The sequence below is a fragment of the Asparagus officinalis genome, chromosome 4 (assembly GCF_001876935.1).
Source record: "Asparagus officinalis chromosome 4, Aspof.V1, whole genome shotgun sequence".
Lineage (NCBI taxonomy): Eukaryota > Viridiplantae > Streptophyta > Magnoliopsida > Asparagales > Asparagaceae > Asparagus > Asparagus officinalis.
This window is the reverse complement of record NC_033797.1, coordinates 139,611,914-139,684,002: the sequence shown is the minus strand read 5'-3', so window position 1 is coordinate 139,684,002 and position 72,089 is coordinate 139,611,914. Positions and strand designations below refer to the sequence as shown.

Sequence of the window (72,089 nt, the reverse complement as noted above, 5' to 3'; positions counted from 1 at the left end):
AGCCGGCTGTGAGACCAACTCCACCCGTTGATGCACCTACAACCGTCACACCTCCGCTACCCCCAGTGACTCAAGGGGAAGGAGGTATAAATTAAGCAACTGACGAATATTCTCTATTTCCTTATTATGGCCTCTTGACAGATTTCTCCTTTTTATGTAGGGATTTCCTCTCAGCTTCATGTCCTCGTGAAGGAGTTGTTATCGGACAATGGCCCTGAGAAGATTGTCATCTGCGTAGAAGTCCGCTCTTTCTTCTCCTTTATGAATATCATGCTTGGCAAACTCCTCCACGACGGACTTTCCCTTCGCCAGTTTAAACCATTCCTTGATTCTAAAATAAATTTAATAAGGGATGCGGGATACCCGGATCTGGCGAGAGTTATATTCGATGACCTTGACTGCTTAGAGCGTGAGCTTCAGATGTTTCACGAGCTCCGGGATGCAGGTGCCTCTTCATTCATTGCTGCCGAGTTGGATTCTCGCTTACAGTCATCACGCGAGACTCGGGTTCTTGCTGAGCTCGAGATTCAGATGCAGCGGGGCCGAGTAGATCGAGTTAAGACGAGTCTTGCTACTAAATTATCTTCGCTTGCCGAGCTCGATCTTTCTATTACCTCCTATGCGACCGAGATAGACCAGCTCAGAAGAACACTCCGTTAAAAAGAGGAGACTTTGGATATTCTTCAGATGACGAAAGTACAGGATCAGCAAACCCACACTGCTTTATTTGATGAGTTGAGATCCCTGGAGCAGAAGCTAGCCGAGACAGTAGAGATTGCTGCGAGGACTTCAGCCACCACCGAGGAGTCCATCAGGGCTGAACTTAGGCAAGCTTATGATGAGAAGCTTTCTGAGATCAGTCAGCAGATTTTCGGTCATGGTCTTGATGTATGATTTTGTTTACTGAACACTTTGACTTTTGATTCTCTTAGTGAAACTTGCTTTCGTCTTTATTATGATTCGTCATTCCATTTGAAATGATTGACCACAATACTCATAGGATTTTTGGCAAACCCTCAGCCATCAACGGGTTTGATGAGCCTTTACCGACTACCGTTTGAGTCGGGCTAGCATGCGGATTGTTTAAATCCGTTCGCATTTTGTGCTATGATGTGGAATACATAGACTTCGCCATTGTTACGGGAATAGGCTACCCGGCGACACGTATTAGGTGTTGACTTTAGGATTTTTGGCTAATCCCCAGCCTTCAACGGGTTTGATTAGCCTTTACCGACTACCGTTTGAGTCGGGCTAGCATGCGGAATGTTTAAATCCGTTCGCATGTAACGTTATGCTCGGAGATTGAATTCTCCGAGATTTTGTGCTATGATGTGGAATACATAGACTTCGCCATTGTTACGGGAATAGGCTACCCGGCGACACGTATTAGGTGTTGACTTTAGGATTTTTGGCTAATCCCCAGCCTTCAACGGGTTTGATTAGCCTTTACCGACTACCGTTTGAGTCGGGCTAGCATGCGGATTGTCGAAATCCGTTCTACATGTAACGTTGTGCTAAGAGAGTAAACTCCCTTAGACTTCGTGCTATGATGTCGAATACATAGGCTTTACCATTTGTTATGGGAATAGGCTACCCAGCAACGTGTTTTAGACGCTGACTTATCCCTACTTAGGCTTCGGGATAAAATACCCCAGAATCGAACTCTGGTGTCTTTTTCTTCGGGGAAAGACTAAACCGGCGGCGCGTGTTAGGCGTCGGCATATCCTTTCTTAGGATTCAGGATGAAATTCCCCATGCGTGTAAGGCATGGATTTTGGTGTTATTAATAACACCCTGCCACAATGTTGAATATGCAAGGAAGGAAGAATTTTATATTCTATTCCCTGATTCTGGAAAGGAAGAATTTTATATTCTATTTCCAGCGAAGAAGAAACTAGAAGTGGGGTGTCCACTCCGAGAATCTGGAAAATTTAGATAAACTTGCCTTTTATAGGATGAGTTATCTAAACTGAAAATGGGTCCTTCGTTTATCGAAGTGGTATTTTCAACTCCGGTTATAACCATGAACAAGGTTTAACCAAAGAGAAAAAGGGAAGGAGTTCTTTCGTTTATCGAAAAGGGACTCCGAACTGAAAGTGGACCTCTTGTTCATGGAAAGAATCAAGAGGGCCAGAAAAACATTTTTGGTGGACTCACTGTCAATTGAAATTGATCAGTGAGGGATTTTGGTGGTGACAATGATTTTGGGTTATCCTCTAGAATATTAAGTGTAATATTCTTCGAGGAACTTCCCGGTAAATGAGTTATCCTGAATGTACTAGGGATAGTACTTTTTCAGGAACTTCCCATTTATTGGCATTAATTGCCTGGCGCCCTCTTGAGTAATCAGGCGATATGCGCCGTTTGAATAGACTGTGTCTATTACAAACGGTCCTTCCCATTTGGGTTCGAATTTACCTTTCTTCTTGGAGGTGAGAATTATTGGTCGGCGAGCAGCGAGGACCAGATCTCCTTCCTTGAAGCTTCTCTGTCGGACTCTTTTGTTAAAAGCCCTTGACATCCTGGCTTGGTAAAACTCGATGTGTTGTTGAGCCTCCAAACGCTTTTCATCCAGCCTCTCGAGCTCTTCGAGACGCTTCTGATGTTGTTCCTCCGTCGTCATCTCCGTTGCGAGGGCGATCCGAAGGGACGGAATCTGAATTTCCAGCGGTAGCACAGCTTCACATCCGTATACCAGCGAATACGGGGTAGCTCCCGTAGGCGTGCGTATGGTGGTGCGATAAGCCTAGAGTGCTTCACCGAGTTTATCGTCCCAGTCTCGTTTATTGGTCTTCACGAGCTTTGACAAGATCTTGATGATCGTCTTGTTAAACGCCTCCGCTAATCCATTCGCGGCGGGATAATAAGGTGTTGATGAGACGTCTTCAATTTTGAACTTGTCACAAAATCTGATGAAGGCGTTGCTTATAAATTGCGGACCGTTGTCATGAATGATCCTTCTTGGCACGCCGTGTCTGTAGATGACATGATGCTTGATGAAATTGATGATGTTGTTCGTCTTTACTTCTTTAAGCGGAATTACTTCAGCCCACTTTGAGAAGTAATCCGTGATCGCCAGAATGAATCGATCCCCTTTGACTGAGGAGGGAAAAATAGGACCAACAATGTCCATGCCCCATACTTCGAATGGCCACGACGTGGTTGATGTGTGCAACTGCTCTGGCGGTTGATGCATATAATTTGCATGTATCTGGCAAGCGTGGCATTCTCGTGCGTATTCGATTGCGTCACGAACCATCGTTGGCCAGAAATATCCCATCCTCCTGATGCGATCATACAGCTTCGCTTCCTTAAGAACTTCTTCTGCTTCTTTGTTCGAAAGGCATCGGAGTAATAAACCATCGTACCCTCTACGGTATAACGTATGGGTCTCGGCATTATAAAAGAATCTTGGTGCTCTTCGGCGAATTGATTCCCTTTCCTTTACGTCTTCTGGCAGAATACCATAATGGACGTAGTCAATGATGGGAAAACGCCAATGTCGAGACTCAGACCCAATTTGAGTTGAATTCACCTCCTTGGCGTTTACGTTTCCGTCATCTTCCTCTTCAATATCCCTACTGTATATGGGTACGCAGAGTTGATGCGTCCGTACTGTGACTAACAGCTCAGTTTCGGGAGGCTGTGCCAGTGATACCGCTAGTGCCGCCAGTGCATCCGCATAAGCGTTCTGGAGGCGAGGGATGTATTCGATAAAGAATTCTTCAAAAGATTCTGCCATTTTGATGGCTTCCTGGTGGTACGGGATCAGGTCTTGGTTCCTGACTTCATACTCTCCACGGACTTGGTTGACTACCAATTGAGAATCCCCAAAAGCTTCGAGATATTCGACCCCCAGCTCCTTGGCGAAACTAAGTCCAATGAGAAGTGCATTGTACTCGGCCACGTTATTGGAACACGGATCAGTCAATGAATAAGCTCGGGGCATTACATGCTTTCCCGGGGAGATTAAGACGACTCCAACTCCAGAGGAGACGGTGGGACATCCCGGGGTTATTACCCTATTAACTGCTCTTGAAGCACCATCAAAATATAATTGCCATACTTGCTGGTGCGATGTAGTGTTAACCTCGTGGGTTTCATCCGGCAAGTCATCATATACTTCTGCCGCATCTGCGGTCGGGTTTGCCGCCAAAAGATCACAAATCGCTTGTCCCTTGACCGACTTTTGCTGTTTGAAATGCAAATCATACTGGGACAAGAGGATGGCCCATTTTGCCAACCGCCAATTCATCGAACCCGGTTGCGTCATAAATACTCGCACGGGATTAACATTGGAGATAACATAAATTGTCTGTCCCACTAAGTAATGCCGCATCTTTTGCACTGCAAACACCAACGCGAGACATTCTTTCTCAATCATCGGATATCGAGACTCAGCGCCCAACAACGTCCGACTTAAATAATAAATTGCCTGTTCGTGACCATTATCGTCGTCTTGTGCTAACAAAGCACTTATCGAATGGTTCATCGCCTTGATGTAAATCAAGAACGGTTTACCTGATTTTGGTGCAACGAGAACAGGAGGATTTGTCAGATATGTCTTGATATCCTCGAGTGCCTTTTGGCAGGCGTCGTCCCAAATAAATGACACACCCTTCTTGTTTAGCTTAGAGAAAGGTTGGCACTTCCCAGAGAGATTTGAGATGAATCGCCTGATGTAAGCTAAACGCCCTTGCAATCCTCTGAGTTCTCTCAGATTCCTCGGGGGTTGCAATTCATGTATCGCCTTCACCTTATCGGGATCGATATGTATACCCTTAGTGGTGACGACGAACCTAAGGAATTTTCCACTGGCCATTCCAAGAAAGAATTTTGTTGGATTCATCTTTAATTGATGGCTCCGCATGAGATCGAACATCGTCTTCAAATCCCTGATGTGATCTTCTTTGTTGCGGTTTTTCACAACCAAATCATCAACGTAGCATTCGACTGTTTTCCTGAGATGTTCTTGGAAAATCTTAGTCATCGCTCGCTGGTATGTGTCGCCGGCATTCTTCAGACCGAAAGGCATCACCGTATAGCAGAAGACACCGAGGGGTGTTCTAAACGCTGTATGCTTCTCGTCATCCGGGTGCATCTTGATTTGGTTATACCCCGAAAAGCCGTCCATGAAGGACATCCTCTCGAATCCACATGTATTGTCGATAATGACATCCGTGATTGGGAGAGGGAAATCGTCTTTCGGACATGCTTCATTCAGGTTCCTGAAGTCGATGCAAATCCTGATTTTGCCATTCTTCTTCATGACGGGAACGATGTTGGCTAACCAGTCTGGATGTTGTTCCTCTCGGATAAATCCTGATTCGATCAACTTCTTAACCTCTGCCTCAATGGCTTCCATAATCTGCGGACGAAACCGTCTTTGCTGTTGCTTGACAGGTTTGGCAATAGCCGGGAGGGATTAGTCCACCAAGGGAATAATCGCTCGGATCTCGAGATCTAAGACCAAGCTTAGATCTGGAGTGTGGTCTCGTGTAGATCTCAGATCTGTTCTTTCTTCCTCTCGAAATCCTGCCTTTTCTGACGTGGATGCTCGCCGAGGATCAGATCTGCAAGTCTTTAGGTCTTCAAAGCTCCGAGTTCACTCTTCAATCCGGCAGATTTTCGGCTCTTGAAAGTTCGACCTTTGAAAATGAACATCTCTAGGCCTATTTATAGGCTCTCAGGACAGTGCCCGCAAACAGAGAAACGTCGGCCACCGTCGGCCACTGTCGGCCACCTCTGGGTGGCCGGCACTGTGCCGAGCCACCTATGGGTGGCTCGGCTCTTGGCCGAGCCACCCATGGGTGGCTCGGTCATCCGGCAGATCTTCGAATAGATCGGTCTTCTCCCCCAGCGGGTGACTAGCCATGAGATCGCAGATGGCTTGTCCCTTGACCGATTTCTGCGGCATGAAATGAATGTCGTATTGAGAGAGCAGAAGTGCCCACCTGGCCAGGCGCCAGTTTAGCGCTGCGGGTTGTGTCATGAAGACCCGAATGGGATTCATCCGGGAGATGACATGGATGGTTTGGCCAACCAAGTAGTGCCGCATCTTTTGGATAGCGAACACCAAGGCTAGGCATTCCTTCTCGACCATTGGGTACCGTTGCTCGGCGCCCTGCAAGGTTCTGCTCAGGTAGTAGATGCCCTGCTCGTGGCCTGCATCATCGTTCTGAGCCAAGAGGGCACCCAGAGAATGTTCCATAGCCCGTATGTATATGAGGAATGGCCTTCCTGAGATTGGCGCCGCAAGGACAGGCGGATTTGAGAGATAAGCTTTGATCTCCTCAAAAGCCTTTTGGCATGGCTCATCCCAGACGAAGGAGGTACCTTTCTTCATCAGCTTAGAGAAGGGTTGGCACTTGCCCGAGAGATTCGAGATGAATCTTCGGATATAAGCCAGTCGTCCTTGAAGGCCTCTCAGCTCTTTAAGATTTCGGGGTGGTTGGAGCTCTTGAATAGCTCGCACCTTGTCTGGATCAATTCGGATCCCTTTCGTCGTGACGACGAAACCGAGGAATTTACCGCTAGACATTCCCAAGAATGACTTGGTAGGATTCATCTTGAGCTGATGAGTCCTCATGAGTTCGAACATAGCCTTCAAGTCTTGGAGGTGATCCTCCTTATGGCGACTCTTCACGACCAAGTCGTCCACATAGCATTCGACCGTCTTTCGCAAATGATCTCGAAAGATCATGCTCATGGCTCGTTGGTAGGTTGCGCCAGCGTTCTTGAGTCCGAACGGCATGACGGTATAGCAGTACACCCCCATGGGGGTCCTGAATGCAGTGTGCTTCTCGTCTTCGGGGTGCATTTTGATTTGGTTGTACCCCGAGAAGCCGTCCATGAAGGACATCCTCTCGAATCCGCACGTATTGTCAATGATGACATCCGTGATGGGCAGAGGGAATTCGTCTTTAGGGCACGCGGCGTTGAGGTTCCTAAAGTCGATGCAGATGCGGATCTTGCCGTTCTTCTTCAAGACTGGAACAATATTCGCCACCCAGTCGGGGTGTTGCTCCTCTCTGATGAAGCCGGATTCGATCAGCTTCTTTACTTCAGATTCGATCGCCTCCATGATTTGGGGGCGAAACCGCCTCTGCTGTTGTTTGACTGGCTTGGCGTCAGGGTTGATGTTGAGGCGATGCGTGGCGACCCGCGGATCCAGGCCAGGCATATCCTCGTAATTCCAGGCGAAGACGTCAATGTATTCCCGTACGAGGGCGATGAGATCCTCTTTTTCTTGAGGAGGCAGACTGCCGCTGATGAATATGGGTTTGGGATTCGCCTCGGTACCCATGTTCACCTGGAGGACTTCGTCTTCAGTTGGTGGTTCGCGCTGTTCGAAGCGACTGTTCCACTGGGCGCTAACATGGCGATCCCATGTCTCGTCGTAAAGTGGAAGTCGTTCGTCCTCTGCCATTCCGGCGGGGTCTACTGTAGCCATGTTGACTGTAAGGCCATCGAACAGATCCCTTACGCTAACGTCGGAGTCCCAGGCCGAGGTTGTTGACGACTGATCTCCTGAACATGCGTAATCGGAATCCTCGTCGACGTAAAAACAACACTCCGATGAGGAGGAGGAGTAGCCTAAGCCTCTCCTAGTCCTGTTGAAGTAATTTGAGGGCTTCCCTTTGGGGACGTAGGATGGTTTGATGACCGTCTTGCGTCCTCGGCCGTAATTCAGGCCCTCCAAGCGAGTGAGGTCGTACCCCATGTTGCTCATTATGCGTTTCGCCACTCGACTGTATTGCGAGAACTGGGGCGCTGGGTCTTCGTCCTCAGATTCGTCCCATAGCGTGCGTAGGGGGCGATCGATTCGACCGAAGATGATGTCTTTTCGATACCTCTTCCGTGCTGGCACGACGAATACAGCTCGCGATGGCTCGATCGGCCGCGTCTTGAAGATGTATGACGAACATACCGGCAAGTGTAGAGAAGACTCACTGTAGAGTGTCGACCATGAGTTATTAGGTGCGTCGTCTTCGGACGAGGAGCAAGACGACAAATAAGCAAGGTCGGATTTCTCATTCATGATAAGCTTCTCTGCCTGAACGGCGTTAGTTACATGGTGACTCTCATAACCAATTACAATCGACTCAAAGTCGTTCAGAATTAAGCTGTCACCGTATTCAGGTTCGCTATCCGCCTCATTGCCACTTTCTAGTTCTTCCACCGGTGGCTGGTCGGGGTCCTGGTATAGCAGAGAATCCGCGAAGTAGTTCTCGACGCCCTTAAAGGGGTGTTTGTCGGCCACTACCGTTCTTACCCGCTCGTAGTCGTCCACGTACTTCAAACACTGGTGTAGCGTGGATGGAACGATCCGGTTGCCATGAATCCACGGACGCCCCAGGAGTATGTTGTAGGAGGGTTCAGCATCGATAACGTAGCACGTCACCTCCGTCTTCATGTCGCCTATCCGACATTTCAGGCGGATTTTGCCGAGTGGCCGAGTCCCTGTGGCGTTGAAGCCGAAGATGGTAGTCGAGGTCGAGGCTAGGCGCTTCGACGGTATCCCCAAATGTTTGATTAGCTTCAGGGGCACGATGCTCAGTGCGGACCCCGGGTCAACCTGGATCCGATCCACTTTCGCCGAGCCGACGTATCCTGTGAAGTACAGCGGCCGGTCATGGGACGTGTTCTTGATGAGCATGTCCTCGGGGGTGAAAGTGATGCAGGGGATCTGTCTCTCTGAGACTTGGCAGCAAGTTGTACAGCCCTGTTCGATCTCCGTTTCTTTTGAGAAATGGGTCGAGAACGCCTCTGCGTCAGCCAACGCCTCTTGTAGGGCTTCCCGGGTAGGCCTAGACAACCGGAGGAGGTCGTACACGGTGATTCGCGCGGGTATGCTTTTCAATTGCGCGAGCACGTTGAACCGGTAAGGCTGGCGGCTTGAACTTGGCTCATCTGGATTGGGAGGGACTGCTGCGGCCGGCCTCGCGGGAGGTCCTGCTGGGTTTTCCGTCCTCGCGGGATATTGTTTTGCAAACTCCTTTCCGGCTCTCGTGGCGAAGACGTTGGTGTCTTCTTCAGAGTCGGTTAAGGCAGTCATCGCCGCGTCGTCTGTATCCAGGATGGCGGTGACAACGTTGCAATATTTCCTCTTAGCCTCCTTGGAAGGCTGTGCGGTCCACTGCTCGTCGTCGAGGAGGTCCGGATGGACCCACATCACTTGCCCTGATGGCAGAGTTTGTGGAACCAAACCCTTCTCCCGCTGGTTGTGAGGATCGTCGTTAGTGATCTTCAAAACCGCCTTGGGGATAGGAATTATCCCCGCCGGAGCTTGAACCTCCGGGAGACCCGTCCCAAAGCTCAAAGTGACCATGTTCGCCGTCACCTGCTTTTGGACCTTCTCTTTCTTCAAGACCCCCGCGTCGTAGAGGGCCTGGAGTTTGTCCTTGAGGACGTAGCACTTGGTTGTGTGATGCCCAAGGAATCTGTGATATGCACAGTAACTTGGGTCACCGGTTTTGTCCGCCTCCTCCGGTTTGGCGGCTTCTGGCAACTTAATTCGCCCACTCTTGAGTAGAGTGTCGAGAGTCGCCACTACCTGGTCTTCTTTGAAATCATATTGCCGCTGGGGGCGTGGTTCAAATTGCCTGGGTTTCGGCTTTTGAACGAACTTTGGCGCCGCGGCAGAGTCTACGGCCATAGCCTCTTTTCCCTTCGATCGAGGAGGGTTCTTTGGCGCCGCTGGTTCTGCTGCTCCCTTTTTGGACTGTGGCTCTTCGGCCTCCAGCCTCTTGATCATATTTTCAACTTGCTCGCCCTGGCGGACAAGTTCCTTCCAAGTTCGGGTTTCAACTGCCCCTATTTTGGACAGGATGTGGATTGACAGATTGTTGCGGCACATCTCAATCAGTGTCGCCTCGGAAACTTGGTCCCGACAGTGGACTGATCGATTTCGAAATCTCTTTACGAAGTCGTTAACTGACTCCGACTTACGCTGCTTCTCAGCGAGGAGAGTGGCCATTGACACTTCCGTGTCGTCGTCGAAGAAGCGGGCGAGGAAGAGCTTTTCGACGTCGGCCCATGCCTTGATGGAGCCAGGCTCCAGTTTGCGGAACCACTCAAAGGCCACCCCCTTGAGGGTACCTATGAATAGTCGGGTGAGAATGGCGTCGTTCCCGGTGAGGAATCCGGTCTGCGCCATGAAGTAATAGATATGTTGCGAGGGTGACCCCTTGCCATCGAACTGCACCAAACTGATTGGCTTGAACTTCACTGGGTATGGGACCGTGTCCCATTCGATAGGGTAGGGACGTACCACCCCCAGCTTGTTCATGTTTTGCTGAAGCTTCAGCGCGTTCAGTTGGTCCTGGAACTCGTCGAATCTTTTGTCACGGGTGCTATCCGCGGTGTGCGACGTTCCTATCGATGTTTTGGAGGAGTAATCGGATTGTCGATCATCCTCCGTCTCAGCCGCTGGACGGTGAGGTGGTACCCATTCTTTATCCCTAGTCTGCCGGGGCAAGGGACGTTGGGTTCCCTTCTTTTTCTTCTTGCTCAGCAGTTGCTCCATCATCTCTCTTAGAGAGTCGATGGTCGCCTGCTGTGCCTCCAACTTTTGAGCCATTGTCTGCTCGTGGTTGGTATCGGTCATGTGCGCCCTCGCCTGCGCGTCTTGACTTGAGCGCGAGGTCTGGGATGTGGCCGCCGCCGAATGAACCTCATCTTCGCCGCAGGAGGGAGGTATTAGGGTGGAATAGTCAAACCCAATACTTACCCCCCGGCGACTACGGGTTCGCTGGAATATGCCTTCCTGCCGGCGTCGGGCAGACCGGGTGTTAGGTCTTAAGACGGAGTCCGAGTCTGGCGAGTCGGAGAGTACCGCCTTCCCTTTATCCGTCATGTTGACTGTGGCGGATGAGAGTTCCAGGTCGTCAGCAGCGCGTCTTTTCTGGTGACGGCGCCTTCGACGGGAGGGCCTCGGTCGAGAGGCCTGTTGAGAAAGCCTCTCAAATACCGAAGGTTTCGCCGTTCCAACGCATTGGCAGTCGGCGAGGACCGTGTGGATGAGTCTCTCGCAATGACACTGAGGATTCGCCTCGTGAATAGTGCGTTTGCGAGTCAAGAATTCTCTGAGGTCTTCTACGGGTGGTTGGTGACAACCCCGGGCCTCAGAAGAGTCGCTCTGGTGAGCTGACGAGAGATTTTTGGGCGCTCTCTCTGGCGCGTGTTGGGTGGAACGCCTTGGTGTTGGAGTCAGGCGATCTCGCCTTGACTGGCGAGTCTTCGCGTTTGAGCGAATTCCAGTATGTGGGCGAGTTTCGACCCCGTGTTTAGAAGAGCGGGTTCGGGAGGAACCGCCTATTTCCTTTCCTTTACGTTTATCCGCCAAATGATTATGGCGAGGCTCGCCAGCCTTCGAGGATTCGCCTACTTGGGTAAGCTCGTATGCTCGGTGTGGTTTGTTCGCATCAGGGATATGACCTGAGAAGCGAAGTCCTCCTGAGCGGATGGCTCTGCTGTCCTCGGTTGACGCTCCTGATTTGGAGGGCCTTCTGAGGTCGGGCAGCTTGCCTTCCCGTCTAGTGTTTCTCGGGCCTGTGTGATGGTTCAGGCCATTATGAGAAATGGAGGTTTGGACCCCCTGTCTGACGGGTGTTTGCCGTCGCTGTTGGTTAGTTCTCCCAGCGGGGAGAACGTCACCGTGGGTTGTGGCATTGCGGTTTGTGCCGGAGTGAACCGGCGCTTCCTCCGAGGTAGGTGTCTGTGTGGACCGCTTGGCGATCCATCTGGCAGACCCTTGCCTCTTGCGCTCGATCTCTGGCTTGGCCTTGATCGATCGCGAGGGAGTGGGCTCCTCCGATGAGACTCGGTTGGAACCCTCGGGTGCGGAGGCTTTGACCGTCTGAGGTCGGCCTCGGCGCACAGCTCTGTGGCGTTTGCGGGACGCATTGCCACCCGAGGAGGAGGAGGACAAGTATTCTTCGTACTTGGCCTGGTCGAACTCGATTTCGAGGGACTCTACTGTCGTCCCGATAGTAACCTCATCAAACTGAGCCACCACCATTTCACTCGATGAAACAGCTGCTCCCACTGTGGTCGCCATCTTCTGTAGGGTGAAAATTTGATTCTTCCGAAGAAAGGAGTTTCGTTTGTATTTATAAGAAAGCTTATTACAAACTAACAAATCAAATGTTTACAACAGAAGCAGAGGGAAGGCCCTCTTTGTTTTGTGTGGGGACTTTAGGTGGCTATAGGACGCTTCGCTCGATGCTCGGGTCGAGTCTGCTTCCCTTGGACCGTTTGAATGAGGTTGCTGGAGAGCTTCAGTTCGCAGTAGAAGCTCGGGGCAATGGAGTTCGGGTCTGCTTGGTTCGTCGGCGATCGGAGCTCGGAACTAGGCAGCAGTGCTGTAATGCAAGGATTTGCTAACAGCTTGGTCTCAACTCTTTTTTCTCCAAGTTTTGCGACCTCTCTTCCATCGTGCTGGAAGGGGTTTTTAAATGAAAGAAGGACAGCTTGACTTCTCCTTGAATTGTGGGATGTGACCACATCCTCTTCAGAGACGTCTCGCCGTTCCTCGATACCATGAATGGTCATTCCAGGGATTGTGCTTTATGTCCTGTCACCTACGATGGGAAGGCCCATTCTTGTATGTGAGGCAACAAACGACTGCTATCCGAGTGGATTTGACCAGCATTAATGAACCGCATTTATGAGTTCGCAGATCGATGAAGTGTCTGTCCGATCACTTGTACTGTGCGTGACCGCCCGGCGTGCTTTGAGCACGACGCTTTCTCCTTTCCGGTCAGGAGAGGCGGTGAAGTAGGTGTACAGTACTCGAGTGGGTCTAGCCAGCTTGCCGAGTGCCGGCGGATCCAGCTCTTGGCTCAGACAGCCGAGGTGAGTCGCATTTATGAATGCTCAGGTTGACTCGACGCCTGTCCAGTCCTTCGCGCTGTGTGCACTGTGGGCGGCCGTTTGACGGTCCTGGGGTACTGTGCTCTCTCTCCCTTCGGGTCGAGAGAGATGGGAAGGTCCATCTCAGCACGTGGGGTAGTGGATACCCAGCTGTACTGACGGTTTTGGGGCTTGCTGGCGGATTCGACTCCGAACTCGGGCAGGCGAGTTGAGCGAAGAGCGAATTTCCGCCATCGTGATCGACCCTAACTCGTGCTGGCGAGTCGACCGTTAGGCGAACCTGGACTTGAGTACAGTCGACGTCTACGCGGTTTAGGTCCGTGCCAGAGAACTGGGCGTGCGAGCTCTTCTCGTAGGCAAATTTCCTGTAGACCCATAGAGGTATTTTTTACCGTCTACAAGTATTTACACCCATCGGCGACATCGTGGCCATTCGAAACATGGGGAATGGACATTGTGGGTCCTATCTTTCCGCCTTCGGTTAAAGGGGACTGTTTTATTCTGGCAATCACCGATTACTTCTCGAAATGGGCAGAAGCAGTTCCACTTAAAGAGGTAAAGACGAGTGATGTCATCAAGTTTATTAAAAACCATATCATATATCGATATGGTGTTTCACGGCGAATAGTACACGATAATGGTCCTCAATTCGTTAGCAACGCATTTATCAAATTTTGTGGCAAATTTGGGATCAAAGACGTTTCATCAACCGCTTATAATCCCACAGCTAACGGATTGGCCGAAGCTTTTAATTTGGGATCAAAGACGTTTCATCAACCGCTTATAATCCCACAGCTAACGGATTGGCCGAAGCTTTTAACAAGACCATTATCAAAATTTGCATCAACCGCTTATAATCCCACAGCTAACGGATTGGCCGAAGCTTTTAACAAGACCATTATCAAAATTTGGCAAAACTGGTGAAAACCAATAAACGAGATTGGGACGACAAACTCGGCGAAGCCCTCTGGTCTTATCGTATGACTGTCCGCACGCCTACAGGAACAACTACATACTCTTTAACTTATGGATGTGAAGCCGTCCTTCCTTTGGAAATACAAATTCCTTCCCTCTGTATCGCTCTCGCAACAGGAATGACGGCGGAAGAACATCACCAAAGACGTCTTGAGGAACTAGAGATGTTAGATGAGAAACGCTTAGAAGCTCAACAACAAATCGAGTTTTATCAAGCTAGAATCTCCCGGGCTTTCGATAAAAAGGTCCGACGACGAAGTTTTAAAGAAGGAGATCTGGTTCTCGCTGTTCGAAGACCTATGATTCTTAATTCTAAAAAGAAAGGAAAATTCCAACCCAAATGGGAAGGACTGTTTGTGATAGAAACAGTCTATTCAAATGGTGCGTATCGCCTGATTACCCAGGATGACAACAAATTGATGATGTCAATAAATGGGAAGTTCCTGAAAAAATATTATTCATAATACGTTCAGGATAACCTATGCAAAACGGGAAGTTCCTAGAGAATCCTGTATAGGATATTTCGGGATAACCCGAGATCAGTTAATTGTTCTAAATATAAAACTGATCATTCAAATAATCTGTTTTTGATTATCATAAAGTTCTTTTACAGCTTTTGTTGAGATGAGATTCAAATCTGTAAACAGTTAATCTTTCCTCACAAAACCCCTCACCGATCAAATCGATCGACGAAGGGTACACCAAAATCTGTCATGGATTAAAATCATTCAAACTCTCACTGCTCACTTGGTCAAACCTTTAAACAGTTAGGACCAAAACCAAAATCCCCTCTCGATTCGTTCAATGAACGAGAGGCCCACAAATCGAGCGATCAAACCTTCCTACAGTTAGGATCGTCTCAAAAACTCTTACTTGGTCAAACCTTATTACAGTTAGGACCACAACCAAAATCTCCTTTTGATTTATTTCGTGAGCGAAAGGTCCACTTTTGAATTGAATAATCAAACCTTATGACAGTTAGGATTATTCAAACCAATCTAGATTCTCTAAGTGAAAATCCCACTTCGAGTTTCCTTTGCACCAGGAGATAGAATATAAAATTCTTCCCTAGATTCTCTAAGTGAAAATCCCACTTCGAGTTTCCTTTGCACCAGGAGATAGAATATAAAATTCTTCTTCTCTGATTTTGGGTTCATCTCTACCAACAAACAAGGGATCGGGAGATAGAATATAAAATTCTTCCTCTCCGATTTTGGGTTCATCTCTACCAACAAACAAGAGATTAAAAGATAGAATACCCAATTCTTTCTTTATAATACCAGGTTCGTTGTCCTATATAGGAAACACAACCTACTTACATTTTAAAATCCATGTCGTTCATGCATGGGGGAGTTATCTCAATCCTTTATTAGAGATAAGCCTACATCTAACACATGTAGCCTACATATTCAATATTGTAGTTCAAAACCTAAAAGAGTTTAATTCTTTTACATATTCAATATTGTAGTTCAAAACCTAAAAGAGTTTAATTCTTTTAGCCCAACGTTATATGTGAAACGGACCTAGATAATTCACATACTAGCCCGACTCAAATGGTAGTCGGTAAAGGCATATCAAATCCGTTTATGGCTGAGGGTTTGCCAAAAATCTTATAAGTATTATGGTTATTTATTCCAAACGAGAATGGATAATCATAATAAAATATCAATGAGCAAAAGAGTTTACTATATTGACCAAAAGCGTTCAAACAAAACCACATAAAAAAATATACAGGTTCTCAAAATTATAATAGTTTGTAATGAAGGATTTGATCCTCAAGTTTAGAGAGCTCTGTTGTATAAGCCTGTTCAAGCTCAGCTGTCAATTTAATTTTGAAAGCTTCTTCACTAACATTCTAAAGTTCGATGACCTCTTGTTCCTTTTCAGCAAGTATCTTATCCTGAAGATTCAGTTGCTAAAACAAGTTTTCTTCAGATTGAGTTATCTCTGCCAAATCAGACTCCAAAATTTCATGAGCATCCTTGGCCTTCGCAAGTTTCTCTTCCAAGCGGGCTATCTCGGCTTGATTCGACTCTAAGTCTCGATACCGGTCGACCTTGGCCTGTGTCCTTTTGGCGACACTCACCCTAAGCTGATGACTGCGGAAGTCTCGATACCGGTCGACCTTGGCCTGTGTCCTTTTGGCGACACTCACCCTAAGCTGATGACTGCGGTCTCTTAGCTTTTGGAGTTCGAATTCAGCCGATTTCTGAGAATCACGCCACGCCTATAACCTGGAGTCCATTTGAGAAGAAATATAGGAGGGTGCGCCTTTGATGCGGAGATCCTTTAGAAATTCAGCATGTTGTTTGAAGTCGGCCAAATAAGCGTCGATGGAATCAGCTAATTCACCATATCCTTCTTCCCTAATTTCCGACATGTAGCGATTAAGAGGTCTCTTAAAATTCTCAAAATATGATCCTTTGGAGAGAATGCGATCAACCATAGTGTTTAAAAAGGAGATGAAGCCTTGGAGATCAGAGCAAATGACAGCCTTATCCGGGTCCTTGTCTGGCAATAAAACTTGGATATGATCTGACAATGATGAAGAAGGAGCTGCGATGAGAACAAATAAGTCAGTACAAAACAGATATGTGCATGCATAACAACAAACGGAAGTATACCAAGCTTAATAAAAAATTCCATGACTTGGTTACCTTGACTTGTCGATGCTGGAGTGGGCTCTACAACCATTGAAGTTGGTTCAGGAATGATACTTGTTGATGTGCCCGCTACATCAGATGATTTTTCAACTAAAACCTCAGAAAACTTCGGGTCCAAGTTAAGAGGCTCCTTGGGAGGAGGTTCTACAAACAAAAGAATCACAATGAGTATAATGGAATGTTGATCCGAAATTTGAAACAAATGATGAGTAAAACTCACCAACTCTAGGCACAATATCGGCCGACGTACAAACTTCTTCAGTTGGTCTCTCTTTTGTTGCGATCGGACTAAGTTGGGGAGTGACAGTAATTTCTATCATCATGGGGTCCGCAGGAGTAGTAGGTTGAGATTCGAGAATTGATGATTGCAAATCAACCTCAGTTCCCGCCCATGACAAGAGGTCACGACCCTCAGGTTGATCAAAAGTTTCAGTGATTATAGTTGTATCAGTTCCGGCAAATGGTCCTATAATTCAGACACTTACATGACCCCGATAACAAGACGGAGATATACTAATGGTCACCATCTGAGAGATCGAGATCGAGGTTATGCTCGTTGAAATCCTCGACCTCTGTTGCATGTGTGGTCTCTCCTCCAACAGATTCTACCATTACGGCATCTACAGAATGTGTTGAGTCATAAATAACATATAAATTTAGACGAATATGATCAAAACGAAGATTAATCTTACCTTTGTTGACCGGAACAGATTCGAAAGCTCCACCACCTGCACCCGCCTCTTTTAGTTTGACTAAAAGGAGACAAAGCGCACAAGTCATTAGAGGAGGCACATGGTCCGACACATTCATTTCTCGGAATTGTTTTCCGAATGGAGAAAGATCAGTACCTGTGTTTGAAGCCGATGGATCAATGTCAGAAGTTGGTGGAACACCAGCTGTTTCGTCTTTTAGAGCATCCTGCATTTATTGGACGAAGCTGGACTCCTCAGCCTCCATACCACCAGGAGAAGCAACGTCAATTTGAAATTCTCCCTCTTCTCGACTCCCTACAAAAGTCGAGTATGGAATGAGTTCGAGCGTTAAGAAGTATGAGAACAATAAAGACGAATTGTTACATTGTTCATCTGAAGAAGCGCTACGTGCAGATGTCTCCTCTAAAACGGGAAGACGAACACGTGGCTTAGAAGCGGCCTTCTTTCATCTTTTCGATGGGCGTGATTCATCCTGAATCCCAGATCCATCGTGACGATGTTTGGTACGCAATTCAACTCCGGGAAGGGCTTGGGTTTGAGCTTGAGTGGAAGATCGTGACCTTTGTCGACGAGCAAGAGGCACCTCATCCTCTTCATCCTCTTCATCTCCACTGAGAACCTCTACCGTCATCCGATTGGGATAAGTCATAACGACTCTCTCCCTCCTTCTTTTCGGAACGTCTTGCGTTTGGGCAGGAGCGACGGAAGGGTTTATGAGTCCTCTCTCAAAGAAAGAATAGGGGAGACCAGCTGCTTCCTCAGAGCTTGAACCAGTTTCACCCGCCCCCTCAGAAGTTTCGGTTTCCTCACTATCAAACTCTTCTTCACTATCAGTTGGGCGAGCCGGTTCCTTTCCCTTTCTGGATGATTCGGCAACCTCTGTCCTTCGGGGTGATAACATAGTGTCACGGGTCACCTCTGTCGTACGCTACGGGGCAGCTTCTTCTTCCGAGTCCGATATCCTCCTTTGTCGGGTGACGATATTGGCAGCTATCAGCCATTTACAATAGAGAAAAGTCATTCGTAGGGGCGGCACCTCCAAAGAAAGATCAAACTCAGCGTTTGTGCAACCGGCAATGCTCCAAAACCAAGCTCTTGCCCCATCGATAAGTCCACCTCGAAAGCTAAGGTGATGATTCGGATTGCCGACGTACATTTGGTCATAGCCGAATTGACGGGCAAATCGACATGGAAGATAAGGTTAAATATGACAAACATCTCTTACCCTGAACAATAGATAACCAGGTTGAATGTTCATCAGCCATCTGAAGCACCCGACATCCAAGATAGTGCGATTCTGCCTTGGGTCTTCAGCATCCAATAAGGTCGTATTGTACGTACTGGAGAATCGAGGGAAGCAGGGAAAGAACTCCCAACATTTGTGAACTTTAAAATGTCTCGTTATATCCGCCCACCGATGTTTGACCCATTTACAACCCTCAAGATTCTGCAACAGAGGGAGACTGGGATCCACTGTCTCAGGAGCCTCCATCAAATCTGGCCGGTGAAGTACCAACCAAGTTATCAAATATGTATAAGGTAGTTCCAGCTTCGGAGCTGATACGTCGGTAGCGGATTTCTTTCCCTCTTGAGTAAGCACGGAAATTAGTTGGCGTAATCCACTATGAATGCCGGCCACCATAGCAGGAAGCAAGGATACCTTGCGACCTGTAACTAATTGGACAGCTAGATACAACACCTCAATCGACATCGAATCAGAGGGTTGGTGAGGAACGACGCACCTTTTCAACCATAAGGCCAGAAAGCCTGCTAGTAGGGTAGTAGGATTGATCAGAACCCCAGCTTGCCACAGATAAGAACGAAATTTAGTACCATGGGGAAACCCGTCTTCTGAGCGAGAGGTATAAGATTGTGCGTTCGTTTTCTCTAACAGCCGGTTAATCTCGTTTGGAGTCAAAGGAGATAATCCACGCACCTCTTCTGAACGATTATCAAGGTTCTTGAACAAATAATCGGCAAATCGTTTTAAGCTAACCTCCACGCACCTCTTCTGAACGATTATCAAGGTTCTTGAACAAATAATCGGCAAATCGTTTTAAGCTAACCCGAGGAGATTTCTTCTTAGCTCTAGTCTCCATCTCAGCTATAGCTATATGATAATGACAAGTCAGTTCCCATAAAGTATCGTGGATCACAGTTGACCGATCTTTCATCTTATTCAACTAACTGGTAGTTGGGAAGAATTCTTGATACGGGACATCACCTATGGGTAAACCGGAAACCTTCATCATTTCATGTAATGGTAACCCGAGCTCTCTATTCTTGGTGAAGAATGTATTGGTGTCAAGGTTGTAAATCTCGAATAAACAGAGAAAATGACCTATACTGATCTGCAGATCATACATGGTAGCACGGATCGGGACCAATAACCCTAATTCTACCAATTCTCGTCCCCAACGATTCAACACATATCGGGTCATTCTGGTCCACCACTTGTCTCCAAAGTAATGGACCCATCCATAACATCTAAAGTTCTGGTTGGATAGCTTCTTTCCCGCTACGGCTAACCGATTCTTCACGGTGTTTGCATGTACTACCTTTTCATTCTGGGGTATATTGTCTTGACCTAAGATACCCGGGTGAAGTCCTCGCACAGAAACCCTGTCACTGGAACCCGGGGTGGCTTCCTTCCCAATAAAACCACAGTGAATACGCTCGTGGTTTTCGGTCAATCTCCAGAACATCTCACGTTCAACTGACAAGTTTCTGAACTTTAAAAGTGAATGCTCCCGAGGCATCCAGGGCAAGTACAGGAATAATGACCCACTCTCATGCAACCACTACGCAGGTCTACAAGAAACAATTTCTGGGTCTCTTACAGAGTCACCAAACAAGAAGTCTGGCTTCCTTATGCACTGGTTCGAGTCTTGCTCTGAAATTAAAGTTGTATCCGTGATTAACCGTCGCAGAATACGACAACTACCCCACCAGATCAACTCTCTGGCCCCTTCGCTGTAGTCTGACTTGAATTGGGGGGCTGATTCAATCAACGGGATCCCCTCATAGTAGGAATGGGTAGCACTACTTTGGCCCGTAACCTCATCAACAGTGAAGATTACAGAAGGAAAATGGACTAATAAAGGAGACATACACATAAATTGTGTAAGAATAGTCCTAAAATTTTAGAGAAGGCAATATATCTTACTCCATAAGATATAATCGCCATCTCATAACAGGTGCGGCGATTTCCTATCTACCATATGTGTAAAAGAGATACGTGTTACTATGCACGAGCATTATAACGGCATATCAAAACCTTTCAACACACATGGGATGATACGAAATCGCCCCTGTATATTCTGGTGTGTGTTTTGTCTAAGCAAAACAAACACTTTCTAGCATCGATCCCCTCAAAGGAGGATACCAGATCTTCACGAATGTATCTCAAAGGATACAAACGAGGATTTGCATACAAATACAGATATGTACATATGAAATTGATAAAATACAGTATTTAAATTAGTGAAAGGGTGAAAGAGATATACCCCCATGCAAAGCAGTAACGGGATCAGCCCCTTCGGTGGACTGGACAGTCGAATGGCCACGAGGAGCTCGAGATCTACACGGCGACATGACGACTATATGATCTACATTGAAATCCAACGAGAAAGTTAGGATTTTGAGCATGGAATTGATAAAAATATCACAAAATACAGTGGAAATACGCATGCATAGGGAAGAATCAAAGAAAATCAAAATTTTAAAGAAGAGAGGGAAAACAAACCTATGGAACTCGAGTGAAATGTCCCCCAAATAGAGCTCTACCCAAGTCGGAAACAAAGAGGAGAAGAAGAAGCAGAAAACTTGCAGAAAATCGCCCAAAATCACCCAAAGAAAATCACTGAAAATCGACGTGAAAAGCTACCAAAAAACCCTAAGTCGGGGTTTTATAACCTCGACTTCGCCGAGCGAGACAGACTTTACTGTCTCGCCATGCGAGATAGACTTTACTGTCTCGCACCGCGAGACAGCATTTACTATCTCTCACCACGAGACAACATTTACTGTCTCGCACCACGAGACATCATTTACTATCTCGTACAGTGAGACAGTATAAGCTGTCTCGTATCACGAGACGACAATGATTGTTTTGAGTATAATAGGCGATATCACGGTGTTTCGATACACATGAATACTCCAATAGGTACACATGATTGTTTTGAGTATAATAGGCGATATCACGGTGTTTCGATACACATGAATACTCCAATAGGTACACAAGTCTAAACTGTTTTCCTACATTCGACAGGCAGTTTCTGGAGAATATTACTCTGAATATTCTTAAGGATAACCTGACGAACTCTTGAAGGACATACAAGTATCAAGTTGGTGACAGAAGTCTAAAAAAATACCAGCTTCGATTCAAGATATCGATAACGGTCGAGCGATAAATGCAGTACCGAAAGAATAATAGCTATTCTACAAAGAACTGAATAGACTAAAGGATGAAGAGATCAAGAGCCGAAACCATTTTATGGATTCTTCTACACGATCTACTCAACCAAGCATTGAAGGGATCGTAAGTAAAATCTATCTTATCCAAAGTATCCCAGACTCCTCTATAAAAGAATGAGTCTAGAATACATTGGAGGGGGTATCTGTAGGCGTCAAAAAATGCTGATAGATATCCAAATATAGAAAAGATCACAAAAAATCATAAGAATTGACTTCATGCTGTCTTAGAAGAATCAAGACAGTGTTTGCTGTCTCGCTGTGCGAGACAGTGTTTGCTGTCTCGCAGCGAGATAGTGTTTGCTATCTCGCCAGTGAGACAGTGTTTGCTATCTCGCAGCGAGACAGTGTTTGCTATCTCACCAGCGAGACAGTGTTTGCTGTCTCGCCAGCGAGACAGTGTTTATGTCTCACCAGTGAGACAATGTTTACTGTCTTGACCAGCGATACAGTGTTTACTGTCTCGGCCAGCGAGAAAACTTTGAAATGGTCAGAAACCACCTAAATAACTGCAACACACGTGTCCATTAACTGCCAAGGGACGTGAAAAACGTCGTGGGCGAAAATCATGTGAATTACTACCAAAACAACGGAGTTTGAAACATGGGAAGGTAGGTACAGCAAAAACTGTCTGGCAGTTAGATCTTCTGAGACAGTAATTACTGTCTCGGAACCCGAGACAGCAAACGCCGAGACAGCAAACACTGTCTCGGCCGCCGAGACAGTAAACACTGTCTCGCCAGCCTAATTTTGTCGTTTGTTGAGTTTTTTCAGTTATGTCCCAGAGGCTATAAATACCCCCTAGGGTCACTACTGACGAGGATCGAGCATTTATTGCGCAATTCAGAGCAGAGAGAGCAGACAGAACAGTGAGATTTGAGTTCTTGGTGTGATTCCTTGATATTCGAGCTTTGACTTGATCTTAAGAAGAACGATCGTCTTACTTTGATAAGATCTTCGTTTCAAATTCTCACTTCGATAAACAAAGGAAGAATCTCTAAACCCCATCACGATCTGTGATTTGGTGGTCCACGAGCCAAAGCACTCCCGGCATAGGCAAAGTCCCACAAAACAAGAATCGATAAACGATTTTTGTGTTATTTTCTCAAGAGTTGTAATTTTTATTTTTGTTGTGTAAAAGAAGACTTATAAAAAGACTATCTCTTCCAAATTTGTTATAATCAATCGAAGATATAATGAATTCCATAACAAAATCAACTTTTGACGAAAACAGTATGAAGAGAGATGTGGCTCGTAGTGTGGCGAAGTGCCTTGTATGTCAGCAGGTGAAGGCAGAACATCAGCGCACCGCAGGTCTTTTGCAGCCATTGCCTATTCCAGAATGGAAGTGGCAACATATCACCATGGACTTCGTTACTAGCTTACCTCGAAGCACTAGACAGAATGATGCTATTTGGGTGATCGTAGATCGATTAACCAAATCGGTTCACTTAATTTATTCCATTCCGAGTAGGACAGTCAACGGAGCATCTTGCTTAGAGATATATGGAGGAGATCGTACGATTGCACGGAGTTCCAATATGCATCATTTCAGATCGTGATACTCGATTTACCTCAGAGTTCTGGAAGAGTTTGTAGGCAAGCCTTGGGACTAATCTCAGTTTCAGCACAGCTTATCAATGGGCAATCGGAAAGGACCATTCAGATTTTAGAGGATATGCTTAGAGCATGTATGCTTGACTTTCATGGGTCGTGAGAAGATCACTTACATTTGGTGGAGTTTTCATACCATAATAGCGTCCAGGCTAGCATTGGAATGGCTCCTTTAGCATCATTATATGGGAGGAAGTGTCGCTCTCCTTTAAGTTGGGACGATATTGGTGAACGAGAGATTTTTGGGCCGGAGTTGATTGACAAGACAGTTGATGCTGTCAAAATCATTCGGGAACGACTTCGCATAGCGCAAGACCGATTCAAGCATTGGGCGGATGCGAAGCGTCGATACTTGGAGTTTTAGACAGGAGACCATGTGTTCCTAAAGATTTCCCCCAACCGAGGTAACATTCTCTTTGGAAGATGTGGGAAGTTGAGTCCACGATATGTGGGACCTTTCGACGTATTAGAGAGAGTTGGAGAAGTGGCGTATTGACTTGTATTACCACCCACATTGGCTGGAGTGTATGACGTATTCCACATTTCTCAGTTGCGGAGATATGTCGGAGATCCGAGTCATATCGTAGATTTCTCGGAGATTGAGGTGAGACCTGATTTAATATACGAGAAACAACCTATGGTAATTCTGGACCGAAGAGAGAAGACTCTCCGGAACAAAACCGTCATGTTTGTTCGTGTGATGTGTCACTCAGATTCTCCTGGCGAGTTGACTTGGGAGACTGAGTCTGAACAAGACAACAATACCCTTATTTGTTTTCTGAATCTTAGTTGTCACATCTTGTACCTACCCTGTATTGTTCTTGTCTTACTTTCTCCCTGCTTATGAATATGCAGTTATTTGAATCATTCTCTATATGTGTTGAGTTGAGTATCTCTTTCAATATCTCTGTCTTTGGGTTCTTTATACATCACCATTATTTTAATTCCGAGGACGGAATTTGTTTTAAGGGAGGTAGAATGTTTATGACCGTAAAATTTTAATACTAGTTAAAATAATTTTTTGGTATTTTAAAATATTATTTTTAAAAGAGTATTGTATTTTTCTTGATTTTCTAGATTTTTTTATGATTTAAAAATCTGATTATATATTATTTAAATGATTTTGATATTTATAAATTAACTTAGTACAGTAAAAATTTCTAGAATTAATTTGTTGTGTTGTAGATACTATTACATATCATTTTGAATAATATGTTGTATTATTTTTACTATTACATATTTTTTTGTATAATACGTTATATTATTAATTACGTATTATTTTGTACAATTTGTTGTATTATTACTACTATTGAGTATTATCCGTTGTATTAGTATAACTATTACGTTTTATTTTGTAAATAATTTTCCCATAATTATTTAATTTAAAAAAATAATTATATTTTTATTAATTATTTTCGTTTAAATACCTGAACCCATTTGAAAATAATCCAAAATTTTGCTTCACGTCAAACCCCCAACAACCATTCCCCCTAATCATGTTCTCTCTCTCCTCACTTTTCCAAGAAAACGGCTGTCCACGCGCACCGTAAACTTAGACTAAGCAGCTCATCATCAATCATATCTTAAATTTTTTATTATTAAATTTTTTTATTTAAACCCTCACCTCTCCCTCTCGGTGCTCACAATCTCTCTCTCTCTTCTCTCTCTCTCTCTCTCTCTTCTCTCCTCTCTCTCTCTCTCTCCTCCCATCAGCTCACTCTCTCCCATTCTCTTCTTCATCTCATCTCAGTCTCTTCTCTTCCCCCTCTCTTCATCATCATCACCGACCCCTCACCGCTTTGCCTAGCAAGAACGGCCGCCTCACCAGTCCCTCAACTCACAGCCTAGCTCGAACCCCGCCACACGAGCTCCTCCTCGTCCTCTCTCCGACGCCACCAGCTCCGCTCCAGACCCAAGCTCTCAAACTCAGATCCCCACCACAACCTGAGCTCGCCGCCCAAGATCCTCAGCTGACGCCCTCCCCCTGAGCTCGAATCCGCGTCAGCTCGAACGCCACCAGCGAGCTCTGCCTCGCCCAGCTCGACCACCCGCTCGCCGTCGCTTGAGTATCTCCCCTGCAGCCCAAGCCTCACCCGCCCCCCTTCGCCCTCCTCCTGATCGCCTCCTCTCTCCTCTTCCCTTCACCGCTGACAGCAGCCACACCCATCAACCCAAGCTCCACCGACGACAACGCCGTTGCTCGAATCCTTACCGCCGCTCTCCTACACCGCTGCAGCTCCTCCATCACCTTCACCTCTCCTCGTCGCTGACTCGAACCACTGCGCACATCACCGAAACAGCGAACAGAAAATAGCGACATCGCCGCCTTATCCGTAGACACGTAGCCTCATACTGTAACGTTGAATCATCCGACAATAACCCGAGGCAAGATTCCGATACTCTCTTGACTTATCATTCAATTCTTAGATCCGCTTTGAATTAATTAGTTGCTTGCAAGATCCCTATTCTTGATCAGTACAATTTTAGATGGATCATAGATTAATTATGCATAAGATCTCATTTCTCGAACAATTATTCGTTACAAATATAGAACTGTCGTGAACATATTAAACTGAGAACTATAACGTATGACCGTTACAATTGTAGAACTGTCATGAACGAAATGGACTGTGAACAATAACGTATGACCATTCACGTTGTAATACATATACTGTAATGACCTACACAGATTTATTTGACGAATGATATTAAAAAGTACAAAAAAATAATATTGTGGTAATAGATACTATAAAGATAAAATAAAATAAAATTATTTTAGATTAATTTATAATTTTAAAGAAATTATTTGACAAAATAATTATTTTAAAATAATATAATAAATTATTTTGGTGAAAAATCATTTTAGAGTAATTATAATAAATTAATAGAAATTATTTGACAAAAGAATTATTTTAGAATAATTATAAATAATTTAAAAGAATTTATTTTAGAATAAGTATCAATTTAGAATAATTTCAATAATTTAAGAGAGTTTTATAAAAGGAATTATTTTATAACATTTATAAATCATTTTAAAGGATTTATTTTAGAAAAGGGATTATTATGAATTATTCATGATTTATGTTTCTTAATTTTAATTATGTGATATGCTATGATATTGTTGTATATGATTAGTTGCATTTATTACTCTTTGTTACGTTTGAGAACCGTTAGAAATTCATGACTAGTGTGGCCTGGTATGTCTTGTTTAAGACTTAGAAACCTGTGTGTATGTTGATCTGGATAAACAAAAGAGTTGGGATGGGGAAGTCATGGTTCATGTGATCGGATATGGCTGTTGATTTATCTTCCAGACTCGCACCAGTTAGGTTTGTTTCGAACTGGGGTTGGTTTGATGGACCACAGCGAAGGTTTGTTGCGTCACTTGGGTTCGTGAATGTGATATTCACCCGAGTCGGCTGGAGTTCGAACCAGGCCGAATCGGTTTGCGTGGAGTCCTATTGGAAGCATGTAGGGAATTTGTGTAACAGTCATATATCCGAGAATATGAATATTGATTCTGTGTGAGATGTGTACCAGTGACCTGTTATAGGATGACTAGTTACATGACCTCATTACCTGATCAATTTTTGGATTCTTCTGATTATTATATTCTAGTGGTGGATTTCATTTAGATTATTACTATTATTATTATTATTGTTCTTGCATTGGTCGTTCGATCGTTTCTACTTTCCTTTTGGGATCTTGTCGTGTGCTATACACGCTGACGTACACCTGTTTTTTCTGGTATACGTCAGATTTAGAGGACGGACAGGTCCAGTATGATGATGCATTAGAGCAGGAGTATGCCTAGCTAGAGTGTCTTCCAGGTGGAACAGAAGAACTGACGGAAGCTTAGCCTTTTCTTTTACGTAGGCACTGATGGACACTATATTACTTATGTAGTACCTTATCCTTTAGTCTTTCGAGGGACTTAGTTATTTTTGCAGTACTTCCTTCTTATTTTGTTGGACTCTGTATTTTCTTATTTTAGTTGGACTGTTTTGTAATAAGGGCATGTTTGACCCAAACTTATGTCTCGGATGATATACTATTTGTGATATGTCTTTTTTTTGTGTTGAGTTGTTCATTATATTGTCGTTACTGTGATCGAGGATCTGTGCCTTTGCATTTATTTCTTGACGCTTAGCGTATTAGGTTGAGGAGAAATGTTTAATTTTATTTATTCTCCTTAATCTAATACGTTGCGGGCTTGTTCGCGTCTCGGTTCCTTGGTATTTTGGGAAGTGGGGCGTGACACATGGGAACGGGATGACGGGGCTAAACAAATTTTTGAAGATTTTTGAAGGTTTGAAAAAGTCTTAGGGGTGAGATGAATAAATTTTATAATTTTGAAAGCCAAAACCAATTTAAACTAGCTATTTGTCTGTGTAATCATATTCCTTCAGACTAGTGTGCACCCCGTGAAGCACGACCCTCATTTTTTATTTCCGCTACAGTAATTCTGTTTTTAAACGTTTTTGTAAGTGCCACGGTAACATTTTTTAAATGCTACAGTATTCCGCTTGTGCTACGGTCATAATGCTACAGTAATTTTTTACGATACTGCATTTCCCGAATGTGCTACAGTGATTTACTGTATCATTTACTATAACATAAATAGTAAATCTTTGGATCCTACTATTATTATAGAGGAATAATAGAGGAATAGATGTATATATTTAATAAGAGATTAATGTGTATCATTGTCATAGGAGGAGATTTCCCTCATTGTCACCTATGTGGCACAATCCCCACCATCATCATAAAGTAGGCACCTACTTTATGAGGATGGTGGGGATTGTGCCACATAGGCGACAATGAAAGAAATCCCCTCCTATGACAAAGATACCCATTAATCTCATTTAATAATTATATCCATATCCTGATAGAGATTTATCTGCGGATACTGATATTTTTTCCACCCCTGGTCTCGGCTTCTCGCTACCTGAGAAGTCCACGCGACTGACGGCAGCATCTTCACCCTCTCTCTCATTGGATACCACCATAGAAATATCCTCGCCGTCCATTACAACTCAATTATGGAAGCTTCGAAGTTCGACGGCGGACATAACGTTACACTCATAGAAACCTCTATGCGTCAATTGGCATAAAATGCTATCTGCTGATATCATTGGGGCGCGTTGAAGCCATGCGCCGGTTGGCCCACTTCACCTGTCAACTGCGTTTTCATTCTCACCCCTTACAAATATGAAACTTTCACATTTTATCCCTTCCACATGAGTGTGTACGTTAGAGTTTTCTTGCATTAGTCATTCGTTCCGTAATATTTTGAAACCAGTCCCCAGGATCATAGAACTTATTATTAGATTTAGGTCCCATAAGTCTTTTAGGGGTTGTTTGGTTGGTTTTTTTGTTTGGGTTTCCCTGCCAAAACTGGCAAAATTGTTAGTTTTGACAGCTTTACTTGCAAAAAAGCCTCAAAATGTCAGTTTTGGCAGCTTTACTTGCAAAAACGCCTCATTTTGAGGCTTTTTTGCAAGTAAAGCTGTCAAAACTAACAATTTTGCCAGTTTTGGCAGGAAAACAAGGGTAAAAAATGCCAACTAAACAGCCCCTTATCTTTCCGTCACTTCTCTTGATTCGGAATGCAATAGCACTTTCAATTGGGGGACCTAGTGGCAATTTCAAGGATTAAAGGAACTAATTTAGAAGTTATGAAAGATTTAAGAGACTAAGGGGCTGTTTGGTTGTTGTTGGTAAAGTTGTGTATTTATGACACAACTTAGAAAGTTATTGTCCACCTCATCAATTTCACTTTTATACTTTTCTTTGTTTGTTTTTTATTCCATTGGAATCATAAATTGCTTGTTTTGTTTGCAAATATAACTTTAATTGTTTGTTTGAAAAGTGTAAAAAGTGATCCCTACTCAAATGATCATATTGGTTGGAATTATTTTTTATTATTTTTTTCTGACTCCAATGTCAGCTTTCTCCCAAAATCATATCTTTTTTTATGAAATCACTTTACAAGCCACATCAGCATATGAAATCACTTTAAACTATTTTCACAACTACAAACAAACAATTGAAAGTGATGAAAGCTGACATTAGGACCCATTTTTTTTTACATTTTCCATCATTTTACATGGTAAAACCATACAACCAAACAGCCCCTAATATAGAAAAAGCACTTTTTAATTGCGTTTGATGCTCGCACCTCATAAACACCAAATTTGCATATTTTGTCCCTGCCACACTCCTTTATATATATACATTGTTATCAGTGACTCGTGCTGTGCAAGTGAAGAGAAAGAGGGAGTGGACAAGGAACCCATTTGTCTCCTTTGATTCTTTTATATATTTTTTTGAGCAATTTGCACTTTTGATTGTTGAATGCTGATTGTGCTCCTCAAAGCACGTCACAGCGCAAAAATCCTGTCCTTTTTAAGATCTCATTTCAATCGTCTTCGAGTTTTTACCTGAGGAAGTTGATCATATACGCAGGTGAGCTCTCCAGCTGCTGGTTTTAAATTTTCTTGCTGATTAATTTTTATGTGGGTTAACTTTATTTTCTTGAATTTCGTAGAGGGTTTCATTAGTTTCTCTTCTACTCGTGATGCAAGTGAAAATTCCAGCTCAATACTTGAAATTAATCTGGAAATTTTCTTCAATTTGTTAGTGGCATGTTGAACTAGAAGAGGCATGCCCATTTGTTCTTTAACGCTTTTGATGCGTCCATGTGATCCTTTTGTTTGGTCTAATCAAATTCTATTGCATGGGTCTTTCTTACTTTCCCCCAAATTTAATCATCAATTCTGTTTAATTATTTTCAATGAACAGACTTAAAAGAAGGATCAAGCAGTCAATTGAAAGTATAGTAATCAATACCCAACTCAGTGTTTACCATAAATGAAGGAAGAACCAAACCAAACCCAAGGAATGGACAAAGACCTCAATCTAGAAGACCCCCTTGAAAAATTACAGTCCTTAGACTCAGAAAATCTCCCTCCGTGGTCGAAACAACTAACGCCCCGAGGCCTCGTGGCGAGCCTCATCATCGGAGTTATATACAGCGTCATTGTGATGAAACTGAACTTGACCACCGGCCTCGTCCCTACCCTCAATGTTTCTGCCGCTCTCCTCGCCTTCGTCTTCCTTAGAACTTGGACTGAACTCCTTCACAAGCTCGGCATTGTCACTGAACCTTTCACCCGGCAGGAGAACACCGTGGTCCAGACTTGCGCAGTTGCCTGCTATAGCATCGCCGTCGGAGGTGAAGAATTTGATTTTGGTTGAAATTTGGGTGAATCTTGATTGGATTTTTGAGATTTGGGTGTTTATTGGTTTTGTCTGGTTGCAGGGGGGTTTGGGTCTTATATGTTGGGATTGAACAAGAAGACATATGAACAAGCTGGGATCGACACAGAAGGGAACGCACCGGGGAGTTATAAGGAGCCTGGGATTGGTTGGATGACTGGATTCATGTTTGTTGTTAGTTTTGTTGGGATTCTTACCTTGGTTCCTTTGAGAAAGGTACTTGCTTCTTTTAGATTGATGAAATTCAGGACTTCGTTCATGTAATTCTATTAGTTTTATACAGGTCATTTGCTACAGATTGAGTCTGTTAAGGAACTGCATATAAAAAATATACAATTCTACTCATGATGTAATTCTATTAATTTCACTGACCATGTATTAAAGCGAAATTAGAAAGAAGATACCACCGCGTGAGTCATGGTTTCTACCCATAAAAAGGGCGCTCGGCCTGCGGGGGCATGTTAGGGTATAAAATTGGGTTAATTGTGGATAGGCCCCATGTACTATGCCCAATTGCAGATAGACCCTCTGTACTATCTCCAATTGCAGATAGGCCTCCTGTAGTTCTATTGTTATAAATTGACCCCCTGAGTGAATTTGTTTGACCGTTTTACCCTCAGGAGATCTATCTGTCGAAAAAACAATTTTCACTCTTTTAAGGATAAGAGTATGAACAATTTTACTTGGGGAGTCTATCTGCAACAAAGGACTACTGTGGGTTTCTCTGGAGTTAGCCCTATACAATTATCAACCCTCAACCCTAACTGCAACTTTAGACTATGTCCTTTCTTGTAGATTAATGAAACTCTGGTCTATATGCTTGTAACTAGTAACTTGCAAGTAATATATATTCAGTGACATTATATTGGTCACTTGCGATAGGATGCTTTTGTCAAGTAACTTTCATGAAAGCTGTAGGCTGTGATTAGCATCCCATCAGCTCTGTTGTCATGTTCAATAATTTATTTTCTGTACACAATTTTATGGGTCATTGATCAGACCATTGAAAATGATAGAATTGACATCGCAGACATGGTATTCATATTTGACTGCATCAAGTTTATACGTAATTATGTGGACTTTATCACCAGGCGTATATATGTGATGTTTCTTTAAAGGAGTATTTGTATTTTCTAGTTGCTGGTTTGTACGTAACTACGTGGACCAACAAATTTACGTGATGTTGTGCTATATTTCACCCAAATTAGTACTGACAGTTCATACTTACTTGATAGGTAATACTATTTTGATCCAGTTTGTAGTTTGAAACTTAATTATGCGGGCCAACAAATTTATATGCTGCTATGCTATAGATCATCCAAATTTAAGAAACTTTCTCTTTTTCTTATGTCTGATTCTGTATATGTATTCCTTAATGATAATGGAATGCAAGTATCTATCACCGAAAGGAACATTCAACTTGTATGGCCAGTAATTATATACAAAGGGAAACTTCATATGGTTCATCAACATCTAATAGTGATATCTCAGCATTTCCTTTTTTATTTATTGGCTGTTAGCATTGGTGGATTCATATATTGTCTTAGAAGGGCAATTGCACTCCTAAGATTCTGCAAATTTACATTCTATAATATTGTAAATTTACAATTTGCCCCTTGTAACTAAAAAATATTTGCAACCCAGTTGAGTTTTAGGCTATTTAATTTGAAAATTTAGTCTATTTTTTAAAGAATGTTGTTTTATAATATTACACTTTAATTTTTGGATAAATAGGTACTTCCGCCCCCTAAGAAAGTTTTTCTGTGTCCACGAGTGGCTGTTAGTGAATGAGGCTTGATGATAGGTCCTCAGCTACTCGCAAGACTGTGTCTTATCATTTTCATAACTTTTTTTTAATTTCAAGTCCTATTCAATTGACAACTCCAATTTGACAAAGAATAATTTGATTTATGATGCAAATCAAAATTATTCAAAAGTTAGGGCTCAAAAGGATCTCAACTATTGATAGAATAGTTTTGGCTTATATAGCCTTACACACATTTACATATAAGCCCTCCAATATCCCTCAATTACATTAGCTTCTCAACACTCCTCCTCAAGATGGGCGAAAGATGTCTACTAAGCCCATCTTGTCACACCCTCTGGCTAGATCTACTGAGCTAAGTCCTTTAGTCAAGCAGTCTGCAGCCTGCAGCCTGCTCCTTAGTTGGAACATGACCTAACTCCAGTAGCCCACTGTTCAGCTTCTCCTTGATGAAGAATCTATCAATCTCAATGTGTTTCGTTCTGTCATGCTGAACTGGGTTGTTGGCGATGCTAATAGTTGACTTGTTGTCACACCACAAACTCATCTTGGCCCCTTGGTCAAGATTCAGCTCTACCAGCATGCTCTTCAGCCACATCAACTCCGCAACTCCCAAGGCCATGGCTCTGTACTCTGCTTCAGCTGTTGATCTCGCCACCACAGATTGCTTCTTGCTTTTCCAGGAGACTAAGTTACCTCCTACAAATATGCAATACCCTGAGGTAGACCTCCGATCATCTCCACAACTAGCTCAATCTGAGTCACAGTAGCCCTCAATGTTCACATGGCCACTCCTCTTGAATCTTAGTCCTTTGCCAGGGGCCCCCTTCAGATTCATGCATGTAGCGGCTCACCACGCTTACTGCAAATGAGATGTCTGGACGTGTGTGACTCAGGTAGATTAGCCTGCCCACCAATCTCTGATATCTCTCACGATCAACTGGTTCTCCTGCCTCAGCACTCAGCCTGAGACTCTGATCAATTGGTGTAGCAGTAGGCTTGCACCCTAACATCCCCGTTTCTGTAAGAAGATCCAGTGCATATTTTTTCTGGGAGAGAACAATCCCCTTAGGTCCATGAGCTATCTCTATCCCAAGAAAGTATTTAAGCTGACCCAGATCCTTCACTTCGAATTCTTTGCTCAATCTCACCTTGAGCTGAGCAATCTCCTTCTCATCATCCCCAGTGATGATCATGTCATCCACATACACTGTCAGCATAGTGATGTGATCCCCACTTTTTCTGAAAAATACAGTATGGTCGGCATTAATCTGTCTGTACCCCATACCAATCATGGCTCTCCTGAACCTGTCAAACCATGCTCGAGGGGACTGCTTCAGCCCATACAAAGACTTCTTCAGCCTGCAGACCTTTCCTACTGTCTGTCCTGTGCCACATCCAGGTGGTATCTCCATATACACCTCTTTCACTAGATCTCCATGTAGAAATGCATTCTTCACATCCAGTTGGTGTAGTTCCCATCCACCATTTGCTGCCAAAGAAATCAACGTCCGAACAGTACTCATCTTCGCCATTGGTGCAAAAGTTTCATCATAGTCAATGCCGTATGTCTGGCGGTACCCTTTTGCCACCAGTCGTGCCTTGTATCGTTCAACCTTCCCTTCTGGATTCTGCTTCACGGCAAACACCCATTTGCATCCTACTGTTCTTTTCCCCGCTGGCAATGTCGCTAATTCCCACGTGTGGTTCTTTTCAAGAGCCCCCAGCTCCTCATGCATAGCTGCCTTCCACTTTGGGTCCTTCTTAGCCTCCTGCCAGTTGTTAGGTATAATAACAGAATCTAATGATGCAATGAATGCTCCGTGTGAAGAAGATATGTGAGAATAGGAAATAAATTGAGCTAGATCACAACCATATCTCTTAGAGGGATTTCCCGCATTACTACGAGTAGTCCTTCTCTCTGACATTGGTGCAGCGAGAGGGGCAGGAGTAGGAATGGTATTATCTAGAGTGGAGGGTGGTGTAGGTATCTCAGGAGTTAGAGCAGAGCTGGACGAGGGACTAGGCACTGACACTGTTACTATAGGCACCTCTGGCTCCTTCCCCCTCCTACTGTATGTAAGCAAATCCCCCTGATCTGTAGGCCTAACACCCCTTGTCTCTTCCTCCTCCCCTTCGTGGTGCGCAACACAACAAGAGAGTTTGATCAACAAGAATTCCTATTTTACTAAGGAAACAAGAACCAAAAGCAAGATATCTCAACAATGTGAGATATCAGCTTTTCCTCTCATCAGTTCGAGGACTGACCTGTCGAGGGAACCTAAACAAGCTATTACAATTCGAGAAAAGAAAAAAGAGTCATCTAATACAGATTACAGATCCCCTTTATTTTTTTTCTTCTTCTCTTGGATCTAATCAGCACGTCCTGGCCATCTTCTCTTCCCTGGCCATCTTCTCTCGTCCTTCAAACAGCCAAGGTTCCCATCTCGTCCTTCAAACAGCCAAGCTTCCAAGAAATCCTAGCTCTCTCCATCGCTGGGAAATGGCAGCAACAGCAGCTTCGCTCACGGGGTGACTTCCACTTCAACACACTCGAAGGCATCCTGTTGATTAAGTGAGCAGCAGTCAAGACTGCTTGTCCCCATATTCAAAAGTTAGGGCTCAAAAGGATCTCAACTATTGATAGAATAGTTTTGGCTTATATAGCCTTACACACATTTACATATAAGCCCTCCAATATCCCTCAATTACATTAGCTTCTCAACAAAAATTCACATCAAATATGTGCCACACATATAACATTTCATAAACTTAACATCAAACTGACACTAAATTCTTTTGGAAACTGACCTATGTCAATGGTAATAAATCACTTTCCTCACATTTTGTTTCCAGAATCTTGCACGAGTTTGACACGTATAATCTCCTTTGCTCACAGATAATGATAATTGACTACAAATTGACTTATCCAAGCGGCACTGCCACTGCTGTTCTCATCAATGGTTTTCATACTCCTCATGGAGATAAAATGGCGAAGTAGGCACTAACTTACCTTTTCCTCCACAAAGAAAACCATCATCATTTCTAGTTTTACACAACTGAAAATTTCACTTCTTTAGGAGCCAAGTGCATGGTTTCACGAAGTTCTTTACTGTCAGCTTCATCTGGAGTTTCTTCGAGTGGTTCTACTCAGGAGGAGATGTGTGTGGATTTTCACAGTTCCCAACATTTGGCCTTAAAGCTTGGAAACAGACGTATGTCTCATCAATTAGTTTCAGCTTATGTTTGTTTTGAATTCATCAAAAGGGTATAGTCTTAACTCGTATTGGTACAGATTCTTCTTTGATTTCAGCCTCACATATGTTGGAGCTGGGATGATTTGCTCTCATCTTGTGAATCTCTCTCTTCTTCTTGGAGCAATTCTTTCATGGGGAATGATGTGGCCCTTGATAAGTGAGCTCAAAGGGACTTGGTACCCTGAAAGCTTACCGGAAAGTAGTATGAGAAGTTTGCAGGGCTATAAGGTCGTATGTACAAACTACTAGTATAATGTACTCAGAATTCTGAATGATCATGCCATTTTACTTATGCATATGTTTTTTTCTATTAGGTTTTCATCTCAATTGCACTTATACTTGGAGACGGGCTCTACAACTTCCTCAAGGTTCTTGCTTTTACTGCAAGAAGTATTCATTCTCGATCAAGATGTAGAAACCTTCAAAAAGGTAAAATGCCAAATGACCATGCTTAAAATTTTTGGTATATGTTAACACGCATAGCTCTTACATAGATCACATAAAGTAGGCTATTTTCTGAAGCTGAGTCAAAAGACTCAAACCTAAAAGTGATAAATATCATTAGGAGTAAGCGAAGAGATTGTTTCTAGTTTATATTGTAGGGTTTGATTTAGCAAATATATAGCTATCTATGGTTTAACTTGGACAAGCAGGCTTAAAATTTATTGATAAAGTTCTCATCTTATCTAAATATAAATTTTCTACTTAATGTATTGGTATAGCTTTTCATATATTAAACTTACGCTTTTATATATTCCTCCAGCTGCTACATGTCATTGAAGGATGCAATCTGACATTGTTTTTACCATCCCATTGCGTATCTTATGTCTTTAGAAAATTTGACCATTGAATATACAATAAAGGGTTAGTTGGAGATAGACCCCCTGAACTATCACCTAATCGCGAATGGATCCCCTGTAATTCTATTGTTGCGGATAGACCCTCTATAATTCCATTGTTGCGGATAAACCCACCATATTATTGCCTAGTTGCGGATGGACCCCTTGAGTGAATGTTTTTTTACTCTTTTACCGTCAAGAGGGGTCTATTTGTCAGAAAACACTTTTCTCTTGAGGGTAAAAGAGTTAGCAAGAAATTCATTCAGGGGGTTTATTTGCAACAAAAGAACTAAAGGGGCCTATCCGCAATTTGGCGATAAGACAGGGGGTCTAACCGCAATTAACCCTACTATAAATTAACCCAGGTCCTGAATTCTTCATTCATATCTTGCAACTCAAGATCTCTCCTTTTTCTTTTTCTTTTTCTTTTCCCCCCCTTCTCTCAGTGGCAGGTACTCCTCTCCTTGATGATATCCAACGTAATGAGGTTTTCATGAAAGAAAGCATTCCTCTACGGCTTGCCTTCTCCGGATACATATTCTTCACAATTATCTCCCTCATCATCATTCCCATGATGTTCCCCGAGGTAAAATGGTACTATGTCATCATCGCCTACATCATTGCCCCCATCCTCGGCTTTTGCAATGCTTATGGTACTGGCCTCACAGACATGAACATGGCCTACAACTATGGCAAAGTTGCCCTCTTCATTCTCGCCGCTGTTGCTGGCAAAGACTCTGGAGTAGTCGCAGGCCTCATAGGCTGCGGGCTAATAAAATCCGTAGTATCAATCTCCGCTGACTTGATGCACGATTTCAAAACGGGTCATCTAACCCTAACATCCCCTCGATCAATGCTCCTTAGTCAAGCCATTGGAACTGCCATGGGATGTGTCATCGCTCCTCTTACCTTCTTCCTCTTCTACAAAGCATTTGATATTGGAAATCCAGATGGAAATTTTAAAGCTCCTTATGCGTTGATATATAGAAACATGGCTATTCTCGGTGTTCAGGGTTTCTCTGCGCTGCCTCAGCATTGCTTGCAGCTCTGCTATGGATTTTTCGGATTCGCTGTCGCAGCTAATTTGATGAGGGACCTACTCCCATCAAAGTATGGGAGGTGGGTCCCGTTGCCGATGGCGATGGCCGTTCCATTCTTGGTCGGAGCGAGCTTCGCGATCGATATGTGTGTTGGGAGTCTGATAGTGTTTACTTGGCACAAGATTGATAGAGAGAGGGCTTCTCTTATGATTCCTGCGGTCGCCTCTGGTTTGATTTGTGGAGATGGGCTTTGGATACTTCCATCTTCTCTTCTTGCTCTTGCAAAGATTAGTCCTCCTATGTGCATGAATTTTTTGCCTACCAGATTATTACGTATGTAGAAATTTGGAGTATTTTTCGACGAAGAATTCAAAGATGATGGAAAAAGAAAAGTGGAGATCAAGTTTACTTCTACTGACAAGAACAGTGAAGAGAGAGTAAGGTATGTACATACAGTAGTCATAAGAGAGATGAGATTTATGTTTGGGTAGAGAGCAGATGATTCTAGGGCAGAGAGAATTTGCATAATCCACTGTGTTCATCTTCATGTAAATAATTTGAGAGTTCTATAAAAGAATATTATGAAAAATATTATTTATATCATTATTAATTATTTATTTAATATAGTGAACGAATCATAATTGAGAAATATTACACATGTGATGATGACAAGCGGGCAACAAGTTGCGCCGCTAATCCTTTCTGAATTGCAAAACCTAATCTACGAAACACGTACTCAGCGGACCCTGTTATCGCTACATTCTTATTCATGAATTTCTGTATCCTCCTGAGAAACTCTACCGCATCAGTTGCAAGAAAAACAAACGTATCGAAAGCGAACGAGATGAAGTTGTGGTGGTTGTCCTTGCAAGCTTGATCATGTTTGCCCACCTTTGCCTTTGTTGCTCTATTCGCTGCATGTCCAACCTTAAACTCTCCATTACCAAACCCCACCAACGGAGATACCCCTGTGAGATCAACACAAGCATGCTTCCCCCCGCTTCAACTGTAAATAAGAACATTTGCCGGCCTTAGAGTAGATCTAGCCTCTCCAGGAGGAGTGAGGAAGTTGACCGGCGCTTCCTTCTTTGATGGGATTCCTACTCTTTGAAGGATATCATACAAGACATCTCAGACTAAATTGTGTCTGTACTTGAACCCCGGCTGCTTCTGACAATGAATGACATGCTCTCCGAAAGCATCCATATGCGTCCTACGACAAACTGGGCATAGTGTCCCCTCCACGAACAAAGGAACCAACAACCTGTATCTGAGGATGGCTTGGTACTCCCCCGGAGTCATACGTTACCCCAATCCCTCAATAGGCGTGGCCAACAAGAAATCCTGGGCGTGCTTTGCCCGCAGGCACTCAACAATCATAACATGCCTCTCTGACAAGTCAAACTCCGTCGATAGATCTCTACAAACGCCACCATAAAAGATGCCTGCCAAGTAATGCATTGGACACTTTAGTGGTGATTTGAAGAAGGTCAACCTCAGGTAGTTTGGCTTGAAGAAAGGCCAGGGCGGAAGTAAAATGCCCACCTAAAGAAACCTCACCACAACCTCTCAAAATATGGTCTTGGAGCTCGATGGAGTGAATCCGAGAGGCCACAAAGGAAAACTGTATGACATATGCCGCTGCATAGACCCCCAACCCACCCGATAGGTAAAGAGGCCAGCCTCCATTGGAGATCCCCAAAGCCTGATCCTTCGGATGTGACAATGCTCTCGACTGACCTTCGAAGCGCAATATCAAACTGAGTTTCCGCCTGAGCAAAGAGCTGTGGCGGATAAGTCCTCAAGGCGAAATACAACTTGGACAAACCCGCACAAGCCCTCAAAAGGACAAGCTCGCACTGTGGATCCCTAAGTTGGTCCAATGCTTCCATTAACTGAGTCTCCTTTGCCAACCTCTTCACTGCTAACCCTCCAACAAACCCTCGTCCATGCTAACTGCTCCACCTAAAAGCCTTTCTCCATCACGAGGACGACTGATATCCAAGGGAAAAAGCCCCTCCAACAAACTCCTAGGATCCGGTGAGGGCCAGAATAATTCAGTTTTGGTGACATTGAGGTCCAACCCGAGCCTCGGGCCTTCAGTCTCGATCACCTTATATGCCTTAGCAATCTCCAAAGTATCCCCGACCAAGGAATCATCGTCCAAGTACCAAGCATGAAGAGCCAACTTGCACTCTTCCTGCACTCGTAGAATCAACGGATGAAGCGTGAGCGCGAACAACAGAGGCCCTAACGGATCCCCCTGCTGGATCCCCCGAGCAGACCAAATGAAATCCACCCCCAAATACAGTCTAGCGGGTTGCACATATAGAAATTCCACCCAAGGAGAGATCGGCGAACACTTAAGGAGCACTTCCCGCAACATACTGTTAGGATACACCCCAATAAGAACGCCTCTAACGGAGATGCAATACACAAAATAAAGGCACAAGATCAACCAAAGTACTCACAGATATACGTGGTTCACTCCTTCGGAGCTACTCCACGGTGCAACGACGATGCCAAATTATTTTATATCCTAAAAGAATTGATCAAAGAGAACACCCTCTCTTGATCAGATACACTCCAAGAACTCTCACAATCTCTCTCTGTGTTTTCTCTCTTACTCTTCTATGAGAGGAGTTGTTTCTGGGATGAGATTTCCTTAAGAGTTTAGGATCATATTTATAGTGTTTGAGAAAACACTATGCACAAATAAAATATATTAGTGGGACCCGTCTTTGTGGGACCCACAACCCTTTTTTCAAACTTCACCTAAGTTTTGCCTAACACTTTTGTTTCATTAGGAAAAACTCACTGCCTAACTTTGTCCTTGGTCAAAAATATTAGCTGGGGCTGCTAACAATCTCTCACTTGAAGATTTGATTGAGTATCAATCATATCTTCACACCACTCTTGGTTGCATCATCCGGATGTCTTGTATCTTTGGCGTCTTGCACTGTCCTCAACATTCTCAACGGATGCCATATGAGGCTGCACACAGCCTCACCTTCTCGAGCGGAACTAGCTTGGTCAGCACGTCGGCTGGATTGTACCTCGTATCAATCTTCACAAGCTTGAACTCGTCCTTGCTTTGCCATCTCCGTATGGCATGGTGCTTCACGTCAACATGCTTGGTCCGAGCATGGAATGTGTCGTTCTCTGACAAGTGAATGGCACTCTGACTATCGCAGTAGATGAAGTATTTCTCAAAGCTTACTCCAAGTTCGAGAATAAAAACCTTCAACCATAGCAACTCCTTTACTGCCTCTGCTGCAGACACGTACTCGGCTTCGGTTGTCGATAAAGCCACAGTATCCTGTAACTTGGATCTCCAACTTATCGCTCCACCACCCAAGATGAAGATGTAGCCGCTCGTACTCCTTCTCGAGTCTATGTCCCCGGCATAGTCTGCATCACAAAAGCCCTCTAGCTGTAAATCTGCCCCGCCATACTCAAGACAATGGTCGGACGAGCTTCTCAAGTAGCGTAGAAGCCACTTGACCGCACCTCAGTGTTGTTACCCTGGATTGCTCATAAAGCGGCTCACAACTCCCACTCCTTGTAAAATATCTGACCTCGTGCACACCATCGCATACATCAAACTCCCGACGACAGATGCGTATGGTATGTTGGCCATGAACTCATGCTCTTCAGCAGTCTCTGGTGCTTGGGTCTTCGATAGCTTGAAATGGCTTGCAAACGGCGAGCCCACTGCTTTAGCTTTCTCCATGCTGAACTTTTTAAGAATTTTCTCAATGTAGGCCTTCTGAGACAACCTCAGCCTCCGTGCTGATCTGTCTCTGATGATCCTCATTCCTAGAATCTGGTTTGCTGGACCCAGATCCTTCATCTCGAAGCACTCGGAGAGACGCCCCTTGAGTTCTTCAATGCGGGCCAAGTCGGGCCCTGCAATCAACATGTCATCAACATAAATTAAGAGTATCACATAGGATTCACCATATCTCTTGATGAAGCAGCAGTGATCTGTGTCACATTTGAGAAAACTGTTTCCTCCATAAAGTTCTCGAACTTCATGTACCACTGTCGCGGAGCTTGCTTCAGGCCAAACAAGCTCTTGAGCAGGCGACACACGAGGCCCTCCTTGCCTCGTTCCTCGAAGCGCACTGGTTGATGCATATAGATCTCCTCCTCCAAATCTCCATGAAGGAATACCGTCTTCACATCCATCTGCTCTAGATGGAGATCTCGAACTGCCACAATGCTCAGTATAGTTCGGATTATGGTCAACTTGACGACGGGAGCAAAAACGTCAGAATAGTCTATCCCTGCTTTCTGCTCATAGCCCTTCACTACAAGTCTCGCCTTGTAACGTCTCCGTCCATCGGCTTCATCCTTGACCCGATAAATCCACTGATTGTGAAGAGCCTTTCTCCCTCTTGGAAGCTTTACGAGCTCCCAAGTCACATTCTTCATCAAGGACTTCATTTCTTCCTCCATGGAAGACTCCCACTCGCCCCGAGCTTTGCTGGTCTGCTGTACCTCCTCATAGCTCTCTGGCTCACCACTGTCAGTCAGGAGAAGGTAATTCATGGTAGAAAGGTACCTCCCTGGCACCCTTGGGTTTCTTGGACCTTTGCGAATTGCGATCGGTAACTCTGCTGGATCCTGCTGCTGTGCATCCGGCATGTTCTCTTGGTCTCCGTCTTCTATGCTGATTGGTATCTCACCGCCATCCTCACTGTCAGCAATATCTGAAAAAAGAGGGGGAAATAGCTGACTCCCACTCACCTCTTTGGTCTTGTACACAACATTCTCATGGAACACGACGTCACGACTGCGCACCACCTTGCGCGTATCGTGATCCCAGAAGCGGTACCCATACTCATCTCCTCCATAGCCGATGAAAGAGAGCTTCTTTGACTTTGGATCAAGTTTTGACCGGTCTGCAGGATTGGTCATGACATAGGCGTCACAACCAAATACTCATAAGTGCTCTAGCTTCAGCTTCTTTTCGGTCCAAGTCTCCTCAGGTATCCCATAACTGAGAGCCGCGGATGGCCCGCGGTTGATTAAGTATGCAGCAGTATTGACAGCTTCAGCCCAAAAGCTCTTGGGCAATCCGGAATGGATCCTCATGCTTCTGGCGCGCTCCAAGATAGTACGATTCATGCGCTCCGCCACTCCGTTGTGCTGAGGTGTGCCTGGGACGGTCTTCAGTCTCCGAATCCCACGGGACGAGCAGAAGTTCTCGAACTCCTGGCTGCAATACTCGCCTCCATTATCGGATTTTAGGCACTTCAGCTTATTGCCTGTTTCATTCTCCACACAGGCAAGCCACTTCTTAAAGATGATGAAAACATCTGACTTGTGCTTTAAGAAGAACACCCATAGTTTTCTATCAATAAAAGTGACAAAGTAAAGAGAGTTACCAACAGATGGGACTTGCGCAGGTCCCCACACGTCGGTGTGCACCAACTCCAATTTCTGCAGTTTTGGAGCCGGTCCGGTCTTGTTGAAGCTCACCTTCTTTTGTTTGCCTAGGATGCAGTCCTCACAGAAAGTCAGATCGATCTTGTTCAGACCCGGAAGCCTATCTCCCGCGGCCATAATCTGTATCCCCTTCTCGCTCATGTGGCCAAGTTGTCGATGCCAAGTCATGCAGTCGACGGATGATGATGATGATACTTGTCCTGCGGCAAGCAAGTGGTCGATCTTCCCGTTGGCGATGTAGAGAGACCCTTCGCGTTTGCCGTGTGCCACCACCAGGGCACCCTTAGACACCTTCCAGCTTCTCTGCTCGAAGGATACTCTATAACCGGAGTCAGTCAGTTGCCCGACTGATATAAGATTTCGCCTGAGATCCGTTACATGCCGGACATCATTCAGCGTCAAGGTGGTCCCGCCCTCCATCTTGAGGGTACAATTTCCCTTCCCGGAAACCTTGCAAGGTTGATCGTCGCCAAGATAGACTGTCCCCAAGTCCTTCTTCACGAACGATAAAAGCAGCTTTTGTTGTGAGGTTGCATGGAAAGATGCGCCAAAGTCAATGACCCACGCATCGCTTTTGTCTTCTAAGGATAGGAGAAGTGCATCCGAATCCGTCTCGTGCATGAGATTGGCTACACCGTCAGTCCGATCATCCCCTGCTGATGCTAGAATAGTAACTCTGCAGTCCCGTGCAAAGTGGTCCTTCTTTCCGTATCTGAAGCACTTCCTTTCACCATAACCATTCGGGTTAGGCCCTTTAGACTTCCCTCTAGATTTTGATTGGCCTCGTCGTCCCCTACTCTTCTTCTGTGCACGCCCTCGTGCCTCGACATGCAGAGCACTCCCACTGCTAGAGGCCTCAGCTCCTGAGACTTTGCGGCGAGATTCTTCATCCAGAATTGCCCCAACTACTGTGTCGAGCTTCATCTTGTCATTGCCATTAGCGTTGCTCACCGTCATCACTATATTCTCCCATGAATCTGGTAGACAAGAAAGTAGCAGAAGAGCTTGGATCTCGTTGTCGAACTTTAGATCCACTGCAGCAAGCTGTTGCACAACAGCCTGAAATTCGTTCAAGAAGTCCGCCATACGAGCTCCTTGCTGCATCTTTAAGTTGAATAGCTTCTTCATTAGGAACACCTTATTTGAAGCAGACATCTTCTCATACAGCGCCTCCAAGGCCTCCATCAACTCCTTGGTAGTGGTCGCATGCGAGACGTTGTAAGTCACATGCTGGTGAAGGTTGAGCCCGATGGTAGCAAGTGCTTTACGATCGAACACCTTCCACTTATCGTCGTCCATTTTCTCAGGTTTCCCCGCCTCTCCTTGGAGGGGTAGGAAGAGATCACTTATCGTCGTCCATTTTCTCAGGTTTCCCCGCCTCTCCTTGGAGGGGTAGGAAGAGATCCTTCTGGTGCAAATAGTCTTCTATTTGCATCCTCCAATACCTGAAATTTTGGCCGCCGAACTTTTTAATTCGAAGTCTGTTGTCTTCAACTGTAGATCCCATGACGAAAGATTACGTCCTTACCGTATTCGTGAATAGTACCGTATTCGTGAATAGTACCATATTCGTGAATAGTACCATATTCGTGAACAGTGTCGTGCACGTGAATAGTGTGGGTACACCTGAATAGTATCCAATGCCTTAAAAGAGTAAATATTAATCTAACTTATTTTCTGATGTGGAGGATCCACTTTTAGTAGCAGCCACAGAGCATACAATAAGCAGATATATATACTCTAAGTTAGGCTCTGATACCAGTTGTTAGGATACACCCTAATAAGAACGCCTCTAACGGAGATGCAATACACAAAATAAAGGCACAAGATCAACCAAAGTACTCACAGATATACGTGGTTCACTCCTTCGGAGCTACTCCACGGTATAACGACGATGCCAAATTATTTTATATCCCAAAAGAATTGATCAAAGAGAACACCCTCTCTTGATCAGATACACTCTAAGAACTCTCACAATTTCTCTCTGTGTTTTCTCTCTTACTCTTCTATGAGAGGAGTTGTTTCTGGGATGAGATTTTCTTAAGAGTTTAGGGTCCTATTTATAGTGTTTGAGAAAATACTATGCACAAATAAAATATATTAGTGGGACCCGTCTTTGTGGGACCCACAACCCTTTTTTCAAACTTCACCTAAGTTTTGCCTAACACTTTTGTTTCATTAGGAAAAACTCACTGCCTAACTTTGTCCTTAGTCAAAAATATTGGCTGGGGCTGCTAACACATACTACTCCTGTCGACCAAGTTAAATGCATTCCAGAAGTCGACCAAAAGCATGGAGAGCAAGTCCTCCGCATGGTGGACATCAACGAACATATTAACCGCATGCAAAATTGTTTCTGCCCCTCCTGAGACTCCCACCCCCAAACTGAAAATCTCCCAAATAACTCGCCATGTCCTTCCCTACCTTCTTCATGGCCACTTTAGAGATGAGACGCCTCCAAATGGTACTTACCACAATCGGCCTAATGACTCCATCACTCTTCAACAACAGAGTGAGGGGAGCACTAGCAATAAAATCCGCCAAGGAGGCCAGACAACGCCCTTGCAACCACAAATTAACAACTGGAGTGAGAACCGCGAGAAAGTCGTTCCGCGAGAAAGTCGTTAGCAATAGTGGACTCCGGACCACAAAGTGAAAAATATTAATGGCTGATTTAGCCAAATAAATTTCTCTGGAATTTGCTTTGAGAGTGGATGATAAATGCCCTTTCATTTGTTTTGTTCCCCTCAAAAGTAGTAGTTCTGAGTTGATTTTTTCTGTGGAAGCTCTTGTACTGTTTGTTACCTAGCTCATTGTATGATACTGCAGAACAGCAAAAGCCACAAAAATGCTTCTCAAATTACAAGAGAAACTGATGTATTTCATTGGTCAATACCAAAGTCAATGAGTATAGAGAAGGCCTTATGTGATGATTTTTTTTTCTCCTCCTTTTCCTCCTAAAGAAAAAGTAGGGAGGAAAACACATAATTAATGCATCATGTAACAATGATAATGCCCATGTTCTTTTATTTTAGGCTCTAAGTTAAAGTTTGAACTCACATATAAAATAGGAGTTAAAACATGCTTGATGGTATTTTGGGGGAAATAACCTTTTTTTTTTCGCCCCCTTCAGTTTTCTTAGTTGCATCAAAAGGCTTTTAATCTAGACAGGAAAAGTTTTGAGAGGAATCAGGGATAAGCCTTACCAATAATACAAGCACATGAATTCCCTATGCGATACGGAGCTAACATCTGAAAATGAAATTTTAATTAGTTTATCTCCATTGTGATAATTGCTAGTCCCTCCTAGTTTCCTCAAATGGAATTTAATCCTAATCATCTTAAAATCCAGTAAGAACAACTATTCTATCGAAAGTTTGCTAATATATTATCACAATTGAAAATTTCTCCCCCCACAAGGAGAATTGACTACGCAGCTTCATCTTCAAGTCCTCGATCTTACTGATTCCACGCATGATATTAGCATGCCATGACTAAATTTGTTATACATTCAACTTCTTCTAGAACACTTTTGACCACCAAATATGTGGAACAAACACTTCAACATGTGCATTGGAGTCATGCCATACGTGTATGACTATATATGAGGCCTAATATCGAACAAAAATTTCTCGATGCAACATTGTTTTTACATCATATTTAGAAACTTACGGTGTCGTTATGGCATTTTGTGTGTTTTGTTCGTGCATGTCTGTGTTTATGCACGAGCTTCTCGCTCGAGCATGTCTAAACTACCATATCACTGAATGTCTTAAAGTTATAAAACAGCAAAGCATGTATATTGAGCACATATTAATCATACATCACATGACTTAAAATTTAGTAATTTTACGAAAGTACATCTAAATAACCCCTTAATATGTTTATTGGGTTATTCCAATTGACGATCTATTTTGTTCATCTCGATCTTCATGTAGAATGTTTAATACCAATGAAAAATCTTGATGTTTCAAAAATTTATGACAATCTGTACGATAATATCACCACTAGTACTACCAATGGTCATTTTGTTTTAACTTTGTCATGGTCAATTGAAAAAGAGCAATAACTACAAAATTCATTTCAAAGATCTAATAAATTGAGAAAATGGGATTCCCCACCAACCCTCTGCTCAACTACCCAACCGTTTCAAAACCTACCACCAAACAAACAATGGGCCCAGTCAATCTAAGGCCCACACTCGTATCCAATTCAAGCATATAAATATTAAATTCGCACGCGATCCGTAGTCCCATATTTCCAATTATAAACAAAAAACCCATTGGTTTGAACTTAGCCCCTCAACCAGTGGCTGCTTTGTGAAGGGATTTTTCATCTTAGCTCTTCAGCCACTTCAATTGTTTTTAGGTCCCACACAATGCTTGTCGGAGAATTTTTTTAAAAAGATATTTTCCAAAAAATAATTAGTAAAATCAACTCTTATATAAAAATATTAGTAAAATTGATCTATTTTTGGCCACGTCATCACAACTAGCAAAAAAGAGGTGGATTTTATAAAATATCAACTTTATAATATGCGGAACTAATAGTCCTGTATAATTAGTTCTTAGTAATTATATCTCAACTATTTGAGCACAAAGTACACAGGACTATCATTTTAGATTAATCATAATTACTAACTGCTAATAATACGGGACTACTAGTCGCATATATTTTAAGGTCGATAGTTTATAAAATTGATCTCTCTTTTTGACCCGCCAAGATAACGTGACAAAAAAACATCGATTTTGTTAGATATCTCCAGAAAAGATCAAACTTATTAATGTTTTTTTTAATGGTCTCTTTTGCTCGTAGGAATTGGGACCTATTCGTAATTCCAAACGATTTGAGGAGCTAAGTATCGGCAAGGACTAAAAAAATCCTGTTAGGGGCTGTTTGTTTGCAAAAATGGGAAGGAGAAAGCCTGCCAAATCTGACAAAAACTGTCAGTTTTGGCAGACTTTCTTGCAAAAACGCCTCTTTTAGAGGCGTTTTTGCAAGAAAGCCTGCCAAAACTGACAGTTTTTGTCAGATTTGGCAAAAGAGACATTTTGCAAGAAAGCCTGCCAAAACAAAAGAGGCGTTCTTGCAAGAACGCCTCTTTTGTTTTGGCAGGCTTTTGCAAAAATGGGAAGGGGAAAGCCTGCCAAATCTGACAAAAACTGTCAGTTTTGGCAGGCTTTCTTGCAAAAACGCCTCTAAAAGAGGCGTTTTTGCAAGAAAGCCTGCCAAAACTGACAGTTTTTGTCAGATTTGACAGCTTTCCTCTAACTTTCTCCTTCAAAAAAAATGAAACAAACGGGCCTTAGTTGAAACCCTCACCGAAAGAGTGGACCCCAAAATGGGACCTCTGCTAAATGCCAGCGTCGCCGACCGGGTGTTTTAATAAAGTGCGTTGGGCTTCGGATCTCGAGCCGAATTCGTGTGTCATCAGCGCGTCAAGCCGAAAGATTTACCCCTTGGCCCTTCGCTTTACCCGCAAAACCGCGACGAAAACCGGGGAACAACGAGGGGCATAATAGTAGTTTTCTTATTAGTCCAAGGTCAAAGAGCCCACCTACTCACTGCGTCCTTAGAAATATAGAGAGAACGGGCGAAGTGAATCTCTAAAAAACCCGGCATCGGAGAAATTGAGAGAGGGAGAGGGGTTAGAAATCAAGTAAAAATTTCATCTTTTTTTCGCCTTTTTTTGCTGATCTCGATTCTCTTTTTGTAATTTTTGTGGGATTAATTTTGGATTTTTTTTTTTGGTTAGGGTTTTTGGAGATGGCCGGCGATTCCAAGGTTTATCACTTTGACGAGGTTTCGAAGCACAACGCCACCAAGGATTGCTGGCTCATCATCAACGGAAAGGTCGTGCATTTTTTTTTCCCTTTAATTATTTTTTTATGAATTATTTCTCTATAATTTGTGTATTTGTTGTGGAACTTTTGGTTTGTTGGGTTTAATTTTATGCAGATTAGGGTTAGAGATTCTTTTGATTGATGCGGCTGGATGAGATCTGGGATTTGGAGGGAGAGTTAGTTTGGAATTGTTGAATATAATAAGCATAAATGAAGAATTATGGGTATTTTAGCTAAAAAGAATAAGTTTTTGAGAATTATGATTAAGTTGGGGTAGGTGTGAGAGTCTCATGTATGATGTGTAGGAGATCTGGGAGGTCTCACCCTTAGTAGATAGATGCTAGCTTTAGATGGGGGGAAGCGAAATCTTTTATAAACCCATGATTGGCTAAATAGAGATCCCAATATGCCACCAAACTTCTGCAATCCCGACATTCATGCAGGATGGCTTGCTTCCTTGCACTAATCTAGTCGCGAGCGAACACTGTAGTGCCGGCGTCACAGCTGGTGTGGCTCACTTGCAACTGGATGGAATGGTGGGGTTGGCTTTTATATCATTTGTCATCTAGGATTAACTCACCTCAAAGTGCTAGATGTCATTGTTAAGAGGTAGAGAGCCAAATTCTTATATACCCGAATAGACTCCCCATTCAGTGAACTTGGGACTCGATGGACTCTAACATTAGTATTCTCAATTAGTTGGTGGTGATTTGAACCAAGACGTGTTCAAATATAGTTTTCCGTGTTTGATTGCAATTTGAACTAAGATATTCAAATATGGAATTATAGTGGCGGATTGAATTCAGTGATAGTTGTAATTCTTGAAACTTTAGCAAATGACTATTCTTGCCGAAGGTAGTTACTGTTCACGGTGAATTGATAGAGAACATTTGATAGGAATATGAAGATTAGATAAGGTGATTTAGTAAAGCGTGTCTCGTATTTTGTGAAGGATGTGGATTATTATTCATCTATTGATACGGAATTAGATATCTCATTTAGATATCTTTTTTAATGAGGGGAATTTACTGAATCCTGTAACTAGTATAGTCATTGATGAATTTCTGAAATCAATTTTCCCTTCCTCATTCATATTGCTTGTAACTAAAGTAAGTCACCTAGCCTTTTAGTCTTTTAAAGGTTTTTGTTTCTTCTTGGTTTATCTGATGCCTTCAACACATTGTATTTAATCATTCATTTATCTTAATGTTGTCAGTTGTGGTTAAAGCTGAATGGGCATTACATGGAGTCCTGTAATTAGTTGATGATTGATTAGTTTCATGATCAAGAATGACACTCTAGTGATGCCTTACAAAGATGTAGGTCTAGTTGTAAATGCAGCTGCAGAATGCTTTTCTATTGCACCTTTACAAGGTTCTTCAATGTACTCAATTAGGCAAGAAACTGTTGGGGAAGCCCCCTCATTTCTTAGATCTTTCTTGATTTATGGAGCAAAGGAGATACCTAAAACAGTCGCTTTGGGAGCTTTAGGACAGCTAAGACAGTTATTTTGAAAGCTTTGGGAAGTTCAGTCCTTTATGAAATAAAGTTCTGGAGTTCACGAATCAATATCGACCAACTCAAGTGAAGCAGATGGCCTCTTCAAATATTATTTATATTCTATATTAGGAGATATTGCCAGTTGTTAATTTGTATGTAGTACTTGGTTTGGTTTTATGGTGTTGTTCCAGTTCTGTAGTACATACAAAGATTCGGACCTTCATTTAAGAGCGAATTTTATTGTGTGAATATTGGTGTTATGGGATTTCTCAGATTCAAATTAAGTTGTCCAATCATGATGAACAGTTAGGGGAAGTTTACAAATGCATCTGCTAGGTACTAGATTGGAGTGGCCAATGGTCATGGTTTTACTGTTTGTAAATTATTCTCATTTCTGCCTACTGGGAATATGCTTGTAGTTCCCCAAAGGCGCAAGACGCGACAGACATATCTTTAAACTTCATCTTCTGTCTTTCTTGTTCATCGCGAAACATACTTATCCATGATGCCATTGTCTTGTATATTTCTATTGCTGAAGGTGCTAAAGATGGACCTTTCAAATTCAATATATGTTATATTCTATTAGATGCTCTGCTTGAACATGAATTGATAACCTATGAGTAAATTGATTCATTGTTTGAGTCTGTATACGTAGAAATATGAAACTTGATAAAGCACATGCTTGTTTTCTTTTATTAATCAGCTGACATTTATCTTTTTATTTACTGCGAGTTATAAACTTATCATGGATTTAGCATTGTTTTCCTTTTAAAAGTGGAGTTGGAAGCTGACAATATTATCCTTGCTGATTGCAGTGGCCTTTATTGCCTTTTGTCATTGTTGATTTTACATCTAGTGTTGAAAAGTAATAATACGTTCCCCTTCTTAAATGGATTATTCAGGTTTATGATGTCACCCCTTTTATGGATGAGCATCCTGGTGGTGATGAAGTCTTGCTAGCAGCTACTGGTAAGATTTCTACTTGCCGACTTAAATTATGCTTTTACTATTTGTATTTGTCGTGTTTTTTTTGGGGGTCACAGAAATAGATAATTTTGTCATATGCATTTTAACTACATGATATATCATAATATATTGTTGTCGTGTCATTGAGGGGCCTCAGGGCTCGTATGGCATGTTTCTCTTGAGAAATTAGACATCATTTATGGAACTAAGAAAAGAATTAGTAATTTTACGTTTTGGTCTTATACTACTGGCAGCATACTATCATAAGAGGGCAAGTGGTGTCTAGGATAGAAGTATTTAGTAATATGAATTGAAACATGTGCAAGCTGGCTCAGCAATGCTTTACTAGGTTTGTCCTTTGGCATGAAACTATTGAGTGTACTCGGACACCACTGTAAATGTGAATTTCATGATTATTAAATATGAGCCATTAGAAACATACCACCAAATGTTTCCTCATGCATGCAGTGGAGGTTTTACTCATAAAATAACCACTTTACAAATGCATTGCTCTTTCATGCTATTCTGATCATAGATATTATCTATTAGGAATATCTATTGTCCTGTGGTTACAGTGGTGTAAACCCATTGACCTTTCCTTAAGTAACCAATTGATCTTGAGTAGTGTCTTTATGCCAAATGATTTGATTTTTTATTTCAGTATTTAAAATTTCAACCGAAGTTTTCTTTGGTTCCTAGACTCATTATAGGCCTGAAGTAGATTGATAATAGCACTTTTTTTTTCTCCCACAAATGCCAATATAACTGATTTTCCTGTAGATGGGAATTTATGGTGAATCCAAAAGGTGCTATTTTATGTATCGTCTTTTTAGATACCTTTTCTTTTAGGATAATTACTTTGTTAGTGGTATCAATAATTAGTTCCTTTTGCATATGCATGAGCCAACAATCCAGAAGAACTATTCTGGGAAGTACATGCTTGAGAAAACAAGATATTCATCTTAACACTGCCTATTGTCGAGAAGCATACTACTTTTCTTAGTGAAGGACTTTAAATCTTCACCCAGTTGAACTCTTCTTTCCTTTAAATTACTATTTAGACAATGAAGCTGCTGCTTGACAATTAATCTTTTGGCCCCCTTTTTGGTCTGGAGATTATCCTTGTGCATATTATTCAGATATCTGAATCATGTCTGCATGAAAATGTAATCCATTCTCTTGGCGATGTTATGTATACCAACTATGAAAGTATATGGCTCCTTGTTTATGCCTAGCTAGTAGAAGTCGGTGCTATACCCCACTCTACAGAATAAACTTATCCTGCTGATTTCAGTTTTTTCTTGTTTCAAATTCATGTTGTCCCATGGGGGTCCATTAGTAAAGGAATTAGCATTATTAAATCATGGTGTTGATGGTTTCTACTAGGAGTATCTAGTTCGAAAGAGGTAGGGTTAAAGAGGGTGACAACGACAATAACAAGTAGCAAAATGGGAGATGCACAATCAAATTCTTACTGCTCAATGTAAATTATATTTGTAGTGAACCATTTAGAAGTTGGGAGTGCGTTGACAAATGAAAAAAAAAATGAAAAGTTTGTTTATAAAAATAAGGTTAAAATGGTATATTAATTTCCCATAACGTGTAGATAAAACAATCATGCATCGACTCTAGTAATCTCAACAACTTTGTCTCTACGTTGTTGCAGGTAAGGACGCGACAAACGATTTCGAGGATGTTGGTCACAGCAACTCAGCAAGGGAGATGATGGACAAGTACTTGATCGGAGACATCGATGCCTCATCTGTTCCAGCGAAGAGATCTTATGTGCCACCTCAGCAACCATCATACAACCCTGACAAATCTTCTGATTTCATCATCAAGATATTGCAATTCCTTGTGCCTATCATGATATTGGGCTTGGCCTTCGCCGTCAGGCACTTCACCAAGGCGGAATAAGCTCCCCCCCCTTCTTTAAACTGTCGTGATCAATTGAGACTTGTGGTTTTGGTGATGGATTGGGTTATTTGTGCTCAAAGGCTTCCTTGTGTTGTGACATTGTTTATGTATGGTATTACTTGAAATCTAGAATACTTGCATAACCAACAATAATAGCTTATGTGGCTTCAGTTAATCCTCTTTTCTTTTGTTTTCTTTATTTTGTTTTATTCTTCTTGTTTCATCTCAAATTATTGGTTTATTTATTTTTCTTAGCATGCTTGTATCTGGAAAAAGATTGTACTTGCATAGGGAAGAAATCTGATGTGAGATTGGAAGCCAATCCTTTTGTCATCTCTTGCTCAGGTGTCCAGGTGTCTTGGATGTATGTATGGTGCCCTGATCCTTTTCCCGAGCAATTCAGGTGCTCGAAAATGTTGGAAGAAAAGATGGATAAATTCTGTTATTTTGCCCATATTTTTTTTAATCCATTGCATCTATATCATTTTACTATCCTTGAAAGCTTATAATGGGTAGGAGAGGTTTCCATTAGTCGTGGACCACTATAGTGAGTTAAATTTTTAATTAGTTTGTTTAGTTCAATTTGTTATTAATAAATTTAATATCTATATAATGTTTGGGAATTTCTCATAATAAGGGGGTGTAGGATCAGAATACAACATTAACTGTCTACCATGCGCTTCTCTATAGTAGCCAACTATTTTTAGGGGTTAGTTTGTAATTTTTAGATTTTTAGAGAGTTATTTGTAATTTAATTTTTAGGGTGATATTTGTACTTTTTAAATTTTTAGTATTTTGTTTGTAAATTTTAATTTTTTTAAGGAGTCATTTTTTATTTTCGAATTTTAAGGCACTTTTAGATTTTTTTTAAGGGGGCTATCTACATTTTTAAGGAGGTTGTTTGTAATTTTTAAAATTTAGGGAGCTCTTCGTAATTTTTATTTTTAGAGACTTTTTTGTACTTTTCAATCAATTTCTTCTTTTTAATTCTTCATGTTTGTGCAAAAAAATTATAGTTTTTAAATTTGAGGGTATTAGCAAATATCTTGAGTTAGGAGAGAATTGAAGATGCAGAGCCTCGGTAAATGTTAGAAACTTAGGGGGGCAACGACATCTTTTTCGATCTAATCTCGAGTAGGAAATAGTCCGAGGATTATAATAACACCCCTATCTCCCCCTATTATTTAGTCTTATATCCAAGGAATATTTCATTTTAATAGACTAAATAGTTTCACCTAATCCCCCTAAAATTTTTATTTTAAAGGATAAAGGGTTATTAACTCAAAATAATACCCAATCCAAACATGACCTAAATATTTTTCACATTATGCTGAAGGTTTGATGTCTATGGGATTAGAATTCACATTATGCTCGAAGGTTTTGTGCACAAGTAATACCATGGACGGAGAGATACTGTTTCAGAGAAGTAAAGATGGCACATCGTGCACGGAAGTTGGCCCAACTACCGAGAGGCATTTCCTATAAGGTGCCAATGACAAGAAGCTCTGCCTTGACGAAAAGAAAGTATCCAGTAAACACGGTCCATTGGATACACGGTGCGCCAAGAAAGGGAGGTCCAGCTTAAGTAAAATCCTTCCTTTTATGGTCTCTACTTTTATCTGTTACTGCATCAGAGAGATGAACAGAAGACCTCGATATCAATCTTTTAGCTCCATTTTTTAAATCCTTTGTTAGATTAGAGCCAGAGAATAGCTTATTATTGGTGATCAATGTAATGATTAGCCTTGGTGCATCCCCGATGGTGATGGATTAAGGAGAAAATTAAAACAGGAATTTTCTTCTTAAAGTAAAAGGCCGCGACATCAAAATGGACTTTGTGCCCAAATTAGCAAGTAAGCAACGGCCCAATTCATCCAACTTAGCGCTTCCTTGATGATTGTAATTCAACGGATTCAGAAGGAATTATAATAAGGAGAAATTTTGAAAAACGACCGTTTTTTAAAAATAATAGGCAAAATCGACCGTTTAACAAAATAATTGGTAAAATCGACTCTTTTTTGCACGGGACTACTAGTCCCGTGCAAAAAAGGATCGATTTTGCTAAAAATCCCCTTTTTTGCACGGGAGTAGTAGTCCCGTGCAAAAAAATTGATACCCGACGCCCCTTTCCCCGTTTCATTTCATGCCAAAGCAGCGTAACCCCTCCTACCCTCAAATTTCCCCAAACTCTTCACTACAAAAATTCATCCAGCCCCGACAAATTCACCCACAAGACCAACGAAGCGATCCTCAACGCCACTGGCAGTGGCGGCGCCTCCGCAGTCGAATCCTTCGAGCGTCGACTGGATCTCCAAAAGCGCACTGAAGAGGCGGCTCCCTCCTCCTTCCTTCCCCGTTAATTCTGTTTGCTCTCCTTTACAAATCCCCCATTCCCAATTCCTAGGGTTTTATTGATTTTCCCTCCTGGAGAATTTCAATGGGGAGCAGCGAAGAGAGAATCGTTGCTGCCGCCACGGTCGTGAGATTTGGGGATTTTTTTGCACGGGACTAGTAGTCCCGTGCAAAAGAGGGGATTTTAGCAAAATCGACCATCTTTTGCACGGGACTAGTAGTCCCGTGCAAAAAAGGGTCGATTTTGCTAATTATTTTGTTAAACGGTCGATTTTGCCTATTATTTTTAAAAAACGGTCGTTTTTCAAAATTTCTCCTTATAATAATCTATAAAGTAGTTCTGCACTTAAAAGAACGTCAGATATCCATATTGACAATATGGAGTTTTTGCATATATACCTGTCAACTCTTTTATATTTGTAAACTTACCCCTCAAAACTAGACATATTAGGTTTTCCTACCGCTCCGGTTTAAGAATGTTGATTTTTAAACAAGACCTGTCAAAATTTCCAAAAAGTTTCAATATGTTTGCAACAATTTCCCATTTAAAAGCCAAAATTGTTAAGTGGAAGGGGTAGAAAATATCAATGCGAGAAAGTAGGACGTAATTTTGCAAACACCAATATTTTATCGGTAAGTTTGCAAATATGAAAGATTTGAAGGGTAATGTGCAAAAATGCCTTGCAGTAAATATGAGAATCATGTGGACTAGTATGTGCGATGCCATTTTTCGGGATACACATTTATGTATTATGGATGTTTCAAGATTTTCAAATAAGTTTCCTTCTTAAAAAGAATGTCAGGCATCCACATTTACATATAAAAACTTGTCTTTCTAAAGCTTCCACATTGAAGTTACTGATGCCAAAAAAATTGAGAACTGGTTTTGTGATAAATAGATGATGGTTTCCAGAGTTATCATGCACAAGAATGCATGACAATAGTTAAAAAAAAAGAAAAAGAAAGGGGTTTTTGCCTTAAAGTTTCAATGGTTTACCATGTTTTATCTTTAAACACAACTGTTTTATTTTGTGCTTTTGAATCCAATCATTTTTATATATTTGTCTCTAAGCCCTAATTCTCAAATACAATACAAGATAGTGGTGTTAGGTCTCATGTTTATGAGCCTACTATCTAATCTAGTTTTGATGATTAACAAACAATTCCTAACATCGTTTGTCGAGTGTTTGTGTTTGCTTGTTAGGTATTCTACGCAAAGATCATCCGTTAGCGGTTGGTTGGAATTAAGCTTAACGACAACATCCTTTGGAGGTTGGAGGAAACCGGAATGAAGTCATTTGCATTTCAAGTCAATGAACACTATTGCACTTCATTTATGTTACCAAGATCGAACGTCACGAAGAGATCATTAGCTTGGGTATAATTTTGTAGTCTAGGTTGTTTACTTTGTGTGTTATGCTTAAAGCTCAAATTTCACACACACACGTTGTTTCGTTTTATGGCTTTCATTGGTTGTTTCACTTTGCAAAATATTTTGAAAGATGAGTTTTAGCCATATAAATATAAAACAAATACATATATTCATATACATGCACATGTGTTTCATATTTATCGCATTATACGCGTTTTGAGAAAATAACGTGTTTATCGTTTTGAGAAAATAATGTGTTTATGGATTAAATACTTATTTACACTATTTTATATCCTTCCTCAAGTCCATTAGTCTATTGAAAAGTGTTTTAAAACTTGTTTTGATTGATTTTATCAAAAATCAAGTTTTAACAAGTTCGTGTGTTTTACCGATTTGCAAAATAATATGCTTTGGATTAGAGACTTAATATAACTGTTGTACATCTTTTATAAAGTCCATTAATCCATTCAAAAAAGTTTCAAACTTGTTTGAAATTATTTTGTCCAAAATCAAGTGTTTTGAGAATTCGTATTTTGACCGATTTTGCAAAATGATGAGTTTTCACAAATGGGGAATGATATTTCCAAAATTTCTTTTCTAACATGTTTATATTCATGTTTATAAACATTTCCCCCTTTATAATTTTTAGAATTTATTTGCTATTTTTTAAACCTACTTCAAAACTCATTTTTACTGTGCAAACAAGTCCCTATGCATGTTTTCAGTCGACTAACAAGGATCATCAGTCGACTGAAGAAATCGTCTGAAATTAGCATTTGTTTCTGTGCAGTTGACTGATGCACCATCAGTCGACCGAAGCAGCTCATCAGTCGACCAAAGCAGCTCATCAGTCGACTGATGGTGCATTAGTCGACCGACGGGCTTTGAGCGACTACCAACGGTCAGCTCATCAGTCGACCAATGAACCCATCAGTAGATTGACAGCTACTGTAACGGCTGGTTTCCAGTTTCCTGATTTTTAGGGATTTTGTTGTTTTTGTTGGATTTTTTTTGGGTTTTGGGGTTTGTTCTTAGAACCTATATATACCCTTTGGCCTCAACATTCTGATTCATCTAAGAAAAGTTTAAAAACAATTTTACAAGTTTGTTTAAGTATGTTTTAAAAAATCAAGTGTGGTGTTTATGTGAAGAGGGTTTCACAAGAGGAGGAGATCATTTTTGTTCTTGAGCTTCAATTCACATATCTCTCTCTCTCTTGTTTCCAGAGAACTTTTTCTAAACTTATCTTCTAGCTTATTCATATTTTTGATTCATATATATTTATGCTAGATTGATTTAAGTTTAGTTTTCATTTTACTCATTGTTTTCACACACAATGATTCATATATATTTATGCTAGATTGATTTAAGTTTAGTTTTCATTTTACTCATTGTTTTCACACACAATCAATTTGAGCTTAAGTATTTTTCACATATTGTATATTTGGGTTGTGGTGAGTGATTCATCGAGTGTGGGCTTATCTTAGTTCTCATCTTTGTAGTAGAGAACAAATTATTTTCTTGCACTTAATAGTTGAGATCACATTGTAATACACAAGGACACTTAGAGACGAGGTTAATTCCAAGATGAGTGACGTCGGTTGTAAATCCTAGGGAGAGGTAGTAATTTCGAGCACTTGAGGAATGTGACACGAGCTAGGCTAACACATAGAGGAGTGTATTGTGTATAGACAATTGTGTGAAGTTGTAAAATTTTCGGTGAACTTTGAAAACCGATTGTGTAGTTAATTTTGAGATAGTGTGGATTCTCCTCGAGGGTGAGGAGCGGAGACATAGGTCGAGGATGACCGAACTCTGTGATCATTTGCCTTGTGTTTGCGATTGTCATTTGCTCACTATCTCTCTTATATCTTGTATTCATGTTTATATAGCCCATTAGTTAATTTTATATACTTGCATATCTCATTGTATATCACTTCGTTAGGATATTTTTGTTAATTAGTTTTAATTTGGCATCGATATCGGATTAGATTAGCAATTACCCTATTCACCCCCTCTCTAGGGTACTTTCAAATGGCCCCCTCCCCCCAAACCCTAAACTTCTCTAAAACTTCCAATTAACACCCCCTCCCCCCTCAGACTTGTCAATTGGGCAAATACGTCCATAGAGGCTCGAGTGAATATCTCGTATCCCGAAACTAGCAGTTCGCCCCGTCAATCCTCCAGGGCCGAAATAACTCAATTCTCGCCCACGAACTATTTGTGTCGATGGATTAGTTCAATCTAAAACTTGAGTCAACTTGCCTGCCGAGGTGGGAGATCCATCATATCAAATGAACAAAGCAGCACGGCTAGCAGTGGTTGATGACATATTTCTCTCTCTTTTTCATCGGTTTTCTAGATCGATATGCTGATCTGACCGGTGGGCAAGAACTACTAGAGATGAGCAACGGAATTCTGCTTCTCAACCCCTTAAGAACACCGAGTCATTTAGCCGGGCCGAGTTTCATAATTCATTCCCCGGGCAAGTTCGGAATTCAATTCATGCAAGGGGCTTCCTCTCTTCACGCACCTACTTTACTCTCTTATTTCATTCTTTATTAACTCTTATGAACTCATTAATTACTCCGCAACGCCATTAATGCATAGGCTTTGATTGCTCAAATTTGGTAGAGATTCATCACTTTTTTGGTGTTTCAAGGTATAATTTTTGTCCGTTATTCAACTTCTAAACTTGTAGCATTAATTTCTAATTTTCCTCATCAAAAGTATTTCACGTTATTGATCATGAATCATCATGGTTGTTTATTATAATTACTACAAAAAAATAAAAAAAAAGGTAAACTATTAATTTTACTTTTAAAATTAGATTTAATTTCAGAATTACGATTTTAATTTCATAATTTTAATTTTAACTCATTGTGAGACCAAATTTCGCAGTTAGTTAAATTTGATTTAAGTTGACTATCTTTGATAAAATTTGCAGATTTTATTTATTTTTTGTGACAAATAGAAATGAATAAAAATTTGTACTATACTTTCCTTAAAACACGCTATACTTCCACCAAAGCTGGGCCCCACAGCTGGGGCCCACTGCCCCTGTACCCCCCTCTGCGAGTTGGGTGACTCGCGGTTCACCCGCGAGCCAAAAAGCAGGATTCTCCACCAAAACCACACTCCACTTCACCTTTCCTTCTCGTGCCTCCTACCAGACAAAGCATAATAAAAGAATGAGGGGGACGAGAGGGCACTAACTTATGTATTGTATTTAAGAATTTGAACTTAAAGATAAATATATAAAGATAATTCAGATCACAGATGCAAAATAAAATAATTGAGCTTGAGGATAAAACATTGGGCCTTTAAGGCAAAACCTCCAAAAAGAAAATGGGTTTGGCAAAATCTTTTTTGACTTTTTGATCGATAATGAGAGCCAGACGCAGACCAAGTTGTTACGTAAACCACTGACAGAACAAGTAGGAGTCATTGGTGGTATGGGATGCTTCAAAGACACATAACATGCTGCTCCACTCTCGCAAAGAGAAAATCATATAGGCCACGCATAGGCCATTGGAAACTTGTGCTAATTAAATATAAAATATGTAACGAAAGACTATATGTATAATAATACTAAGCATGTAGAGAACATGAAATACAAGCTAGGACCATCCTAATTAAATCTAACATGATCCATATAATAAAGAGAGCAACAAAGAGCTTTGAAGGCTTACTTTCGTAGCGTGATTCGATTGTAGATCGAACAACCCCTAGCTCGTTCTTCTTGTTGTTGTAAACCTCCTTGTAGCGGATCTCTAAGTCTTCAAGTGAGCTTGATAAAATCGGAGTCTTCTTAAGACACAAAGCAAGATATCCACCCCAGGTAATTTAAAATCCTACTATTTCCTCTTACTCAAAGATTGCTAGAGTTTAGTAAGAGGTAAAGCTCTCTTTTATACTCTTATGGAAAAAAACCACTTAGCCAATTTTTTATTAACCTCTCCATAAAGAGAGAGAGCTCATATATATAGAGTGAGATATGTCATGACTCATCTCATGAGTCATGCCATGAGTCATAGAGTGAGATATGTCATGACTCATCTCATGAGTCATGCCATGAGTCATCTAAATGTAATGATTCCTTTCATGAGTCATGACTCATCTCATGAGTCATGCCATGAGTCATCTAAATGTAATGATTCCTTTCATGAGTCATGCAGTGACTCATCTCATGAGTCATGCAAAGAGTCATGAAGAATCAAAATTATGTGCTAAAACCATGTTCCCAAACCATACCACATTAATGACTCATCTCATGACTTATTAATCAAGGTATAATGAAGTGTGTATTTCATAAATAAAAACACCACATCAATACGGTGTTTCATAAATACGATATTGCGTAATTTTTCAATCATTAACTAATAACTCATCATATGACCAAAAAAATCAATGAGTTGACCAAAAGTCAATTGTTGACCAAAAAGCCAATCAGTTTACTAAAAGTTAACTTTATGGGAAAAAAATAGTGAAATTCATTTCTTAAGCACATAACATTCTGATTTTATCGATACATAGGTGAAAATCATATATGCATATCAATCGTACACATTTAACTCTACAAATTGTATTTCGTATGATTCAAGTACTCGCTTTGTGTAACTCTAGGGCCCAACTTAAGACTTGGCAGTGGATCATATCCACAAGTACAACAGAGGTGCTAGCTACACATAAAGACTATACTAGTATAAATTATGATAAATGTTTGTAAGATGCTTACACAATTTTATCAAGACCACTCGGTGATAACATTGTACAGTCCGGTCTCTTCGTAAAACAATGTCAAACTATCGAGCCTAGGGTATGGTAAACTATCAAACTCTAATAGCTTGATTAGTGTTTATTGATATTAAACTCATAACCTTTAAGATCAGACTGGCACTGAGTTTATCTTATTTACCTTGGCCAATGATTTTCAAGCTATAGTTATATCAAATAATCTTATGACATCAACCCCTTATACCGGGAGAGACGAATCTCATATTGACATCTCAATATCTACTTATGTCTCGGGATGCACCAAACAAGAACCGTTATGCACAACTCAATGAGAACTATGGTTAGGTAAAAAAGTCTAAGTACATCTATACTGACATGTAAGATATTGCACTCATGCCTCAGGTCAAAAGATTACTTTGTACTATATCACTTGAGAACTTCTATTTGACAGTTAAGTATAATTACCAACTAGACATTCTCGGATCACTTGAGAACTTCTATTTGACAGTTAAGTATAATTACCAACTAGACATTCTCGGTGAGTCGTTCAGTCAACTCATTCAATTACCAACTAGACATTCTCGGTGAGTCGTTCAGTCAACTCATTCACTAATGAGTCACCTGTATACTACATCTTGATATCTCACATCAATGATCCAAGAGATGGATCATCATGCTACCAAAGGAGAAATAGAGTACACACTAGTCTTCCCAAAGTGATGATGTCTCATTTCTACACTTCATCGACTAGGAACATCTTAGAATATACGTTAGTCTTCCCAAATCAGATCTCTTCATTACGATCATATCCGAAATGTCTGATAGTCTAGTATCATTCTAAGGACTTTATCTGTATTAAAATACCAGATAAATCTGATTAAAATAGCATACTATCATTTTGAACAAGGATGTTATATTCATAAGATCATGTTACAATATACAATTATTGCCTACAGGGCACCTATATCTAACATAGGCCACCCCTCCCCCTCTAAAGTGGAACGTGAGTTCAAGTACCCCGTGAGCATCCGATGCTAAGTCATCTACCAAGTGTAAAGGATAACAAGAAATTTGAAAAGTAAAAAAAGAGACCAAGTGTAAAGAGACCATTATACTTCTTAAAGTAATCAAGAACATCAACCTCCCGGTATCCACAGAGAGTAGTAGAGCGCTTACACGAACGTCTGGCCCATTAACCATTCCACGTATAAAGCACAAAAGAAGTAGCGCAGCTGAATAATTCACGCGTGCACCAAACTCTACCGAAAATCCCAAACCTTTCAGCAGCGCGTTTTCTCAAACGATATGAAATCCCTTCCAGAAAAGGATACTGTACGATGAATGAAAGCAAACGGTCGGCTCCTTTCTTCGCCGTGATTTTAAGTATACTCGGTCTCCTACAATCGCAGCTGCGCGAAGATCATCAAACGGTCATTGTTACGCAAAATTAACACGATGACACCAACGGAACAGGCTCCCCAAAGTCATCAGCCCGCACACAAGGCTGCGGAAATATCCGCCGCTTCCCAGTCTCACCTGAAGGACCCTAATGCTTTGCTGGTCATTTGATAGGCTTGATGTCTAGAGTCAGCTTCCCAATCTCACCTGAAGGACCTAATGCTTTGCTGGTCATTTGATAGGCTTGATGTCTAGAGTCAGCACGGCAACCACCTCGGAACTCCATCCTCGCCAAATTTTGAGATAAACTGGTTCATCTTCCTTCCCAAAAGGGGACCAGGCTCAATCCCGATCCAATTTCCAATTTTGGAAAGTCTCCTAACATAGCCTCTGAAGACGAGTTCTCAGATGCCACTACCACAGACTCAACTCTCGTTCAGTATCTCTGTATGGAGGTATGGGGATTTTTATTCATTTTTTTTTCTTTATTTACTTTTTTTTTTTTTGCATCATCAACCGAAAAAAAAAATGTACTCTCTTTTTAAAAAAAAAACCTAATATAGAGGCTTTATTTTCAAATGTGGAAAAAATACATAAGAGAAATGCATTGAATTGCGTGCACTTGTATAACGTTTGATATATTAATAAGGTTAAAACAACATGATAATCTGTTCTAATTGATTCCGATAAGGAGCTTTCCCCCTTTTTAAAGCTTCACCGTGACCAATTCCATGCCTAACTAAACGCCATGAGCAATATCTCAGCGGCATGGAAGACCTCAACTGGGATATGCATCTAAAACTTTTAAGAGGGCGATAGAGAAGGTACCAAAACAAAAAAAGTCAAGCTATAAAGCGATCCAAGCCACATCAGATCCTATCATGGAGGGTCACCACTAGATCATGAGCATCATCTAGAAGCTTCCAGACATCCAGACGCCCTGCCATATTATTGCACTCCCTGATAATCTCATCCATGCTACTATAACTCTCGATAATCAACTTCCTCCTCTGAAGAACACAAGCAGCAATAGCATACAACAGCAAATCGTCAGTGGGTGGGGCCCGCGACCTTATCCTCCCCCACGCTGACTTCCCAATCCCCGCCCTGATTGCTGCCTGGTCCGCCCACATCACCTCCCATAAACACAAAGTCTGGTCAAAGTCGAGCTCACGTCGAAACAAAACTACCACCATTCTATAAACAAAGAAACAATCCTCGGCTTGGAGTTTCTCCAAATGCCTGTATAGATGCGAGTCTTTAGACTTTATGATCTTTGACACAATGTTTAGTTGCCTGCGTATGCCAACTTCATCAAGCCTGAAATTATGCCGAGCTTTTCGCATAAAACCCACAAAACACCAGAATGCCTCATCGTCCTCTTCCATCACGGCGAGTATTGGGGATAGGAGATCGCTCATTCCTTGGCAATAACCGATTTCTTGGTCATAGAGAGCATAGGCCTCAAGGATTGCGACGAGGCGAGCAGCGTGGTATATTCTGCAAGGCTCCAAATGGTCAAAGTCTTTTAGTCCAACAGAAGTAGCACATTCTAGTGCCTTCTCTTCGGAGACTTCAGCTTGAGTTGGAGAGTAGAGCACCCACTCTCCATTAGCTCGAATGGCATCTAAACGGATTATACGCTGCCATGTGGTGAAGTCCTCTGTCGTTTTTCTGGATTTGGGATCAGTATCAGCGTTCTCTTCATCCACAGTTGATGTCAACATGCTTTCTGTCTCTTCTTCAGATGATGATTCAGCTGCAGAAGATTCCGATCCTGCCATAGATGCCTCAACATTAGTTATCCCACTTTCTTCCTCTTCAGCAGATGCATCAGCATCAACAGTTTCACTTCTATCTCCCTCTTTTTCTTCCAGGTTATCTGATTTGGAAGCAGATGCATCAGGAGCTTTATTTTCTTCAGTTGAGACAGAGGGCCCAGCACTGGACACGTCTTCAGAATCAGGAGATTCAGAGCCTTCATTGAAACAAGGGCTTTCAGAGTTGCTAACTTCATCTATTCCCTTCGTTTCCTCGTCTCCTTCATCCGCTTGTTTCAAAAGTCGTCGGCATTTTCTCCTTAGTTTCTCATATTCTTTCCTGCATGAAGAAGTTACAGAAGTTAGTCTGATAGACTTCTCCAAAATTGGAAGAATATAAAGCTGCTCTACAAACACGATGCAGGTCACAGTAATTTATTTTCATCATAGCAGCCATGCAATACAACACATATAGAGGGAAAATATGAAAGAGAAAAATTACCAGCAAGACCCACATACCTTCTCTCTTTTCTAATACTTATTCTTTCAGCCTCTGTACTCGTCAGGTCATATCTGCAGGATACAAATAACTTGGTCAATACATATGAGAGAGTTTGCAAGAACCAACAATAAGTGAATCCTTCTACTGTGAAGAGAACATACAGCAACAAACGGAGGGATTAAATCATACTTCTCTGTTAAAAATCCCCACATAAAGCTAGGGGAGATTCCAAATGCATTCATGTACAAAATTGGATCCCCTTTCAGAATATAGCATACATGAATAAGCATCAAGAAGTGAACAGCAAGATTAAATGCACAGGATATGTAGGAAGGCAGATGTAAATGTTGCGTACATGCACATTGGTATAATTAATATGAAATTTGCACAAATGAGATTGCAAAGTGAATGATTAAATTATGATTCTTAAAGGAGAACAACAAAGAACCCGTATCTCAAATTTATGGAATTTGCAACACATTATTACACAGATCAGCAACAAAGAACCTGCATCTCAAAAAAGGGATCAGACACTATGTTTTGAACTCGAATAATAATATTTTACTGATCTGCAGCAGTTATCTCTGATTCACGGCACAATGATGTGAATGCAACAGCAATCCATATTCTGAGGAATGATCTCTTTCCTTTTTAAATCCAAATCTGCAACAAGGTACCTGGGAACTGCAATGTCAAGAAACATGTAAAACACATGCAGTTCAATTTTTTGTTTTCCCAGTATCCCACCTACTTACCGAGTTTTTTATATTCACTATTAAGGATTGTTTTATCTGCTATATGTGTTTGCAATGCAAATGTCCTTTGTCGCAATTGCTATCACATGCAGTTGTCGCCGCAATTACTTAGTTCAATTTCAAAAGTTTACAATTTGCAAGTGCATTATAGTTGTAGGTGTTTGTTTAGGGATATTAAATTTTTTGGACTTTAGATTTGGAGTGTGTTGCAACTGGAACTGCAGTTTAAACCGCCTATTGCTGCTCAAATGGTTGCAACTGTGACTCACACCCAAATTTGTGCAAGTCCTGATTGAAGGTTTTTTTTAACAACTGCAGTTACAACGATATTTACACAAACAGTTGCAACTGGCCCAAATGTCTGAGTTGTATACAAACTCAGCTGCAATCACTGCAGCTGCATCAAACCAAGTACTCCTTAAGTAGGTCATTTAAGCTCCCCAGTGCTTTATAAATCCTATTTCAGGGTCTCCTCCAGACATAGAAAGTATGAATACAAACCCTTGAAACAGATAATATGTGAAAAATAGAGGACAATATTGAAATGGAAGAAGATCACTAGAACCAACAGGTAGCGAATTATAATCTCCTCACGCCAATTATCAAGAAGGTAAAGCATGAATCTGAAAAGGATGCATAAATATACGAACATCGTTAAAGAATAAACTGTTCTAGTCTTATTAGACATAGTATTTTACAGATCGTAAATAAGGGATAAGGACTTTTATTGGGTTACATTACTGTTAACATCTATTATGACATCTATTTGTAGGCTGTCAATCGTCTAAGTGTCTAACCCTTTTCATCGTTTTCCCAACATAATGAAGTGACTTGTAGAGTATTCTAAATTGAGATTTGTGAAGGCTCCATACAAAGAGCGACTGAGTTCCACATCCAGCTTCAACTTGACTTCAATATTTTACTCCGGACCGAAATCTCATCACAAAAGAAATTATAAGCAAGCAAAGAATTTGACACATCCTAAGAAGGCCACTTGTTAGCAGTGATGTAAATGTTGGTATCAAGGTCATGCCAGGTGGGAAAAATACATATTGGATGGCAGTCTTGGCAGATACCCGGGACATGTCAAGGAAATTTAGTAAATAGTGGAGTGGAGTATCATTTTGGATAGTGTATATAAATGTCATAAATGTCATCAATGAAATCAAAATATATAAAAATGCCAAATCATGTAAATCAGATGTGCTTAAGAGACAGAGACTAGAGAGGCTGAGGAAGATACAACTAAGAGGAGTCAAGAAAGGGGGCAAGAGAGATAAAGGAGATCGAGAAAAGGGGTCCAACCGTCCAAACATACACCCTTTCCAGAATGAACTCCTCCCATTCTGTTGCCTCTCTATATACAAATTTTTGACAGTGATAGGCATCAGAAAAAGTTAGGTGTGAACTACACTAGCTGCCATGATTATCATGACCACCCACCAAAAAATTAAAATAAAATAAATTAAAAAAAAACTCACTCATGCCCCCTCCCTCTACGTTGCATGGAAACGGATACGCGTACCAGTGCAGGTACAGGACATAGGAAATTTGTGAAATGTAGGGTATGGAGACATGACTACATATAAATATCGGAATTAATAATTTACATGACATCATTATTATTTCAAATTCATGTGCTATTTGAATTAAACTCCTATAATATCTTTGAGTTTCTTTTATTATATTGATTATTATAAATTGGAATTGCTCTTTTTTAACTAGACACTCAAATCTCCCTTTTAAATCATAGTTTTTTTAAAGTTGGATATAGGTTGAAACAATCGGGCCCATGTCTAACAAGTTTCAAGAAATGAACATGAGGTGTAGGATATACGTCCAAGAAGTATATTCGTATATGACAAGTATTTTAGAGAATAACACATCGTACATGTTTGGGTAAATGTATGCATATATCCAAAGGGTGTCCATGAAGTTTGGGTATGGGTGAGTGTCGTGTATGGGTATGGCTTCATAATAGAAGTACCCGGGTAACATAGCTTCTAAATGAGGGGAAAGAACAATTGCACTTGCACACAAACGGAAAAAATGCATAAACATAGCCTGTAATGAGATAAAAAAAATATGTAACATAATTGTAACAACTTCAGTAAACAAAAGGAAAGAAGCAAAGACAAGTAATAAAACGTTTCAAATAGCTTCTATTATCACATATAAGGTTATAGCACGTCTTTCAACCATTTCTTAAGTATCATCATCTTTAGAGACGACTTGCAAACTGAAAGTTTAGAGCTTGCAAACATCACATCGAAACAATTCAGAAACTGCCAGGCTAGAGATCTTACACTCCAAGAAGGAATGGCCAAACTTCAGCCCTGATGCTTGGATCAATACCCTACAAAATGTTAAAATCAACAACATTGCAGACATTGTTGAAATAATGAAGTGAAAAAGAAGCTCAAAAACTCGAGAAAGCATAGCCACTGCTTACTCCACTTCTAACTTTCTTTAAAAACTTCACGCCACCATCTCGCAGCTTTCCTTCTGGTGTGAAAAAGCTTTTCCACAGCTGCTTATTAAGGGCTCTTTTTCTTTTTCTTCGAGACCATGGTGACTTGAGGCTACCTCTGAAAAGCACATACAAATGCTATAAGTTAGTGTCAAAGAACTAGAAAATATCAACGCACGCAAAAGCAAAAAAAAAGTAAAAATTTTGGTGAAAGAAAAACCCAAAAACTAAACTGTATGTCCATACGGGCTAGTGGAAAGAAAGAAAGAACATAATTAGAAAGGCCAAAATCACAGAAAACTATAGGAAGGGGTATTGCCAGATTACCCAAAATACTATTTTTGAGCAATGGGATTCTGAGTATATCAAAATAACTCCTTCCCTTTATGCGACTAAAACATATCCTAATTGAACAGTTCCAAGGGAATTTATTTTTAAGGGCATCTTCACGAATTTAAGATAGCTAAGAAAACTCTGTTCATGCAGACCCATTAACTCACACATTGCAGTAGCAACCCCAGAAAGAAAACAACTTTTATCCAATTCCTAAATACTAATTAACTCTGATTGAGCTCAAACACTAGTGAACTGTTAGAAAACAAAATTACAACTCTCAACGCTCATCGCAACATCCAATTTCAAATTTTTAGCGCAGCGGGAAGGACTTTAGAAACATCCAACAACTTAATCTCGGAGTTCATCGCCCAAAAAGGACAAGACGGTTTCTTTATTTCAGAACCAAGTGGATTTGATAAAATAAACCATCAAACGTTGGATCTACAGAATACTAGATTTTTAAGGTGGGGGTGAAGCGAACCAAAAGAGAATCCAATGACGGGGGGAAACAAAGAGAGGAGGAAAGGGAACTCACCGATCAGGAGCAGGTGAGGAGGCAACAACAACGATAAGCGATCGCAAATGGATCCACGACGACGACGACGACGACGAAGTAGGAGACGAGGGGGACGCGGTAGCGCTACTACTACTAGTTTGAGATCGACGAAGAGCCTTCATCTAGGGTTAACTTAGGGTTAGGGTTAGGGTTTAGTACCTACGAGAGGAGATTGACGATGGCGGCGGCCAAGGCGAGGCCGGCCATGGCCGTCACACCCAGCCGCCACTCCGACATGCCACCGATCGCCGCCGCCGACAACCCCGCCGCCCAGGTCGAGATCGATCGCGGCAACCAGTTCAACAAACAACATCGATCGGCGTCCAACTTCAACACCAACCGGTGATCTCGATTTCTAGGGTTCCCCCACCCCCTCTCTCTCTCTTCTCTCTCTCTCTAGAGTTTTCTCCTCTAAAATTCCCTTTTTCTCTCTCTAGGGATTGAGAGTTGGGGGGAGTAAGGGAGAGAGTCTCTCTCACGCCGACGACTTTTTAATGAGGAGAATGAAGGGGGGGGCGGGGGGGGGGGGGGGAGTTGAATGATTTGTTTTCAGTTTTCGTTAATTAATGTAGTGTAATTCTAGATATTTGTTCCGCTGAAACTTATATATTTTTTAAATCGGTTTTTCTGTAGAGTGCTCATGGATACTCTATGAGGGAGGAGAGAGATAGAGAGAAATGAATTATGCACAGAAATTAATGCAAATCAGAGGGGCTTATGGGCTATTCATTTCTCTCTATCTCTCTCCTCCTTTATAGAGTGCCCATGTGCACTCTATAAAAAAACCGTTTTTAAATTAATCTTATTTACATTAGATCGCAAAAATTGCTATTTAGATACATCGTTTTTTTTATAGAATATCTGAAATTAATCTACTGGGTATTGATATTAATAATAAGGCTTTTCGGAAAATTTTAAATTAATCTATGGGTAGTGATAATCAATCGGTAGCGAATTATATAATAGAAATGTGTAAGAATCAATATCGGAAAACCCCTTAAACAAGAAATGTCACTAAAATAGTGTAAATTGTACTTAAATACCATCCTAGTTTCCTATTTGTTGCACTTAAATACTATAAGTTATTTTTTGGTGCAAAAAATATCGTAAGGTTTCTAAAATTTTCGCGTTACTATCATCGATCATGTAATCGTGGAAATTTTCACTCAAGTGTTTCTCCATGATACTTACATACCAATTTTAGAGCTTTTTAACTAATAATATTTGTTGACTTTGCTATTAAATCAACCAAATTTCTTCTTTAAATTTATGTTAATTCAACTTAAAAATAGAGTTGGGATATTTCTAATAAAAAATTTAACAAAAACTTAATGGTTAGAATGCTCTAAATTAGTGTACAAGTATCACAGAAAAAAATTTCGGTGAAAATTTCCATGTTTGCACGATCAATAGTAGTAACGTGTAAATTTTGAAAACTTTATGGTGTTTTTTTTTACCAAAATACATCTTGTGATATTTAAGTGCAACTTGGGAAACTACATGGTTTTCAAGTGTAATTTATCCAAAAAAAAGTTAGTACTAAGCTAAAAATTAAAGTAAAGAGAGCGACAAGGGCAAAACAGGGAATTTTGTGAGCCATGTGGAGTGCGGGAGACGGGGAAATGGCAAAAAAATGGAATAGCTTTGTTTACTTTTATTTATTTACTTACGAGTAAATATGTCAGTGCATTGTATGGTATTGAACATGAATTTCATTTTAAAATATAATATTATTGTTTTAAAAAAAAACAATTCTTACATGAGGTAAAGTGTTATTATATATTACAAGCTTCGTGTTCAAATACAAATAGAGGCTAACATATATCTTAAATTGTAGAATATTTTATAAAAACTGAAGACTTAATATTAATCTGAGTGTTCTTCAATTCTAACACTCACACAATTAAAACGGAACATGCATCAAAAGGAAGTTTACCTTATCACTCATTAGATAAAAAAACTTTGGGATAAAGTATTGATTACATATTGCAATTATGGTCATAATATTTATATATTTATTTTTGGATGGGATGCAATAACTTCGAGTATGAAAATATCTAAGTGTATTAAAATTTTTGTTAGGAACTGATAATGTATAAGCCAATTATTTTACAATAGAAATTAGGTATGCATGTGTAAGGACATGTGAAAGGGATAACACCTTTAAAAAAAGCGATAAAGAGATTAATTGAGTCACACTTTTCATTTGATTCCTGCCTTCTTTGCTCTGTTCTCACTTTTCGAATGGAGTGAAGCCCAGGAGAGCTATGGCCTCCCTGGTCTTATCATCTCACTGTAGTCCCATGACCTCAGTACATAAAGACTGTAGGGCTTAATACTAATCTTCTTCCACTGAGTTGGTGTTTGGTTCAAATATCAAAATTTTAGGATTTGTAATCTCACGAAGAAATTTAAATCCGTAAGGTTTTATACATGCTTTGAGATTTTCAATATTTTGTATGGTTCAACATTGATATAGGAAGACAAATCATACAATTTGTGATATCTTATTTGATTTAAACATGTTGATGTACTAGTGATCACACAGTTAAAGTGTCTCTGCTTTGAGGCGAAGCAGAGGAGATTGATGAGGGGGCCGCCTTCTTCACCGACTTTATGTCTAGTTCTTGAATGAGATAGTAGAGGAGTCTGCACAAGTAGAAACTCGTGAGAGG

The 72,089-nt window shown here is 41.6% G+C and overlaps 3 protein-coding genes across 4 annotated transcripts; 2 read left to right on the top strand and 1 right to left on the bottom strand.

Annotated features, from left to right (window-relative positions):
- Positions 29,587-38,122, top strand: LOC109839556 (probable metal-nicotianamine transporter YSL9). 2 transcript variants are annotated; one of them, XM_020408034.1, is made up of 8 exons: positions 29,587-29,782; positions 30,119-30,551; positions 30,639-30,811; positions 35,260-35,357; positions 35,480-35,575; positions 35,656-35,845; positions 35,932-36,046; positions 36,903-38,122. In XM_020408034.1, exons 2-8 carry the CDS (start codon positions 30,188-30,190, stop codon positions 37,835-37,837), a joined length of 1,971 nt encoding a protein of 656 aa, XP_020263623.1. In that variant the 5' UTR covers positions 29,587-29,782; positions 30,119-30,187; the 3' UTR covers positions 37,838-38,122. The 2 variants fall into 2 exon arrangements, with proteins under 2 accessions (XP_020263623.1, XP_020263622.1); XM_020408033.1 differs by having other exon boundaries at positions 35,441-35,575.
- Positions 48,494-53,375, top strand: LOC109839557 (cytochrome b5). Its single transcript, XM_020408035.1, has 4 exons — positions 48,494-48,609; positions 48,706-48,803; positions 51,196-51,262; positions 52,926-53,375. The coding sequence occupies exons 2-4, from the start codon at positions 48,717-48,719 to the stop codon at positions 53,174-53,176; spliced, it is 405 nt and encodes a 134-aa protein (XP_020263624.1). The 5' UTR covers positions 48,494-48,609; positions 48,706-48,716; the 3' UTR covers positions 53,177-53,375.
- On the bottom strand, positions 63,622-69,788 carry LOC109839555 (GTPase-activating protein GYP7-like). Its single transcript, XM_020408032.1, has 5 exons — positions 69,394-69,788; positions 68,505-68,640; positions 68,359-68,408; positions 65,315-65,368; positions 63,622-65,135 (listed from the first exon to the last, which is right to left on the bottom strand). Exons 1-5 carry the CDS (start codon positions 69,534-69,536, stop codon positions 63,905-63,907), a joined length of 1,614 nt encoding a protein of 537 aa, XP_020263621.1. The 5' UTR covers positions 69,537-69,788; the 3' UTR covers positions 63,622-63,904.

What these genes read in the sequence shown, in the direction of transcription:
- LOC109839556 (XM_020408033.1), top strand. Translation starts at nt 30,188, where the DNA reads ATGAAGGAAGAACCAAACCAAACCCAAGGAATGGACAAAGACCTCAAT. An exon ending in CTTAAAGCTTGGAAACAGAC is followed by an intron (nt 35,576 to 35,655) that starts GTATGTCTCATC and finishes GTATTGGTACAG; the next exon opens with ATTCTTCTTTGATTTCAGCC. An exon ending in ATGTAGAAACCTTCAAAAAG is followed by an intron (nt 36,047 to 36,902) that starts GTAAAATGCCAA and finishes CCCTTCTCTCAG; the next exon opens with TGGCAGGTACTCCTCTCCTT.
- LOC109839557 (XM_020408035.1), top strand. Translation starts at nt 48,717, where the DNA reads ATGGCCGGCGATTCCAAGGTTTATCACTTTGACGAGGTTTCGAAGCAC. An exon ending in GGCTCATCATCAACGGAAAG is followed by an intron (nt 48,804 to 51,195) that starts GTCGTGCATTTT and finishes TGGATTATTCAG; the next exon opens with GTTTATGATGTCACCCCTTT. An exon ending in AGTCTTGCTAGCAGCTACTG is followed by an intron (nt 51,263 to 52,925) that starts GTAAGATTTCTA and finishes ACGTTGTTGCAG; the next exon opens with GTAAGGACGCGACAAACGAT.
- LOC109839555 (XM_020408032.1), bottom strand. Translation starts at nt 69,536, where the DNA reads ATGAAGGCTCTTCGTCGATCTCAAACTAGTAGTAGTAGCGCTACCGCG. An exon ending in TAAAGAAAGTTAGAAGTGGA is followed by an intron (nt 68,409 to 68,504) that starts GTAAGCAGTGGC and finishes AACATTTTGTAG; the next exon opens with GGTATTGATCCAAGCATCAG. An exon ending in TGGCCATTCCTTCTTGGAGT is followed by an intron (nt 65,369 to 68,358) that starts GTAAGATCTCTA and finishes TGTATCCTGCAG; the next exon opens with ATATGACCTGACGAGTACAG.